The 72,089-nt window shown below is 38.3% G+C and overlaps 2 protein-coding genes and 2 long non-coding RNA genes across 6 annotated transcripts; 2 read left to right on the top strand and 2 right to left on the bottom strand.

Annotated features, from left to right (window-relative positions):
• Positions 1-12,921: 12,921 nt before the first annotated feature.
• On the bottom strand, positions 12,922-15,376 carry LOC141350310 (uncharacterized). Of its 2 annotated transcripts, XR_012358394.1 has the most exons (5): positions 14,795-15,376; positions 14,163-14,256; positions 13,934-14,065; positions 13,751-13,851; positions 12,922-13,627 (listed from the first exon to the last, which is right to left on the bottom strand). It is a non-coding gene; the product is annotated as an uncharacterized lncRNA (long non-coding RNA). The 2 variants fall into 2 exon arrangements; XR_012358393.1 differs by lacking the exon at positions 14,795-15,376 and having other exon boundaries at positions 14,163-14,675.
• Positions 15,377-36,341: 20,965 nt separating this feature from the next.
• gjd2b (gap junction protein delta 2b) lies at positions 36,342-38,189 on the top strand. Its single transcript, XM_073855492.1, is given in 3 exon segments — positions 36,342-36,594; positions 36,898-37,219; positions 37,221-38,189. Coding segments are annotated over 3 exon segments (915 nt in total). The 5' UTR covers positions 36,342-36,523; the 3' UTR covers positions 37,743-38,189.
• Positions 38,190-44,895: 6,706 nt separating this feature from the next.
• Positions 44,896-48,404, bottom strand: LOC141350402 (uncharacterized). 2 transcript variants are annotated; one of them, XR_012358501.1, is made up of 4 exons: positions 47,308-48,400; positions 47,044-47,151; positions 45,719-45,926; positions 44,896-45,614 (listed from the first exon to the last, which is right to left on the bottom strand). It is a non-coding gene; the product is annotated as an uncharacterized lncRNA (long non-coding RNA). The 2 variants fall into 2 exon arrangements; XR_012358500.1 differs by having other exon boundaries at positions 47,044-48,404.
• Positions 48,405-49,403: 999 nt separating this feature from the next.
• Positions 49,404-51,982, top strand: LOC141350309 (uncharacterized; the record flags this gene model as incomplete). Its single annotated transcript, XM_073855409.1, has 3 exons — positions 49,404-49,575; positions 49,818-49,976; positions 51,329-51,982. Coding segments are annotated over 3 exons (654 nt in total), but the record flags the coding sequence as incomplete, so codon positions are not given.
• Between the last annotated feature and the right edge of the window lie 20,107 nt (positions 51,983-72,089).

Here is a 72,089-nt window from a genome sequence, read left to right as displayed (position 1 = left end):
CCCAGCTTCAGTATAATTTTCGGGACAATTAGAGCAGGATTCGGGATTCGGGACAGCAGCTTAGATTTCGGGACTGTCCCGAATTTTCGGGACTTCTGGTCACCCTAGCGGGGAGGGGACCAGAGCATATTACAGTACATTGTCTACATCTTGATACTCCACCTCTTACTCACTCTTATCTTCTGTTGCATCATCAATGGTGGAGTCACTGTCCTCTTGTACATTGGTGGCTCCCGCCTCTTTCTCCTCACAATATAATCTAAAGGCCTTCAGGAAGTTTGAGCCACTGTCTGTTGTCGTCCTGGTAACTTTTTCCCTGATTTGGTACTCAGAATGTATTTCCTCTAAAGCAGCTGCAAGGACATCAAACGTGTGCGAGCTTTTGACAGGTCTACAAGCCAATGCAGCGGAGTGCCTCTCCAGTGAGGTGTTGTCTATACAGTGACAGGTGACACCTAAGTAGCTATGTTGTATATATATATATATATATATATATATTAGGGCTGTCAAAAGATTAATCGCGATTAATCGCATCCAAAATAAAAGTTTGTGTTAACATAACAAATGTGTGTGTACGGTGTATAATTATTATTTATATATAAAAACACACCCAATTATGTATATATTTAAGAAAAATGTATTATATTTATATATAAAATATTTATATTCATATATAATATAAATTATATAAATGTATATACAGTATTTAAATGCAAATATTTCTTAAATATATACCTGAATGTGTCGGTATTTATATATACATAATATTTAGACAAAGTACACACACATATGTTATGTAAACACAAACTTTTATTTTGGATGCGATTAATCGCGATTAATCTTTTGACAGCCCTAATATATATATATGAAGAGTTTGGTTTCAAAACGCAATAAATCCATTTTTACAAATTTCGGTAAAAACGTGTTTTCTATACCAAGAAAGTGACAAGTTGAAAACCACTATTTTCTGTTACAAACTTTCACATAGCATCTTTAGGTTATAAAAACATAAAAGATTTAAATGCATAACTTGATTTTCAAAGATTTATTATAAAAACTAATTCTTTTTTCATGCATTTCATTCAACTAATTCATGACAGTTTTTTATTTCAAAATGCTATAAGTCTATTAAATCAATGTATAAATGTGCATTCATCTTTACCATTTTATATTTATTTAGTTGACTAGTGGTATACAATGACTAAAATTTTTTTACATTAATCGCATTAACCAAAACACTTACTTTGTTATATTAAGAACACATTGCTGCGGTTATACTTGACGTCGTCTCTTTACATTTTTACAGCGATCAGCTGTAAAATGTTTTGGTCCCGCTTGGTTTTCGTTGACTTTGAGTAAAATAATGTAAAGTTTTCATAAGATCCTCTGGGGTCAATGTTTTAGCATGAGAAGCTTGATGCTGTCTGGAGAACAAGCAACCGAGTGCCTCTCGCGGAAATTATTAGATGTTGATGGCTTACGTTTCTTTCCCGTCACAGAAAACCATCACAGGTTTAGCAATGCAATTAAAGTAATATTTTGTTTTCTTTGTTGATCACGAAGTACAAAGTAGATGAGAAAAACTAAGACTCTGTGTACTTTGGTTGTTTACATTGCGTGACTGGTGGGCTGTAATATCAGGAATGGATTTATTGCGTTCTGTAAAAAAGGAGGAGTGACGTTTGTCGCATTTTGGGAAAAAAGGGAGAAAAGATGACAGAATATCACGGCGGGTATATATATACATATATACACACATATATAAAAAATTATAAAGTGTAATTAACAGGAATTCACTAGGAAATGATGAATATAATTTACAGGTAGCCCAAGGTTAACTGGTAATTGAGAGTGGTATTTAACACTCTGGAGTCGACTGCGGCCCGCAAGCTCTTTATTTTTCATTCACTCCGCAAAGAGACTTAGATAACTCTGCTGATTTTGGACATACAGATATGATTTATACATCATTTAAAACATTAAAGTGTCTAGTTTTTTTCTGACCATTCCCAATAAAACAGAATGTTGTGCTTTTCGCAAAATTAAGAAAATAAACATGATGCGTGTTTTGTTCTCTCTCCCTCAGTGAAGTCCTTTCTCAAATGCGTCAGAAAAATAAACTGTAACTTAACGAATACTTGTCATAGAAACAAAAGATAAATGTCTACATAATGCTTGGAATGTCAGCTTTTAAATGATGTAATTGAGATCGAAAACATATATTGTCATTCGGTGTAAACTGTATGAGAAGGAGGAGAAGTACCGTCTCTCTCATGTTACCTGATTATCTGTAAAGAGATGAGATCGCCACACCCCCGCGCCATTGAAGAGAACGAGCAGAAACATCCATATGCATAACTCCCCAGCCAACATTGACATGTGGGCCCCACGTGGGTCCCATCTGGGCAGCATGGGTTACATGTGGGCATGGGCTTCACATGGGCAATATATGTGGGTCCCATGTGGGTTTCCTATGTGGGCCCCATATGGGTTTGCCCATGTGGGATAATAATGTGGGCCCCTCATGGCACCTATGTGGGCAAAACAATTTTATGCTTGAAATACATCTTTATACATTTACAATCTTAAAATAATAACTTTTGGTTGATTGTCACTTTTAAACAAATAGAAAATAATATAACAGATATGATTTGATCAGTATAAAACATTTTAAATAAAAATTCATTATTTTTTACATTTAATTAACATTGATATGTGGGCCCCACTTGGGTCCCATATGGGCAACATGGGTTTCATGTGGCCATGGGCTTAACATGGACAATATATGTGGGTCCCTTGTGGGTTGACTGTGTGGGTCCCATGTGGGTTTCCCTACGTGGGCCCCATATAGGTTTGCCCATGTGGGATAATAATGTGGGGCCCTCATGGCACCTATGTGGGCAAAACATTTTATGCTTAAAATACATTTTATATACATTTAAACTCTTAAAATTATTACTTTTGGTTTATAGTCACTTTTATACAAAGAGCAAATAATATCACATATATGATCAGTATAAAACAGTTTTAAATAAAAATGCATTATTGTTTACATTTTATTGTGATATTTGTAATGTTTACCTGCCAATTATTAATTTTAATTTGCACAGCTGAGCATGAGTGAAAATAAGAAATGTCAGAAAGTTCATCAGTTTGATAAGTGTGTTAAAGAAATGTTTCAAACATTCTGAAAGGAGTCTGATTAGTGGAGTCAGGTGTTTCATATAAGGAGACCTCATTACGATCTGCTCACTGCAACGACACATTACGCTTGACAAAGTAGTCCTGCTTCAAATGTTTTTAATTGTGATTTTTATCACATAATATAATATCATATTTTAAATAATCTTTGCTAAAATAGGCAGACTTTTAAAATTACAACTATAAAGATGATAAACATTTAAACTACAAGAATTTCTGCTCAGGCGCAAGGATACGGTTTCTATCGGAGCAGCAGGAGTCTCTCACAACTGTTACACTTGTAATTTATTCTGAGTTGTGTTTTTAAAAAATGTAATACTACGGTACAAGTTCACGGACTGCACAGGGATGAATCAAAGCAAACGTGCAAGGACATTTAATGAGTTTGGCTGTGGATGCTTTGGAAGTTCTTCATAAAACGTTTGAGCAAAGATTAATTGATGATCAGAAGACCATCTCCAGAAGAGTGAGCAATGTTTGTGTTGTTTTTGAGTTGGAAGTATTTTAAGAGTTTGACTTCTTTCAATGCTTATTTTAAGTGTTATGTTAAATTGTTAGTCATTACCTGCCTTAGCAGTTTTTAAATGTTCATGATTATTTTAGCATTGTATTGTTATAAATTGACAATAAAGTATTTTGATATATTGAACCTTTACAGTTTTTTAATTTGATTTCTCATATTGCACCTCCTTCATGTTTTGTGATGTTACAGATGAATGAACTGTTGAATATTTATGCTGAAATCTGATATTTACCGAACTGAAATTATTTGCTTTTATCGGTGTTCAATTTAAAACAAATATATTATTTAAGTAAATTACAATTAAGCATTAAAAGTATAATTATTTCATAATAAGGGACCAGTCCAGTACCCATTAAAAATCCATTCTGGGCCCTGATATGTAACGTGGGCTTCATTACGTGGGTGCAATATGGGCCCTATGTGTGTTGCCCACGTGTGCCCCACATAGGCCCGACTCAGTTTCTATATCAAATTCATGTGGGCAACCCAGGTGGGGCCATAGTGGAACCCATGGACAAACCCATGTACAGCCCACATTGGAAGCCCATATGGGGCCCATATAGGGCCCACATGGGCCCCATGTGTGTTCCCCAGCTGGGTCCCACATAAGCCCCACTCAGTTTCTATATCAAATTCATGTTGGCTAACCCAGGTGGGGCCATAGTGGAACCCATTGAAAACCCCATATAAAACCCACATAAGAAGCCCATATGAGGCCCACATGGGCCCCACCTTGTAATGTTGGCTGGGTCGTGCCTCCTGCAGTCAATGGATACGCAATTCACAATCCAGTCTCTCCATTCCTTGTTGTTTCATCTGAATGCACCAAACACGACATCTAAATCCTTATTTACTTGCGTATGTGTGTCAGTATCTCCAGACGCGAGTGTTTTCTTTGTTCTTCTGTCAAACATTTCACACGGGGGTTTTGCACACAAACACACGAGTCAGGAAACTCAACGCGCTTTTTGGTATTCTTATAAAATACGCGATTGCAAACAATACAATCCTAATTTAGTCGCGTCTAAGCGCATATCTCCGCACAGCAAGTTTATTAAACACGTGGATCACTCACGGGTCCACACATACTGCTTTCATGATCAACACGTGAGGTAATGGCGGCGGCTGTAAACAAACATTGATAAGTTTATCACGCTTGTCCCTTGTTGTGTTTCTACTATAATGATTACAAAAACACAAATAAGAGTCCATACAACGATAGACAGTTTTTATTTTGAGCTGTTTACTGCACAAAAGTAAAAGTACTACCCTGTGTACTACAGTACCTTTACTATGATTACTATGGTTTTTAAAGGTATACTTGTAAAATTAATAGGAAATATTTCTATATATACACACATTATATATATATATAATTTTTTGTTATAAATTCCCAAGTAAACCTTATCATGGTTTTACTACAGAGAAAGTTACATTCCTGGGGGCGTATTACAGAAAAGTCCTAACTTTAAAATCTTATCTTAACTGTTTGGTAACCATGGTAATTTCAGTTAGGACCTCATTTAAGACAAAAGCTATTACAGAATGATGTTCCTAAATGCATTATCTTATCTTAACTGCAGATAGGAAAGTGGTATTACAGAAGCATCCTAACTTGACAAAACATCCTAAAAACGGTCTTAACTTTAGGGTAACCTCACAGGTGTCCTAACTTAAAACTTTAATGAGAGCCAGCTGAAACAATCACATTATGATAGAGCTGCGGGCAAATGACATTACATTTTTAACAAAGTGGAGGATGAAAAACATCAATGTTTGTTTTTGGATTACTCTTTGAATGTTTTTTACCTTCACACATTCACATAATCACAATGTTTCTCACTAGTGGAGCGATCTTTTAATTTCTGTCAACCCTCATTATTAAAAAACAGTTATCTTATCCGTGAACACTTGATGGGATTAGTGAATACAGTACACACTTGACTCAGCATCTATTTCTTGTCATGTCTTTATCAAATGTTGAAATGTACAATAGTATCCTAGCACTTAGGAAGAATAATTTTTTAATTTTTGTAAGTCACATTTGCTAAATGTTTAAATTGAATGGTAACTGATATATGATGTGCTAAAACATTAATACAAAAAACACAGACTATGATTACAATGAATTTATTAAAATTTATTTTTCTGGCCCATTGAAATTTAAAGGACAATTCTTTTGTTTACTGCAGCAGCAGCTCACGCATTGCTGGTTGCTTGGTAACAGACATGACAGTTGATAGCTGAACATGATTAAGCGATTTGGGATTTCCTAACTAGAGATGAGATAAGATTTGGTGAGATAAGATGAGAATCCTAAATCAATTTTTTAAGATTTGCTTCTGTAATATGAATTTGTAAAAAATCTTAACTTAACACATCATATCTTAAGTTAAGACCTAAGATAGAAAGTTTCTGTAATACGCCCCCTGTTGAACATCCCCACAAGGCTCATTATGTGGCTCATTATTCAACTCTTTTCGGTCAATCACTGATTATTCAGGAGCTTTCCCGCCTCTACCCATATGGCCTTTCCCAAGCAAATGTGTCTTAGAAATTGTAAATCAATATATTGGTTTATGTGAATGAGCAGGCCGGATGATTTTCACATCATTTTGAAGAAAAAACTCTAGACTACTAGATCATATTTTGAAAAGTCTTGGAAATTTTTTTTTAGAATGAGTTTTGTGGACTTGTATCCGTGACTTAAAAATTTAGCTTTTTCAAAAACCACGCATAAACATTTTTCTCTCAAAAATACAAACATGTACATGCATGTTGATCATATAATATTGTAGCCCAGTTTGTGCTGAACGCAGTGTTATGAGAATTTTGCCATTCATATGTTTTTAAGCAACTAAAAAAAGCATAAATGTCAGTCCATGTCAAAACTTCCCCAGGGCCCTAAAAACCCCTTAGACCCCAGAGGGTTAGGAGAGAAAATCCACTGCCATGTAATGGTGACAGAATAGCACCACATGGTAAAGAAATGTCTCAAGACGTGAGAAATAAAATAATTTCTTTGCGCTAAAAGGTCAAGGTTTCAAGATAATTAGGCATGGCTAACAAGTTTGAATACTGTCACGAAAGGGATCCGAAAATTAAAAAAGGATGGACTTCTGGGAAGCTCCCTGTGATGTCCAAAACATCTACTGAAGTTCAAACCTCGTCAAGAGCGTTTTGTGATGAGAGATGTTGAAAATAATCATCATGCAAGTTCAGCACAGTTGGCTAAATCATTAGAAAGTCAATCTGGGTTGTTTCCTGTGACACCACACGATGGACATACAGTGCAAAGGAGAGGCATGCATGGCTGTCATCCACAGAGGAAGCCACTGGTAAAGCCAATGCACAAAAAGCCTTTTGCTAGAGCTCATATTGAGAAAGGTAAAGACTATTGGGTCTCTAACTCTCTATACTTTGGAGTAATGAGACAGAGATTAATCTTTGTGGCTCTGAGGTGTTCCAAACTGTATGGTGTGGCAAAGGTGAGGAGTACAATGAAAAATGCATGGTACCAAAAGTAAAGCATGGTGGTGGCAGTGTTCTTCTGTGGGCTTGCATGATGAGTGCTGCAGGTGTCAGAGAGTTGAATTTTATAGACGGCATCATGAATACACAGATGTACTGTGAAATACTTAAAGAGAAGATGCTTCCATCACTCTGTGCCGTTGGTCACCGGGCAATTTTTTAACATGATTGTGACCCAAAACACACATCTAAGGTCATTAATTCATTTTAGAAGAAGCACAATGTAAAAGTGATTCAGACCTCAACCCCAGGTGAAAAGACAAGCAGAATGTAATTTTGCATCCAGGATCTGAAAGAGGTCATTGTTCAAGAATGGAGAATAAAAGATGTAACTGTATGTTGAATTACAGGGTCCCCGCGGGTCCTTAAAAAGTCTTAAAACGTCTTAAATAAAATTTTTGATTTTTAAGGTCTTAAAATGTCTTAAAATATGGAATTTCCACCAAGAAGGTCTTAAATTTCATGTCAGACTCATCATCCAGTGTTTCCCATACATTGTTATATTTCATACATTTTCTATATGTATTTGTAGTATTATAATTGTAATATTTTAGTATTAAACCTGCATTATTCATTGTTTCGAGCGCTCAGCGGCGCCGCTCTCGTGTGCACGTGCTTTCTCTCTCTCATCCTGCGTCGTGTAGCACCTCACACATGGCACGTGGGGGAAGGACTTAAAAGTTGGCAGTGTTTATTCTCTCATATTTTATATATACGCGATCTACAATAATACTTTTACTTTTAAAAGCGCTTATAACACAACAAGACGAGAAGAGCAACGGTAAAGCTCTGCACTGCATGAGACACACAGGTAATGTAGCCAAAATCACCTCGCAATGTTATACCAGCTCTTAAATGTAAATATATGGTGAAATTGTCAGAAGCGTTTAGCTATAAATCAGGATTTAAGCAGTAAGTAACGTGCTTGGATTAAACACGTGGGTCGTGTTATTGGGTCTTGTTTAGTCACTATTTTTTAGTCAGTAACCCTATTTATATACACAGGCTCTCAAGTCTCACGCATTGACCGTGAGACCCTAGCATTTCAGTCAGTTCAAACGCCACACCTTGTATTTCTCACGCTGAGAAGTAAGAAATAAATTGTCCTGCTATATTCAATAAATGGACGAGGCGCATGGCAGTTCTGTCGAGTTCAGCTGCTTCCTTCGAGTTTTTTAAGTGTGCTTTCAACTCCATGCGGCGCCACAAAACCGACACGCAGATGACATCAGGGCACCGCGAGAAATCTTGCGAACGAGGCTGATTTCAAATCGCTCTCGCGTTACTCTGATGTCATCCACTTGTCGTTTTTTTGCAGCGCCTAATGAAGTCGTTCACACAATGCATCCTACCAGGCAATCAAAAATAAACGAGAAGTTGTTTCTGGTGATGTTATCCCGCTGCTAGCACGTTCAGTACTAACATGGATTTAACAGAGTGGAAGTTGGATGAGCAAGATCCGATAAATGCTGTAGATTTAAGCATTTTGATTTTACGATTCCTGGACGAAATTACTGCCTTTGATCAAAGACAATGAAAGCTAATATTGGGGAATGAATTCTTGCTAAATTATTATTGATTCAGTCAAAAACTCCAACAGCTTTGCAACCAGAAGCTTTAGTTACCTGAAATTAAGAAAAGTAGGCTACTAGAGGCTTCCTGAAATATATAAAATGTAACATTATTTTTGCCCTTTCATCATTAAATGTTCTGCAATACTGTATGTGTACAGTAAGCTCAAGTTAAAAGAGTACAATTCCATAATCCACGTAAAGTGCTCTATTTTCATGTACTAATGTTGTCCTTAAAGGTGCAGTGTGTAATTTTTAGAAGGATCTTTTGACAGAAATGCAAAATAATATACAAAACTATATTATCAGGGGTGTATAAAGACCTTTCATAAAGAACCGTTATGTTTTTATTACCTTAGAATGAGACGTTTTATCTACATACACAGAGGGTCCCCTTACATGGAAGACGCCATTTTGTGCCGCCATGTTTCCTCAGAAGCTCTTAACGGACAAACTTTTTTATTAAGTTGTCTCCAACAATGACATGTTTGTCCGGTGTTGGCTACTGTAGCTTCTCAAAAGCAAGGGCTGAGGTGTGAACTGAGCTGTTGGTTGCAATTTAAAACCTCACCACTAGATGCCACTAAAATTTACACACTGCACCTTTAATATAGCCTCCATTTTTTTTGTTCTTTAGTACATTAATATGAAATATGCTAAAATGTAATTTAAAAATGTATTTAGGTACCACTTGAAATAAATTTGAACCCATCTTTGTATGAAAGATGAGTACACGTTAACTTCAAGTGGTATACATTTTTGTAATACGAGATATGTTAAATGCATTTCAGTTCATATTAATGTAATCTCAAAATAACACTGATAATGACACTAAGATGTTTTTAAGATTATCTTAAGTACTAAAGTAGAAACTTTGTATTATGTACAAAACTATTTTGTGAAAATTGGGCACTTTAAAGGGATAGTTCAACCAAAAATAACAATACTGTCATAATTTTCTCACTCTCAGGTTTTTACAAACCTGTATACATTTTTTTGTTCTAAAAAACACAAAGGGCCCTATTTTAACGATCTGAAACGCAAGTCCAAAGCGCAAAGCGCAAGTGACTTTGTGGGCGGATCTTGGGCGCTGTTGCTATTTTCCCGGCGGGAGAACTAAGTCTTGCGCCGGGCGCAAATCAATAAGGGGTTGGTCTGAAGTAGGTTCATTATTCATAGGTGTGGTTTGGGCGTAACGTCAAATAAACCAATCAGAACATCATCCAACATTCCCTTTAAACGCAAGGGCGCAAGTTCAATGGCGGGTTGCTATTATTATGACGGATTTGACAGGCGCACGCCAGGAGCGGTTCACAGCCGAGGAGACCCACGTTCTTGTAAGAGCAGTCAAAGACAGAGAAGTTGTTTTGTATGGGGATAGGAGAAACCCGCCCAAATCAGCGTCGGTTAAACAGGCGTGAGAGGAAATAGCCGCAATTGTCTCATCACTACTCAGCACTACAATGATGTCAGGAGACGGGCGGATCCCAAGCTTGCCAGCATAAATCGGGCACGCCGGGCACACAGGATGACATCGCTGCGTCCACCCTCACCGCTGAAAGGGTTTGGGGGCTTTGAAATCGGACACAAGAAACGCAAGCAAGGTTCAACCCCAAAGTTCACATACATGAAGGTTTCTTATGAAAACATTTTAATTATTATTTAGATAAAATAAACGTAATACAGCCACACAACAAACTTATGAAAATATTTTAATCGTTATTTGCATGATAATTGTTTAACGCTGCCACACAAAATAAATAAAAACTATGAACACAATGCTCACCACAATGATTTCCCTTATCTCATGTATTAATATTTTTGATTGTAACAATTTTTGATTTAATGATTTCCCTTATCTTATATTTTTTATTGTAACAATTTATGATTTGCAAAAATAACTGTTGCATCTGTGTAGATTAGGTAAGCAATGCGCGTTATGCACGCTATACATTATGGTCAAGCATGCGCCCTTAAAATAGCATAATGAACCACGCGCAACGCGCCACTGACTTTAGACTAGTTTTTTTTGGTTAGTAGCGCAATTGTTTTTTGAAACTGCAAAATAGCATAAGAGATGGTTTGCGCCAGAGCACGCCTCCTTTTTTGCGCTGAACCGCCCAGGGAGCGCAAGTTCATTCCCTAGTTTGCCGACGCGCGTCTGTGGAGGGAAAAACCCGCTGTGCGCCGGTGCAAAATAAGAAATGATACATGCGTCACTGACAAAGTCAATTGCGCTGGGTGCAAGATAGGGCCCAAAGGAAGATATTTTGAGGAATGTTTGTAATCAAACCTTTAATGAGCCCTATTCACTTCCATAGTAGGATAAAGTATAATATGAAATTCAATGGGGCCCATTAACGGTTTGTTTACTAAACATTAGGTAAAATTAAACAGTTAGCAAAAACTTGAGAATTGGGTGGGGCGAGGGGTCACTGTTGCAAATACCCCTCTCCTGACATCTCACTCCAAACTTTTGGTAAAACTTGAGAGCCCTGATATACATGTCCGACAACAAAACAGATAATATGTAAAAATATAATTAAGTTGTGTTAAAATACAATATAACTCAATTAACCTACTTAAGTCTGTGTCATTAATGTTAATCAAACAACCCAAAAGAGAAAGAGAAAAAAGAGAAAATCCCTTCTGTAGCTCTAAAAAAGAATCATATTTAATTTATACAAAGACTTTACCTAATGTGCAACTTTGTTCTTTTATTATAAATGTTTGTAATTTCTTAATTTGTTACTAAATTTTTCTCATTCCTTTTTTGCTGATCTGAAAAATGAAAAGATCTATGCCTCATGTGATCTGAACCATGAGTTTTGTGATCCGTCACACCCCTATTTTGTAATGTTCTGGGCTGTCCTCCATGTCTTTTTCAAAATGCTAAGAAGGGCCAGAATTTAGAAATTAACTGAAGTACCTTAAAGGCAGATTTTTACATACACAGTCAACCATGTCAGAATTGTTAGGCGAATTAGCACTTAGTATAAAAGTTGTTGTTTCCCTGTGATGTGTCCTCAGGCGTGCTGTGCCGTGCTATGCTTCAACAAACAATTCTGTGTCGTGTTGTGCTGAACATTTTCCTGTTTTTTATGATAAAGTCTTAATTTTTTATTTTAGAGGACTTAAAAAGGTCTTAAAAGTCATTAAATTTGCTGTTAAAAATGTGCAGATACCCTGAATTAGTGCTGTTTTTTAAAGAGCACCAATTATGCTAATAAATTGGCACGTTAGCACATTATTGCAATATCCCATAGTACATACATGTTATTAAAACTTGAACTAATGCATTGTGAGTCTTATAAATTGCTTACATACCTCACCGATTTCCCACTGTTTGGAAAACGCTCGGTTTAGTTCCTGTCTCCGCCTCCCAAAATGTCTAGTGTAATCGGATTGGTCAGATGACTACTCAACTGTTATTGGTCAGCTGGGTTCGGCGTGTGTTTGAAAGGTTACGCCCCTGACTACGCGTGGGTTTTCCGGTTCTGACTGAGAGTCACAGGCAACGTTAACAAGCGTTATATTTCTCTATAAACGATGGTGTCTGTACTGCCTTACCACTTCGAGCTCGATCCAGAGAGTTCAGAAGGCCGTTACGATATAAACGATCTCCGTCAATGAATGCGATTGGATTTAACTTTTTTAGGTGTCCTTAGCTCTGCCAGAATGCTAAACGAAGACGAAAATGTGTTGCAAAGACATCCAAAAGGTAATTATAACGTACTACATAACTATATGGAAACACCAAATGTAACACATAGAAAGTATTTGTTGAAATGATTATAAAACTATTTCACTTCTTAACATTATTTTACTATAGTAAAATTTATTATAAAAGACTGCTTACATACTATATTACTGTGCAAACTATATGGAAACACCAAATGTTTATTTATTACAAATATACAGTATATTTAAATGTTAAACAATATACAAATAAACATACTTTAGTAACCATATTGTGCTCTTCTTTCAAAAATTGTTCAATTCAACCCGGTCTCACCCCATGGCGTCGGTGTTTGGCGACACTTGACCGTGCGTCGGTGTGTTGCGCGGGGGGTGTACCTTTCGCGTCATTTTTTGACGAACTGGGGACTTCGGTACTGTTGCGTTCGTTGCGTTTTCTTTTCTATTTTCTTGCCATTTTCGCGTCGGTTTGGGGTTAGATTTACATAATGACATCCCTACCCAAACCTAACTCTAACCCCAACGCCAGGTGACAACTGTTTAATTTCGCGTACCTAACTCTAACCCCAATGCCAGGTGAGAACTGTTTAATTTTGCGTACACTGTTTAATTTTGTGTAATCTAACCCTAAACCGACGCGAAAATGGTAAGAAAATAGGAAAAGAGAATGCAACGGACGTAATAGTATTGAAGTCCCCAGTTCGTCAAAAAATGACGCGAAAGGTATACCCTCCGCGTCAACATATTGACGCATGGTCAAGTGTCGTCAAATATTGACGCCATGGGGTGAGACTGTGTTATTCAATTCACTTCTTACAGCTATCTATTCAGATAAATGGCATATCAAAGCTTTGTCAGCTGGTGCTATCTAAGACGACACTTTAGGGTTATCATCCTGTCGTGTGTTGTTCTCCAGATATGCTTGGAGCTTCCTGATCGGAATGTTGGCTTCCGTCGACCCCTGCACTGAAGATGGCATGCAATCACGTCCTCCTTTGAATGTCTCTCAAACTGTGATGCCAGGTCCATTGGAATCGGGGTTTCCTTCAGCTTATCTTCAAATACCTCATCAAACACAAGCCTGATCACATCATCCACATAACTGTACAAATATTGCAGTCAATAAATATTTTGTTTTGATCATTTATTTCCCTGCTTCATACATTAAAACAGTAAGTTTTTAATTATGAATGTATTTGAAATAAAACATTACTGCTGCTTACACGGTATGTCACTTGTGTGTTTTGGGAACATAGCCTTGTACTTTCCCTCTCCTGCTTTTGTTACGGCTTGGTGACATTGTAATGGATGGCTGCAAGGTACAACCTGTAAAATATAAACAAGCAATACATTTATTGTAAAAGTAAATACCACTTTATTTAACACAGTTACTAAAATACTTAAATACCTGCACAGCATTCCAATAAATGGGAAAGTCAAATTTTTTGCTCCAAATCTGAAATCTCAGGGTACGGACGGCAAAGGCATCCACTGATGATGATGATTGAAACATTGTGAAACGATGCTACTGCCTGGGTTCCTATGATTATGCAGAGAAAAAAACTTTGTCATCATCAGTTATACATTTAAGACTGGTAGTGGTTTCACTAGCTAAATACATCATATGTGTTACACACCTTTGCTTCTCATATGTCAGTCTGACTCCTTGTACTGTGTGTAATGATGTTGCATGTTTGCATACAGTGTAGAAGGATGTGTCCAGCTGCGAATCTAGGATATAGACAAATAAAACAAACATGTATTCAGTCAAAAAGACATATTATAACAATAGAGTACAACGATTATAAATCGTTAGACTATTCATTAAAACGTTAATGTATTACATGGCCCAACATTAGCAACACACATTACGTGTTTACTTTGTTTCAAAATCTAAGAAAGCTTCAAGTAAAAACAACAGTAAAATACATATAACGTTAAACGAATCATCTGTACTTAGAGTTTCTTGAGTTTGATCATGAGAACAAACTTTACCGGTAACAGTTTAGCTGGAACAGCTTAGCAAGTTTGTAAACACGTCTAAATAAACATCGATAAAAACGATAGTCTGCATAATTCAACATACACGTGTGCAAATATGGTACGTTGTTTATGAAATACATTATTACAACACAAAACAATTAGCTTGCAAGCTTAGCTCTACACATAAGTTAGATATATATCTGAGCTCTACAAGGACATAATGTTAAGCTCCGGTTACCGGTAACGTAACTTACAGTAAAGGCAAATAATAAACATGAATACTTACAGCCTGTGATCCAGAAGTGCACGGTAATCCAACTTTCAGGAGGAAACGTCGCGCAAATCCAGCTTCGGTTCATAAGAAGCAGTTATTGTGAAAACTCTGTGAACAACTTCTGACTGGATTTTTCCGGAACCGTATTAAACATGATGTCCTCTGTGTAAGTCCATAAAGTGCTATTTTGCCCTTGCATCTAAAGAGACAGCGTCTACTCGAGAGATTTAATCGCTTAAACGATGAAACAAGAGTTTGCAAACAGGGTCAAAGCAGGGACTCCCAACCTCCGCCATTTTAGCTCTCTTCTGACTCAGCGCTCTCCACCCCCGTCTTTGAGGGCATACCCAAGCAAAGCAGAGAGGGCTGAACTATGATAATGTTGGTCTTCTCTACGTCACTAATCCCAGGAAGTAAACTGTTGCCTACAATCCGAGTGTTTTTTGTAGTCCTCGAACGTTAGAGACGATAACTCGCGTCATCGTTTTCTTTGAGGTATATACTTTTTGAATATCGTTAGCATGTACTAATACACACTTACACACAAAAGGATGTTTAAAAACGTGTATCTCATAATAGGTGCTCTTTAAAAAAAAAAAAGAATGGAGGCCATACAAAATATTAGATTTTTTTTTAAGAATTTGTGTAGGGTGTAATCATTTTTATATGTCCAAACAGTCCAGTTTCAAACATATGAGGATACACTATAAATGATGGGAAACGTCTTGTAGTCGTTGTCTCGCACAGAACGCGTCAACTCCATACAGTTTGTCTGTTCTGAATGTGCTGCTGCTTAGCTCACTCAAATACATTTATTTCACGAGTTCGCCCTTACATCTAATCTGATTGCGAAAGTATGCATATTTTGGCGTGCTGTCCTGGGGGAGGGCTCAGGATCCGGAGTGAAGCTCGAACTCCGATCTGATGTATAGGACAGCAGCCGGAGAGTAAAAATATTTCTGCATTCCCCCCCAAAATATGCGTGTTGAGAAATATGCCGGCCGACCGGGAGAGCTTAGTGGTTCTTAATAGGAACTGAGGCTTGCAGCGTCGGCCTGACGAGCCCTGTGAGGGCTAGAAAGAGAGCACGAATATGATGCGCTTAAATGCTGTGGGCGAATTAGCGTGTCGGACGGAGGGCTCCTGCTGCGCCCGGAGGACATGGTATAGCTCAGGCGACAGACGGGGGGTTCCCCCTGTGACTGAAGGGAGCCGTGGGTCTGCTGCACCGGAAGGGGAGCCCTGTCTGATGCTGATAAGGCATAAGATTAAAGCGCGGTTGACGCGTCGGACGGAGGGCTCCTGCTGCGCCCGAAGGGAGCCAGCGGCTCTGCTGCACCGGGCAGGGGGATCCCTATCCATCGCAGAACATGGTATAGCTCAGGCGACAAATGGGGGGTTCCCCCTGCGACCGAAGGGAGCCGTGGGTCTGCTGCACCGGAAGGGGAGCCCTGTCCGATGCTGAATAGGCATGAAATTAAAGCGGGGTTGACGCGTCGGAAGGAGGGCTCCTGCTGCGCCTGAAGGGAGCCAGTGACTCTGCTGCACCGGGCAGGGGGATCCCCATCCATCGCAGAACATGGTGAAGTTCAGGCGACAGACGGGGGGTTCCCCCTGTGACCGAAGGGAGCCGTGGGTCTGCTGCACCGGAAGGGGAGCCCTGTCTGATGCTGATAAGGCATAAGATTAAAGCGCGGTTGACGCGTCGGACGGAGGGCTCCTGCTGCGCCCGAAGGGAGCCAGCGGCTCTGCTGCACCGGGCAGGGGGATCCCTATCCATCGCAGAACATGGTATAGCTCAGGCGACAGACGGAGGGTTCGCCCTGCGACCGAAGGGAGCCGTGGGTCTGCTGCACCGGGAGGGGAGCCCTGTCCGACGCTGAATAGGCATGTAATTAAAGCGGGCTTGACGCGTCAGACGGAGGACTCCTGCTGCGCCCGAAGGGAGCCAGCGACTCTGCTGCACCGGGCAGGGGGATCCCCATCCATCGCAGAACATGGTAAAGTTCAGGCGACAGACGGGGGGTTCGCCCTGCGACCGAAGGGAGCCGTGGGTCTGCTGCACCGGGAGGGGAGCCCTGTCCGATGCTGAATAGGCATGAAATTAAAGCGGGGTTGACGCGTCGGAAGGAGGGCTCCTGCTGCGCCTGAAGGGAGCCAGTGACTCTGCTGCACCGGGCAGGGGGATCCCCATCCATCGCAGAACATGGTGAAGTTCAGGCGACAGACGGGGGGTTCGCCCTGCGACCGAAGGGAGCCATGGGTCTGCTGCACCAGGAGGGGAGCCCTGTCCGATGCTGAAAGATTTACAAAAATAATGGAATGATAATGAGATGAGTTGTGACTTATGTATATGAATTTATGGGCTGTTGATCGGAAAAAATGTTTAACCGATCATGGCTGCATGTGCTTCTTTAATGTGAAGATGATTATACCCGATGTAGCTTTTGAAAGCGTCAGATGACCATCGACCGAGGGCTTGTATCTGATTTTGTGATAGACCTTTTTGAGCTGCAGTAGTTGCTGCTCCGATGCGAAATGAGTGACTGGAAAAATGCTCCACGGGTAAACCTGACAGAGCTATGATTTGTTTTAAGTGTTTTTGGAACCAAAAACGTGTAACGGGATGGTTGGAGTCGTCGACGAATAGAGGGTCCATTGCGGATTTAGACTGGGCATTCCTGAGTTTAAAATAAAACAAAAGAGCCTGACACGGTTGAATTGGGGATGGGAGATTAAAAATGTATATATAATGGCCTTTCTTCTCTTGGTCCGTTTTACTTTGTTTGATGAAGTAAGCGATTGTTTCACTATCGAGAATGGACAAGTCGGAGATAGTCGGGTGGATTTTTGGGTTGAATTTTGAGCTTATTGCAATTTCGGAGCATCTCAGGAAACCGAAAAAAGACAATAAAAACATGGCATCGAGGGTATGAGCTGTATGGATCGAATGATAACCTGTGCGGAGAATTTGGATACATTTTGTGAGGATGTCCAGGGTTATAGGTTGTCTTGAATCCATTTTTGAAGGACGAGAGCGCTGGATTCCTTTAATTAGAAGAGAAGTTTGAGAATTATTTATTTCGGGGGAAGGGAAACCGTAGATTAATTTATGAAAAAATTGTATGCCGCTTAAATATCCTTTAATAGACCCTACTTGGAGGTTCTTAACGGAATTGAGGTAGGAAATAAAGGAAGTAATTGTGAGGAGAGAAAAATCTGGAAATTGCAGGTTAAAAGAAAGGTAAAATGTTTTGAAACATCTCCATGCTGTAAGATATGAATTAATGGTTCTAGGCGAAACTGCTTGGAGAATAGAATCGAGTGACGCGTCGAGGAGCGCTTTTAAAGGATGCGTTATGGGAATATGAGTTGTGAATAATGAGGTACTGGGGTTGGAGATGGGTCTGCCTCCGGAGCCAGCATTCTGAATTTCTGGAACATAAAACGAGAAAGAGAATCAGCTATTTGATTTTTGGATCCGGGAATATGTTTAGCTGTTATGATAAATTTATCACAAGCTGAAATCCAGAATAGACGTCTTATTAGTGGCATCAGAGCGATGGAATGAGAGCGGCCTTTATTTATGCAATGTACGGTTGCTTCGTTATCGCAGTATACCAGGATATTGCTCGTCGACCAATTTTTTCCCCACAGAAAAGCAGCAACGACTATTGGATAGAGTTCAAAGAGTGCGGAGGACTGGGGAGAGTTGATCATTTGAGGGGGCCATGTAGACGCGAACCAGTGCCCCTGAAAAAATCCACCGAAACCGACGGATGGGGCTGCGTCGGTAAATAATTGAATGTCTTCGGGAAGAGAAAGCAGATCGTTGTAGAAAAAGGATAAACCATTCCATTGTTTCAGGAAAGTAATCCATAATTCGAGTTCGTTCCGAATTGCTTGATTAATGTCAATTTGATCATCTAATGCATGCACGGAAGATGCCAGTGCGCGGAGGTGAGAGATGAAAGAGCGGCCTTGCAGAATTATGCGCATTGCGAAATTAAGATGACCGAGCACAGATAGGAGATCGCGTTTGGAGCAGTTTTGGCTTTCTGCAAGAGAGGTGGCTATTAGGATTATCCTATCAACTTTTTCCTTTGGCAGAGAAGCTTGGAATTTGACTGAATCTAAATTGATGCCCAAAAATTCGATATATTGGGTTGGTCCTAAGGACTTCTCTTGCGCGATGGGAATTCCCAATTCAGAAAAAACCCTGTGAACTTTTGTAATGTTTTCGGCTGGAATGGCATCGGGAGCAGATATGACAAGAAAGTCATCGAGCAGGTGTATAATGTGGGGAATTGCGTAGTTGTTGGACAGGATCCAACAGATTGCTTCTGACAACATGTCGAAAATTTTTGGACTGCTTTTACATCCGAAGGTAAGGCGTACTGAAAAGTAAAATTTTCCGTGCCAACGTATCCCGAATAAGTGCCATGAGTCTGGGTAAATAGGCATCACTTTGAATGCAGAAGTGATGTCTACTTTAGCCAGCCATGCGCCGCGACCTACATTTTTAATCATAGAGATCGCTTGGTCTATGTCATGGTAGAGCAAAGAATATTCTTCGCTGGGTATGAGGCTATTTATGCTGGATACCAGGCAATTATGTGGAGCTGATAAATCGATTTTCAAGCGCTTTTTTCCCGAAAATTTCCTGGTAGCCACTCCTATTGGACTGATGCGAAAAATTTTAAAGGGGGGGGTCTCGAAAGGGCCGATCATGAAACCCGAATCGTTTTCTTTTTTGATTAATTCATCTACTGTATCTGGTTCTGCGAGCGCGGATTGTAGATTGTCGCAAATAAAACTATGAGACAGCGGACAATTAGTACCGGGATTGAACCCCTGTTGGAGACCGGATAAAAGAAAATTAGTAAAGTTGGTATCTGGGTGAAGTGCAAGTTCAGAGGAAAGACGCAAATAATTGACTGGAGTCGATAAGTAATTTCTAGATTTTTTATTTGAAGCTTTCATGACAGGGCATATTGTACGGGCATGAGCCCCACCACAATAATTGCATACGTGGAGATATTTGCAGTGTTGTCTCATGCACTTCCCTCTGTTAAAATTTCCACAAACTTGCTGGTTGTTGGAGAATGGATTCTCTGATGATGAGTTAGAGGTTGCGGGGCGAGGGACGTAGCTGGTGGATTTAACTTGAGTTGGTTCTGGGCAGGGTATGATGGCTGGGTTAATTTGTGGGCATGAATGAATGAATGAATGAATGAATTTTTTTTATTCTTTTCTTTTTTTTTCTTCTTCAGAACATGATCATTAGTAACCAAACATATTATAACAGAAAATGAACAAATAAAAAGTCTCAACATGTTCAAAAGAAATGAAAAGAAAAAAACAAGAAAGGAGAAGGAAGAAGCATAGCTTATATTTACCTTCCCCTTTTACACAACTAGCTTTGAAACAGCTACTATTTACTCTTGCAAAATATCATGATTTATCCTATTGTGAAAAAGCTTAATCATTTGAAGTACATTTATCTGAAAATAACTCACACAATATAATATAAAAAATAATAATTTAAATATATACATAATGGCAAGAAACAAACTATATGATGTTCAGATCAACCACTTAAAGAGGAAATGAAATATTTGTCCCATATTCACCTTAATACTTTTCTAATATAGACATTTTAAACCTTCTTTTGAATTGCACAATATGTTTGCTTTCCTTAATTGTTGCAGGTAAATTATTCCAAAGCCTCACCCCGTTGACAGATATGCACATGCTTTTGAGTGTAGTACGTGCCATTGATTGAGAGAGATTTCCTCTCCTTCTTAAATTATATCTACTATCTCTTTCCTTAAACCATTTTTGAATATTATTAGGAAGTACTTTATTTTTAGCTTTATACATAATTTGTGTAGTCTTAAGATCCACTATGTCTTTAAATTTTAATGTTTGTAATTTTAAAAATAAATCATTTGTATGTGCATAATAGCCAACATTGCAAACTATTCTCATTACCTTTTTCTGCATGGTGCATATTGTCTTTAGAGTGGTTTTATAGGTATTGCCCCACACCTCTGTACAATAATACAAATAAGGAAGAAAAAGCGCGCAATATAAAGTATACATTGTTTCCTGGTTCAATATATGTCTCACTTTACACAGTATACCGGTAATCTTTGCCAGTTTAGAACTGATGTGATTAACTTGTGGTTTCCAGCTGAGCTTATGGTCGATTATTACTCCCAGAAAGGAATTTTCATAAAATCTTTCTAATCTGGTATTATCACACAGTACTTCAATAATTAAATCTTCAGGAATTCTTCGTTTCCCAAAAATCATAAATTTAGTTTTCTTTATATTAAGAGATAATTTATTTAAATCAAACTATTGAGGTAGTGGAGTGAGAAACTGACCTGCATACTGCACAGGAAATATTGCGGCAACTGAAAAATACCTTGTTATGCAGATCGGGGTCCAGTGCGCCCCAATAGGGGCACTGGTTCCACTGGGCGACGCGAACTGCACATTTAGCCGAAAATAGTTTGTGGTACGTGAAAAAATGGGTTCCGCCATAAGACAACGCGAGATCCGCGATTAACGTCAGATAATCATTGAGTTCGCGTCGTCTATGGGGAAAAGCGGTGCAGATTACTTCTGTGTAGCGGCCAAATGAAAGGGGACGGGATGAATTATGAGATGCATTTTTTAACGTTACAGAAAAATCTCCGCAATCTACTTGCCGGTGAGATTCGACGGGAGGTAATAGAGAGAGGAGAAATGATAAATCTATGTCTGCACCTGTCAGAATCTGTGTTTTGATGGAGTTAGGCACGGGAGGTGGTTCCAGAGCGGCAGCATTCACTGGGGTAGGTAGGGGGGTTGCTGTGAAAAGAGTGAAGCGAGGTTTGTCTTGTAAAGATGAGTTGGAAGGAAGATAAAGAGGTGCTGAAACCGTTTGTGGAGGCAGCCTCATGCACGGATTAGCGCCTGGGTCTTGGGGAAGCCCGTAGAAAGAAGTAGGAGGAAATTGAGAAAATAGGGAGGGCGTAGCCGTTTGCGGAGGCAGCCTCACGCACGGATTGGCCCCTGGAGCTTGGAGAAGCCCGTAGGATGGAAAAGAGGGAGAAGGGCGGTGCGCTGAAGCAGGCTGATGGTGAACTGCTTGTGCACCCCCAGCAGGGGCTGCTGGCCATTGGTAGGGAAAAGTAGCAGAAGGAAAAGGTAGAAGAGGCTGAGTTTGAGGGGCTGGCGGAGGCATCCTCACGCCAGCGTCTGCAGCCGGGGAAAAAATAAAGGGTTGAGAAACCTAGCCTGCTGTAGCCGATTGGCTCGCTGCAGCATTTGGTTGGAAGGAGGAGGGAGGCAGAGCAGTGTGAGAGACGGCTGAGTCTGGGGCGTGGCCCAGACTCGCTGACGGTCTGTTGCGTCTAGGAGCTTGAGGTGAACCGGAACTTGATCTGGAAGAAGATGACGTTAGAAGGAAATGTTGACTTTTGGTTTTACGAGATTTTGTTACCTTTTTTGGGGTGGTTGAATCATTTCCCAAAGAAATATAAAGCTCGTAAAGTTGGGTTTTGCTCAACTTGCGAGAGAACTTAACTTCTGAGTTTGTCAGAGCTTGTCTCAAACCCGCGACGGTCCATTTCGAGATGGGAGGGATGGATGGAGAAGCTGAGGCATATGAAGATGTTGGAGATTGTAAAGGCTGTCTAGAAGGTGGAGGTGAACGGAGATTGCGCTGTGTAGGAGTGCGGGTGGTGGGCCTTTTGGACTTCCGGACGCGTGTCGAGACGTGTGGTTCGGCAGAAGATCCGGGTTGGCTCGGGAGTTCTTTAGAGCCGGTTGGAGGAATTGCCTTGGACCCAGCTGCTTGTTTAGAGCCGGTGGCTTGCGGTGGAGCGTAGAACTCGTCGTCAGAAGGGTAAAGCTCGACTTCAGACATGTTGGCAGTTCGAAGCGGTATATCCGAAAACAATCTCAATAGACTGAGGTAGGTAGGATGTCTGTATATGTAGTGTTTGGCTGATTACCAAATTAGATGCACCTGTGCTTGATTAGTTAATTATCTGATCGTGCTCCTCAAACCTTGTTAATAAAACATCATTTTTGTACAGTAATGAATTTTTTCAAAGACCATTTTACATTTACATTCCACCATAAATGTAACACATTGCGGGATCGGCCAGATCCGGCTTCCTGAATGCACGATTATGCCGTCTGGACGCGGAGAGATGAACAACATCTCCTCTCCTGACTGCAGCTGGGAGAGACTCTGCTTTGTTGCGAGAGGACTAGGCCGCCTGTGAGTGTTTTGGGACGGGGGTGGAGCCCAGCTTTTATGTCAAAGTCTCCAAAAGTCTCCAACAACGCAAGAAAAAGGCTGAATCCCTAGAAAAGAGAAACTAGAATTAGCTGTGGCGGTTCTAGACAAATTTCACTAGGGGGGCCAAGGAGGGGCCAGTGTTTTACCAGGGGGGCACATAAAATATGGCAAGAAATTATATTTAAAGATTATAGGGGTGGTTACAGGAATTAGTTTAAGATAGGACTAGGCCTTAGTTTAATTAGAAAATATAACTAGTTTTAACAAACACGCCTTACTAAATACATTACTTGTGTGCATTTTGAATAGGGTTTAATATTTTTTCCGAAAATTAGATCAAATCCCGGGCACGTAAGCGCTGGAGCGCGCTGCGATGCTTCGATAGCATGTAGCTTAGCCCCATTCATTCAATGGTACCATTTAGAGATAAAGTTAGAAGTGAACACATCAACGTTTTTCCTATTTAAGACGAGTAGTTATACGAGCAAGTTTGGTGGTACAAAATAAAACGTAGCGCTTTTCTAAGCGGATTTAAAAGAGGAGCTACATTTTATGGCGTAATAGCACTTTTAGGAGTACTTCGACTCGACGCAGTAACACCCTCCCTCTCCCATTATGAGAGTGAGAAGGGGAGCGGACTTTTCAGGCGAGTCAAAGTACTCCCAAAAGTGCTATTACGCCATACAATATAGTTCCTCTTTTAAATCCGCTTAGAAAAGCGCTACGTTTTATTTTGTACCACCAAACTTGCTCGTATAACTACTCGTCTTAAATAGGAAAAACGTTGATGTTTGCATAGCTAAACACATCTGTTCAGCTATGCATTTACTGAATGAGCACTATGCTGCGTCCGAACTGATTGCACTATATTTTATATGCACTATTTTAATTATTTTTATTTCTCTTGTTTTTATTCTTATTTCTATTTTTAAAAGTTTTATACTTGTATTCCTGTTTTATTCTTTTTCATACATTTAAACAGTTTTTATTAAAATCACATTTATTTTCTTTTAATTTATATTTAAAATTAATGTATATTTGATTTTTTGTTTTCTCATTTCTATGTAAAGCAATTTTAATGACCTCTGTGTATGAAATGTGCTATAAAAATAAACTTGCCTTGCCTTGCCTTGATGTGTTTGGTCACTTCTAACTTTATCTCTAAATGGTACCATTGAATGAATGGGGCTAAGCTACATGCTATCGAAGCGTCGCAGCGCGCTCCAGCGCTTACGTGCACGCACACAGATGATAGAGGGATGTATCAACAATTCTTAATTAAGGTAATAACATATTTTAATATTGAAAATGAATAGACTATTCCTTTAAGGGAATATAGAGGAATCCCCAGATTTAACTCAAAGGGAGTAATCAGTATAATTAACCTGTGATTAACTATACAAATGAATAAGGTTTTAACTGATTTAGCAGAATAATAATAACATTTTCTGAATGCATTCCTCCAGTGAATATACTCATAATTGTACATTTAGAAGTTAATTCCGTGGCCTTTGGAAAATAACTTTTCTACTGCTAAAATTTTCAGGCTAACAATTATTATTATTTTTTTTTTTGCTTTAACCCTTGGACTATGGAAGTCAATGGTGCTTAATAATATATGATCACTTCTGATCAGTTTGGTTACAGCAGTGTCGAACCGTGAGTACTTCAGCTGGGCCTTCAAAATATGCAATGAAGTGCAAATGCCTCTCCATGCGCAATTACGCATGGCGCAATAAATGAAAGTCACAAATTTAATGGATAGGTTCTACTTACTACACCGCCTTAATTCTTAAAAACAGGAAAATGGAGACAAGTGAGCATGGGGGAAAAAACATCAAAATAAATTGAGAGTAGTTTGTTTTTCATAAATTTTAAAATTCAGAATATAATACTAGGCTATTCGTATTTCGTTAAATCATACAGTGAACGAGTAAAAATTCTGAGCACGCAAAGTTAAATTACAGAATAGGCATCGTTTGCCTTTAAATGCAGTTTTAAAGTTTAAAATTACTTTAATCTAACTGATAAACACAAATACAGACTCTGCTGCTCTGTAAATTTGCATTTAATTTTTGTTTTTTTGTAAATATATATTTAGCTGTAGGATAGCTTGTTAGTCTTTTTTCATAAGGGGAAATATAGCACCCTGCGTTCTCAGTGCACCTCCTTGTGGCTTATAACTGTTATATTTTGCGGGCTCGCAAAATCCCTAGCCCGAGCCCCGGTGAATGTTTTTGCATTCTCTGAGATTTAGTTAGGTAATTATATTGTATGTAATTCGGCGTCGCCTGCAGTCATTACTATCCTCAAGTAAAACTGTCAGGAAGTGAAAGTATAATTAAACCCATTATTTTTCTCGTGTTCACGTCTGATATGCGCAGCGCAGCTGCACGCGCATCTCTTGGCTGTGCTCTTCACGAGTACCCGCTTAAGTAATTTCGTTTTTACCTCAGCCCTATCAAACTAGCCACAACGTCAATCACGTTTTCTGCCATTTACCTCAACCACTCTCACCGCAGAGATTCGGGCCATTAGACGGTCTATGATTAAGACTTCTTCTTCTTTGGTGTTTTACGGCAGCTCGCATCCAGCTTGTTGCATGATTAGGACTTCATGAAGGCTTACAATGCTTTGTTTTTTACCCGCCCACTTGAAATCAAAGCGTGATTGGTCGATTTGCCCGTCACTCTCCACACCAAAACACATAGCTTGGCCTTCCTTGGGATTCTTGAAGTCCTAACCAATGAATGAGCCAGTTTACCGGGCCTTAATAGAGACAGACGATTCTGATTGGATATGAACCTGACAGTAAGCTTAACGTTAGAACATAGATGAGAGAAAATATATTACATGTATTAAACTAAATTAAATATAAATTTAAACATGTAAAAACATATTTTTATTGAATACTTTATTATTTATTAGTATTATTATAAAAAATATTTTAATTAATTTTTTTAGGCCTTCTCTGAAGGCGTAGAAGGCCCTGAAGGTTCCCCACTGGGTTACAGACATTCCTCAAAAAATCTTTGTATGAAAACATCTCAGAAACTATCAAGAAAAATTGGAGGCAACTGAGCTAAATTGCAAATGTTGTTGCAAAGGGTCTGAATATGTATAATGTGATATTTCAGTTTTCTTTTTTCATACATTTGCATGTTTCTAGTCAGACCATTAAAGAACACACATCTTTCCCTAATGTGCAATAACAATTTTTTATACATTGGCTAAAATGCAGCATTTTTTGAAAATGAAATAACTTGTGTTTTTTCCCTCTTTAGATTCTGTCATCATATTGAGTACAGCATGAGCCAGAATAGGTTAGTGGTGGTGGCCATAAGACGACTGTCAACTAAACCAACAACAAAATTCATATTTGCAGTTTTCCTTAAATAAAAAAGGTTTTCTATTCAGATGAATAAAATTACATTTAAACATGATTTAGTTTTCATATTTTATGATTTTATTCTATATTTGGAATATTCCCTGACGGTCCCTGATGTTGAATAAACGTTGAAATTCCAGATGGGGTAGGCACTGTTTCAACGAAGTGGCGTTTTTCAAATTTTTTCATAGTTGCCTTTTCATCATTGGGGAATGGAGTAAGGGCATTTAACGTGTCCATGCAGTCAGAAATAAGATAAGATAGTATTTATTTCTTAATATTAACATTTTCCAAGAACAACAGTTCATATTCCATATCTTTAAACAGGCATAACATATCGGCAAACTTAACTCCCAGCACACTACCTGGGGTGTGTTCCACTCCAGTTTTAGACACGCACTCGCAAACTTCCCTAAACACTTCTGCTCGGGGGAATCCCTGTCGCCAGTTTGAAGTGCATTCCACTTCGTCAAGTAAACGAGGGAAGTTTGTATGGACAGACCCTCGCTCCCTCGATTTTGACCGAGTCTACTTTATAGCCGATACTTCCTTGGCAGGACTAGTCCTTACAAGTCACTTCCTTCAGATGCTAGGCGAGGCTTCTTTTAAGCATTCGAGAACACGTTAAATGGAACAGGCTAGCAAGTGCACGTCATTACGTCATTGCGTGATTGAAAGGTGTGCTTTTGGTGTTGCGCGCATAGGATTGTGGGTGATTTCAGCGCATGAAGAGCGCGAAGGATACAAATATGCATCCTTTCCTGTATATGGGATATTTCTCGAACGAAGGACTCATATGTACACTTCATGCAGCTCCATATCCCACAATGCAACACAATTGTGACGTCACTTCAGCAACTCGCGCTTTGCACAGTTGAAATGATGGAGGGGCGGTCTCCACTTTCCATGTGATCAAGGGCTTAGGGCGATCCATTTGAACCTACTTCAAGTGTTTCAGTAGTAGTGGGCACTCGTACAACATAAGCAATGACGTACACCCGAGTGAATGAGACTAAGGGAAGTTAGCGACGGAAGGTCATAAAAAAACGAACTGGAATGCAGGGCAGACCTCACGGTGAAAAAAGTATGCTTCGTTCCCAACTTCACACCTGTCTGTCATTAGACTGTGCTTAATTATATAGGTCGCCATATGCCACCTAGTGGACATGAACAAAATGGCTCCTACAATCAAATTATTAAATAAATTATTTTTACTGTACGAATCGCTAAAGTACTTATAAAAACCAATATTATGTGTTTTATATAATGTTATTTATTAAATACTTCTACATTTTCCGGTTTTCTATTATTTCTTCTGTTTGTTCTTAAACTATTATAAATCTATGTTTACAATACATACTAATTAATATGCATAGGCCTGTTTTATATATTAAAAACACTTTACATCATGTGTGTGTGCTATATTTATATATTTATTAAGAAGCCTATGTAAACACATTAATTTTAGAATGAAGAAGACATAGGCTAAGATATAAGGTATAAGATAAAAGAAATAATAGAAAACGGAAACATTATGAAATATTTAATAAATGGTGATATTATTACTTTTTCAGTATAACCCAATCAAATCTTTAAAGGGATAGTTTGGCCAAAAACGATATTAAACCCATGATTTACTCACCCCCAAGCTGTCCGAGTTGCATATGTCCATCGTTTTTCAGACAAACACATTTTCGGATATTTTAGAAAATATTTTAGATATTTCTGTTCATTAAATGTAATGTTGCGGGGTCCAGCAATAGTCCACGACCTTCAAGTCCAAAAAAGTGCGTCCATCCTTCACAAATTAAATCCAAACGGCTCCAGGATGATAAACAAAGGTCTTCTGTGGGTAATCCGTGCGGTGTTGTTGTAGAAATATCCATATTTAAAATGTTATTAACTTTATAAACTAGCTTCCGGTAGCGCCGCCATTTTGGAGTGATGCGCATTCAGGATGAGAGCTTACGCAGCGTACAGAGGTTTCTCTGCTGCTGCTCTGTGCCCCCGCCCTCCGAATTTGTCATACGTCACTAAGAAAAGTGCGTACACTACGCTAATCCTCTCTCCTGAGTCTAAGATGGCGGCGCTACCGGAAGCTAGTTTATAAAGTTAATAACACAACAGTATTATTATGACGGATTTACCAAGCGCACGCCAGAAGCAGTCCACAGTAGAGGAGACCGACGTTCTTGTTAGTGCAGTCAAAGACAGAGAAGTTGTTTTGTATGGGGATGGGAGAAACCCGCTCAAATCAGCGTCGGTTAAACAGGCGTGAGAGGAAATAGCCACAATTGTCTCATCAGCTGGCATCCCCAGGACGTTGCGCCGCAAGCGCTACAGTGATGTCAGGAGACGGGGGAATCAGCTTGTCAGCATAAATCGGGCACGCCGTGTAACGGGAGGTGGATCTGCCTCTACACAGGACCTGACGCCAGCAGAGGACATCCCTGCGTCCACCCTCACCGCTGAAAGCCAAGAAATGCAAGCAGTCCAACCCCAAAGTACACTTACAAATCAAGTTCACATACATTAAGGTTTCTTATGAAAACATTTTAATAATTGTTTACATAAAATAAACGTAATACACCCACACAACAAACTTATGAAAACATCGTTATTTGCATGATATTTTTTGAACACAGCCATACAATAAATAAAAACTATCACCACAATGCTCACCACTATGATTTCCCTTATCTCATGTGTTAATATTTTTTATTGTAACAATTTATGATTTGCAAAAATAACTGTTGCATCTGTGTAGATTAGATAAGCAAAATGTGTGCGCGTTGTGCACGCTATACATTATGGTCAAGCATGTGCCCTTAAAACAGCATAATGAACAACGCGCAACACGTCACTGACTTTAGACTAGTTTTTTTCTGGTCTGCGGCGCAATTGTTTTTTGAAACAGCAAAATAGCATCAGGGAACACGCCTCCTTTTCTGCTCTTAACCGCCCAGGGAGTGCAAGTTCATTCCCTAGTTTGATAACGTGCGTCTGTGGAGGGAAAAACCCGCTGTGAGCCGGTGCAAAATACAAATGATACATGCGTCACTGACAAAGTCAATTGCGCTGGGTGCAAGATAGGGCCCAATGTGTTTGACTTTTTAAAAAATAAATAAATCTCAAAATAAATGTTTCCTTTCATATCTGTATATAGTGGCAAGAAAAAGTATGAGAACCCCTAGGAATAACCTGGTTTTCTACAGTGATATGCCATAAAATGTGATCTGATCCGAATGTAGGTCCCAAACAGACAAACACAATGTGTATAAGCTTACAACACACAAATAATTCTAGTTTATTGTGTCTTTTTTGAAAACACCCATTAAACATTAACAGTGCTACAGGACAATGTAAGTGAACTTAAGTTCACTGAAAATGTAAGTGGATTTTATAGCTTGTTGAACCTACTTTGGCAGCCATTACTTCAAACGAGCGCCTTCAGTAGTTCTGAATCAGACCTGCACATCGTTCAGAAGGAAGTTTTACCTATTCGCCTTTGCAAAACCACTTCAACTCAGACACATTTGTAGGATTTCTAGTGTGAACCGCTCTCTTGAAGTCATTCCACAGTTTTAGGTCTGGGGTTTGACTAGGCCACTCCAAATGGCACATTTTGTTTTTCTTAAAGGACAAGTTCGGCATTTTACACTTAAAGCCATGTTTTCAGATTGTTTGTAATGAAATAGAACGGTTTCGACATATGCGGCTGCCCCAAGAATTTTCGGGTGATCGTTGTTTCACCTCCCACCTCTACAATGGGTTTATAGGTGCACTGGAACAATCCTTCCTAAAATGCATTAAACTTTCGTTTACAAAGACGTGAAACTCACCGAGTGGTCAGGGGTGTTCACTGATACACTGTAAAAAAATTCTGTAGAAATTACAATGTTATTGCAGCTGGGTTGCTGGTAATTTACCGTAGATTTACATTTATGTTATTTACTGGCAAGAGTTTGTTCAAAGTTAAATAAATTTTAAATATTTAAATATTAACAAGTTTAAAATAAAACTATACAAAATAAAACTATACAATAACAGCCTCATGCAAAGCTTTCTGGGAACCAGAAATCATCATCAACCTTTTTCTGTTTTTTGCTTCAGATTTTGTTTCCCAGAATGTTTTGCTTGATGCTGTTTTTTTAGTTTTACTCTGTAAAGATAAAGACTTATAAATGTTTAATGCTCATTTAACTTTGAACAAAATGTTCATAAATGTAAATCTACGGTAAATTACCGGCAACCCAGCTGCAATTTCTACTGAATTTTTTTACAGTGTATGCTCACACAAAAAAGCTGCAAAAGATGGTTTCCAACAGGTGTTTTAGCATTCGTTGTAAACTGGTGGACCTATTTTTCAAAACACCTCACACCCGTACAGAGAGCTTGAATAATAGACACTCCAGCCCAGTTGGTGGCGATAATCCGCTTTTGCCAATTGCAAGAATACAAAAAAAGTCCCGGCGCGGAGTAATACCGTACCTCACAGCACATCTAATACAAGTCAAAGGAGTTGGACAAAACTACAAAAAAAACTGTTGGAGGGCGTCTTTTGCAGCGATTTTTGTGTGGGCGTGTCAGTGAACACCCCTGACCACTCTGTGAGTTTCGCGTCTTTGTAAACGGAAGTTTGATGCATTTTGGGAAGGATTGTTCCTGTGCACCTATAAACTCATTCTAGAGGTGGGAGGTGATACAAGAAACACCCAAAAATTCTCCAGCATCATATGTCCAAATTTCAATCAAAACCGTTCTATTTCATCATAAACAATCTGAAAACAGGGCTTTAAGTGTAAAATACCGAACTTGTCCTTTAAGCAAGTCTGTGGTAGATTTACTTTGATGCTTAAAGGAGCTGCCCACAGTGTTTCTACTTAAACTAATGCCTTTTCAATTGCCTTTGTGTGAAGGGGTTGTAATCTCACATTAAAATGATCCACTTTGCGGGTTTTGATATTACCTCTGAAAAAAAATATTTTATGTGAAAGTACCGGGCCGGATTTGGCGCGAAATCCAGTGACGTCACCTGCATGCGCGCTCCCGAGCCTCTCACCTCGTCTACTGACTTTGCGCTCAACAGCGACGACACTGTCTGATAACAGACTGAAACGACCTGCTCCCAGCACAACACAGACTCCAACACAAACTCCACATATTGTGAAGAAAAAAGTTATCTGCTGAAGCTTGTAAGGCCAAACATGAATTGGATTAACTTTGGACAAAAACACGGATTAACATTGGCAGGGCATTTGAATTATGGAGAAACCTCCGCTCTGTTTTGGGTATAAAAACGGATCCGGAGTTGGCTTTCATCCTTTTGGACAGGTAAGCTAATATTACTACAAAGCATGCAAAATATATTTCGATTATGTGCTTTAGTTTTTTAGATGTTGTTTCGGTTTGCTAGCCTTCGCTTTAGCGTGTTTGCCCAGCGGTTGTCGATCGATGACGTAAAACTGCGGACGCGTTTGTTTGCGTGCGTCCGCTTTTTAAAAGGAATTGATGGAAACTGAGATTATGTGTGACATGGACTTAACTACGATATTGATCGCACAGTGTGGCAAGCAACAACCCTAAAGGACTATTTAAAATAGCACAGTATATACCGGGCTTTACTGTTATTGTTCAGTGTAGTTCACTAACCGTTTTCGTTATCTTACCGTAAATGTACCTACGTAACACTACATTGCATAGGCTAAATGCAGTCAATTAAACGTTGCAGTGGGAGTTTACAGCATGTTGTGTGATGCTTTCTCCGGTGTGTTACATCTCAGTCTGGCCGTCACTCATGAGTTCGAGCACGCGCTTGTAAACTTATTGGTTGCAATCTGAAGCATCACCACTAGAGGCCGCTGTAAACTACATACAGCGCCTTTAATGTAGCAGAGCGGTGATAGAAAGAACACAAGCCCAAGGTTTTAAGAATCTCCGACTACGCCACCCTGGGAATTGCACCCGGGAAAATCTCAAACTACTGATGGGTAAAGGACACATGTTCTGTCCCTTATAATGAAGTAAGCAGGAGACATGGCTATAGTACAAAATGGTACATGCTTTATTTATACAAAATATTTAAAACACTATATGGTGTAAAAGTACATCAAATAATCATACTCCACCTAAATAAGAAAAGAAAAATAAGGAACCACACTGTAAAAGAATTCCGTAGAAATTTGCAGCTGGGCTGCCGGTAACGTACCGTAGATTTACATTTATGTTATTACTGGCAACATTTTGTTCAAAGTTAAATGAACTTTAAACATTTACAAGTCTTTGTCTTTACAGAATACAACTAGAAAAACAGCATCAAGCAAAACATTCTGGGAAACAAAATCTGAAGCAAAAAACAGAAAAAGTTTGATAATGATTTCTGGTTCCTAGAATGCTTTGCATGAGGCTGTTATTGTATAGTTTTATTCTGCAAAGATAAAGACTTGTTAATATTTAAAATGTATTTAACTTTGACAAACTCTTGCCAGTAAATAACATAAATTTAAATCTACGGTAATTTACCGGCAACCCAGCTGCAATAACATTGTAATTTCTACAGATTTTTTTACAGTACAATATTACCAATAACAACAATGTATAATCAAAATAAATAAAGAAAATGGGTACCAACAGGGCTGAGGCTCCCAACGGCAGAGTTTACGGACAGAGTTTAGTTCGAGCAGAGCACACTTCCGCACACACAAGATGTCACACAGCACACGATGAAGAAGCACCATCACCACTGCAGAAATCCTGGTCACCGTGGGACCCCAGCTACTGTTATAAACCAAAAATAAGTTAAAAATGACACTTAAAGAACATAAATTATAGGCACATTTAATGGATGCCTTAAACTACTTTTCACATGCACATTTTCACAACTCCTCCAAAGTAGTGACCATTAGTACTATACACAACACAATTGCAGAGAATAAAACATCAGAATGTTTTTTTACACATACCGCTCCCCACTCTTATAATGTACTACTCGGACCAATGGGCCAAATACGAGGGCACATTGCAATATCAAAAGTGTCACGTGCAGCTGACAAGTTATAAAACAATAACAAAGTCACAAAAGAAAAGAAACACTTGATACATGAGACAGATGAAACACAGAGCTCATACAGAGCGTCAATTAATCTTTAAAACATAAAATGTTCACGTCCTCAAAACACATAAATATATGGAGCAGAGCACTACGGTAATGTGGTGGAAGACCGACCAGACACCAGCAGCACCCTTTTTATGATGACGACAACACATTCCCACAGCAAGCTAAATAGCAGTGCTAGAACAGCGCAAAGAGGTAAACGGCAGCACTGGAAAAGGTGCTCTTTTGCAAACTTCAGGCTCACAGCAATGTTTTTCAGGAGAGCAGTGTCTTCCTCCTTGATGTTCTACTATAGACACTGTGCCTGTTCAAAGACTTACATATGGTAGACTCATGAGATGTGTGCCAGTTCCAATGATGTTTTTAATGGCGCTTTTCCATTGCATAGTACCCCACGGTTTGGTTTAGTTTGGGTCGGGTCAGTTTACTTTTGGGAGCTTTTCCATTGGGTGCAGTACGTGTAGTACTCAATACTTTTTTGTACCACCTCAGTTCGGGTTCCAAGCTACCAGAGCTGATACCAAACATTATGCAAAAACACTGTAGATCACTGATTGGTCTGAAAGAATCGTCACTACCAGCATCATCGCTATAATGTAAAAGATTTGCTTTAACTTAGTGCTAGCTTGCGCTGTCTCGAGCAAACGTGTTGTCATCTGTGCTCTGCTACAAGTTCCCAAACTTCCTTTTAGCGATGAAAAACATCCACAGGTTGAGAATCAGGGACAACATAACAGTTTTTTCCAGACTTGCAGTTTGTGGTGGAACATTCGCGACGAGCATGTTAGCATTACATGCTTAAATGCAACTTCAATGAGGCTCAGCGGAGCCCATCGACTGACGCCACGGTCGTTTGAACAGAAACTGTCATGTGAGACAGAGGTAGATCAGATAAACATGATGTGCAAACATCTATTTGTGGTGGCCAATTAAATTTTTGTGGCAGACTGAAAAATAAATAAATGTATAGGAATGTACAATGATGCTCTCACTTGTATGATGTCACAGCAGTAGGCAGCGCAAATATAACTATACGCCTATAATCCCTCCCACTGCGAAGTGATAGTGAACTCGATGGAAAAGCTAACCACTGAGGTGAGCTGACCTAACCTAACCCAAACCAAAGTGTGGGGTACTATGCAATGGTAAAAGCGCCATAAGCTTTTAGCTGATACTCGTGGGTTCTTCTTTACTTCACTGAGTATTGTGTGTTGTGCCTTAGGAGTCATCTTTGCTGTGCGCCCACTTCTAGGAAGGGTAGCTACAGTATTAAACTGTCTCCATTTATAGACAACACTTTTTCTGGCATTTAGCAGATGGGCCTTTTGGCTCCATTGGTCTTAACCATTCCCAGCCCGTGAGGGCAACCCAGTATCACAAAATTATGTACCTATAGTCACATAAATTTGTGATTCTTTTCCGTGACACTTTTCCGGGTTTTTACGTGACCGTATCACGTATTTCTGCTTATGTGTCATTGTCACGTATTGGTTACTCAACTGTTTTGTCCTATTTTCTTACCATTGTCACTTCGGTTTAGGGTTACATTAACATAAAATGACATCCTTACCCAAACCCAACTCTAACCCTAACACCAGGTGACAATGGTTTAAAAATCAGAAAATATAAAAAATTAATCTGAAAAATAGTATAAACCAATACTTAAAGTGACATCCTAACGCAAACACAAAATCTAACCCTAAACCAAAGCGACAAATGGTTTTAAAATAGGACAAAACAGTTATGTAACCAATACGTGACAATGACACATAAACAGAAATACGTGATACGGTTATGTAAAAATGCAAAAAAAAACAATCATAAATTTAAGTGACTATATGGAACATAATTTTGTGATACATGGTTGGTGAAGGATACATCATGATCTCTTAAAATATAAAGCTTCAAGTTTCTACGTACAAACTTAGTATTTAGTATTTAAATAGTGTTTATGTACATGAATTTGTAGTCAGTTAAAATGTGTTTGTTTTTAGACTCATTGTAATAAAACGGTTGATCATAAATGCTGATAAATAGATAATAACTAATACCACTACACATAAAAACAGATTATTAACACACACACACACACACACACACACACACACACACACACACACACACACATATGTGTATATATCAAACACATTTAAATCAGTAAACGGAGCACACTGTCATGCCCTCTTCAGGAATGTGATTATTTTTTAGTTTAATAGGGTTAAACATTTTAAAGCATATCATTAAACAGCTTACGCTATTCTGGGAGGGATATCAATGTTGTCATTATTTTGATGCTTGGGTAGTCCTAAAGCGATTACTCACCATGCCCCCACTGTAAGTTCACCACAAGCATTACCATAATTAAGCCTCTTCGTCACTCGAAGGAGAGTGCAGGTGAGGCTTAACTTCACGAGGACTATAGTGTTTAATGTTAAGTGCTTATGTTTAATTAAACTCACTCTGTTAACACAGAAACATATTCATTTGAAAACATTTCAGCAAAATAAACTATTGTTAAAACCGAAGGTCATTTATCATTTCCCTTTAAAACCCATGCGCGAGCGATTTGTGTTTATTACGATTGATCTTCGATTACTTGATGCAGCTATGGCATATTCAGAGAATATTGAAAGAGAGAAATCCTGCTGTTCAGATTTCTACCCAACAACCTGTGCGCGTGACGCTTGGAAGGGAGGGGATAGTCTACTTAAAGTGGGATTAACACGAGCCAAACATTACACTATCCCCAGTTTAGGCTCACCTATCGTCCTGCTTGCGTGAAAAGCACCAGCTACAGAGCGAAACAACAATTTTAACAACGGCAACTAGCCAATGCATTCGCCTGATACTGCCTTAAAGCGATAAACAGTACAAACAGAAAACAGTAAGCTATTTGAGTTTGATCGGTCCACAGTTATAGTCTCCGAATGCACAATCATGGGGGAATGGACGATTCTGGAGCGTCTCCTGGAGGCGGCTGTCCAACAGCACTCTACTATGATCGGGAGGTGAGGAAAAAGTGAAAAAATAAATTATGTTTTTTATTGCTTGGTAAATAAAAATCTTGCCGTGTGCCTTAAAGTTATCAGAGTAGCAATCGGAGCTAAATCTTTTCATTACAAAGAATACGGGTAAATTGTGATTCTATGTAAAATATTTACTTTCAAAGAAAAGTTAGAAGCGCGTATACAGCGTGGGGAGAGTTTCAGCACTGGACAGCTCCTCGCGTTTATCTACACTTTTTAGACGTCGCTAAGCACTGTGTCAACATAGGAAAACACTAAAATCTTTATTTGTTTATTTATGTTTAGGATCCTACTGACAGTGGTGGTCATCTTCCGGATTCTAATCGTGGCGATAGTTGGGGAGACCGTGTACGACGACGAGCAGTCCATGTTCGTGTGCAATACCTTACAACCGGGCTGTAATCAAGCGTGTTATGACAAAGCCTTCCCTATATCTCATATTAGATACTGGGTGTTCCAGATCATCATGGTCTGTACCCCAAGTCTTTGCTTTATCACATACTCGGTGCATCAGTCCGCCAAACAGAAAGAGCGGAGATATTCTACAATCTACCTCTCCCTAGATAAAGATCCAGCTTCAGTGAAACGAGAAGGTAGCAAAAAGTTAAAAAAACACTATCGTGAACGGAATACTTCAAAACACGGAAAACTCTACCAAAGAATCCGAGCCAGACTGTTTGGAAGTAAAAGAGATCCCAAATTCAGCCACGAGAACTGCGAAATCTAAAATGAGAAGACAGGAGGGTATTTCCAGATTTTACATAATCCAGGTCGTTTTCAGGAACGCGCTGGAGATCGGCTTCTTGGTGGGTCAATATTTCTTATACGGATTTAACGTGCCTGCGGTGTACGAGTGCGATCGGTACCCTTGTATCAAAGACGTCGAGTGCTACGTTTCGAGACCGACGGAGAAGACCGTGTTTCTCATCTTTATGTTTGCTGTCAGTGGAATTTGCGTGGTGCTTAACCTAGCGGAACTGAACCACTTGGGTTGGAGGAAAATTAAAACAGCGGTGAGGGGAGTGCAGGCCCGGAGAAAGTCCATATATGAAATCAGAAACAAGGATTTATCGCGGATGAGTATGCCGAACTTTGGTCGGACGCAGTCAAGTGATTCCGCCTATGTCTGAAACTCCCGTTATTTTATTTGATTATATAGAAAACGTACAATATTTTGTGCATCACCGCTGTTTAATGGTGGGACATGCTGTATGTATTGTATTGTTGATTTATCTGTATGGACAACCAGAACAAACGGACTTACAAAAAAAGAAATGTGTTGTTTCGTCCTATTTTACTATGATTCTTAGTATTCTCTGATAACTCTTTAATTTACCCACCGCGGATAGTTAGAGCGCAGTTCGTATATATTTATCCGTATTAAACAAATCATGTGTCTCTTTTGGCAAAGATGAGATAATGACTTTGTTACCTTGTTTTTTTAACGTAAGTTGTTCCTTTGTTGTTAAGCTGCTTAAAGACGAATTTGGTGGTACAATTTGCATTAAAGATTGTGTTACTTAAATTAAAAAACACCTTTCTTTCTTTTTCTTTCTCGCTCTCTCTTTTTCCTTCTTTCTCGCTCTCTCTTTCTTTCTTTCTTTCTTTTTTCTTTCTTTCTTTTTCCACCAAAGCACACATATAAATATATATTACAGAAATTTGTAAAACTTATTTTAAGATACAAATTATATGAACTGCGTAGATGTGTAGACAGTATAGAGAGAGAAAGAGAACAGTGGGCAGCTATCACTGCAGCGCCCAGGGAGCAACTGGGGGACAGGTGCTTTTTTCAAGGACACTCTTCGTCACTTCCTGCCAGCTGTGAGAAAAGTGGCCTTTGGCTTACACGCCCTACTCTCTAACCATTAGGCCACATCTGCCCCTAATTTGTATAGAGCAAAAAGAGCCATTCAAATAATTGCACGGTGTCTGCTATCTTTTGCTATAAATCAATATCCAGTCAGTTGGTTTAAATGTTATGTTTGTTTGTTTGTGTGAATTTAACCTATCACTCATGCTTGAACATTGACAGCAGCTGCCAGTTCTCTGTCTGCAGCATCACTGTGTGGCTCCTCTTGTTATGCAGACATCTAGTCCCCGCCGGTGGTTAAATTGGCTTTTGTAGGGAGAGGGAGCCTTTATTTACAGTAAATGGTCATCATTCAAAATCGCACTGTAAAATTACTTAATTTTTTTTTACACCAAAGGGGTTCTTTTCCAGTATTAAAGTGTAAGGAAAGGTTGAGTAGTTATTCAAACAAAGATAAATACTTTACAATTCACTTACTTTATTATTATTTTTTACCTTTAATGTAAAGGCAACGGATTTCACATCGGAAAACATGAAATTGAACATGTTTGAAAATATTTGTTTGCAAATATGTAAGAATCTTTTTAAACAAGAAGATTATGTTGATTTAAGAGAATTAGTGCCAATTTAAATTGGGATTTGTTATTTGGGGAGACTCTATGGGGATGTAAGGTACCACTCACCAGCCCAACGACGGATACAAGTGGGGTGGGTGAAGGGGTCTCTTGTTCGTTCCTTCCTCAGCGCTTCTAATTCCATTTATTAGGTTTCAATTTATTTATTTTACCTCGGTAGTTAAATTATAATCTGACTCCAATTTATAAATTATCAATATTATTCTGATGCTGATCATAATTTATATTTATCATCATTATTATGTTTTCATTCTCTTAATTATTTAAATATACATAGAGAATAAGTTATAATCCTGAAGGTGCTAAGGCAGTTCCATACAGCTGGGCGTAGAGGCATTCTCCTTCTAACTTAATTTAAAATCAGAGGTTTCTCCAAAACACATTAAAAATAAGAGGATCCATCGCACGGGTCGGCAAGTAACTTTGGCCGCGGGCCAATATTTTTTTTAGCCAGTAGATGGCGGGCCAACTGTTGTTGGCACACTTACGTCTTATTTTGAATTAGCCTAGTATAGGCTATCTGATCTTTTGTCAAGAAACATTGTCTTTATTTCCTATTTAAAAGACGAAAGACGGCATTAAAAATTGCTAAAAACATGGTAATGGGTCTGTGTATCATTCGTTCGATCGTTTTTTTTTTTTCAAATTAAAAACAAAAATGAAAAAATTAACCACCACGGGTTTTCTGATTGTGTGCTCAAATAAAAAAAATAATTACTGGATTAGACATTTTTTTTATTTAACTCCTTTATAGGCATAATATATCAATGAAATCATTTTAAACAGATTACTATAGTGGTAATATTACAGGCATTTATGCTCTCATGAAATACTCTTACAGTCCGACTTTTGAACTATTCCTTTTTCATTAATATTTATCCGGGACACACACATACACACCTAAGGTTTAAGGAGGTCTTCGCTGGACTGTTTTTTGTCCAGCTTCGACAAGGTTCTATTCATACATTCATACACTTTGTGTTCACCCGCTTTATTTCCCGACCTGACGGGTCCACAAAACTTAACGTCACGTTTCGTTTCCAGAATCTCACATTCAAATGTCTCTAACGAAAAGAGACAGATAATTTTAAATGTTATACAAAAATTGTGTTCGTGCCAATAAAAATATTATTTTAACATTGTATTCATTGTATTTATAATGAAATATAAATAATAAATTAAATAGGACAAAGCCTCTCACTCAAATTTCTCACCATCATAAACCGAGTTGGTTGCGGAGTTGTTGTTCAAATTGCTGAACATCCTCCTTTGCCAAATTTATAACGTTTTAAACGGAGGTAAAGATCAAAGAACTATGCGTTAGGAAAATTAATAATGGCTTTATTTTAATAGACATGTAAAACCATATTTTGGCGGATTACTTTCATTTTTTTAACGAATTTACCTGCCCATTTAGTCTTAATAATTAACGGTAAACGAACTTGACTTGCTGTTTTCGAAGGCAGGTCGAACCTAAGGTCGGGCTCGAGCCCCAAGTTCAAGTAGCAGAAAACAACAGTATTCCTTTCAAAACTACTTTAAAAGTGTATTAGTTAAAATATTATTGCAGTAAAAGAGTTTATTTTTATCATATTTTGTAGTGGTTTCTAAAAGCCAGCAATTACTTTTCAGTAATTTGCAATGTCACGGAGTTTAACGTCTTCACGCGTGATGAATTGACATGATTTACGAGGTAAATTTGCAAATGATTCATGAAGTCATACCTCTGCAATTATTTGATCGATTGTGTTTTAGAAGTATGCTCAAACTCTAATGACAGTTATGATCGCGGATGTGTGGTAGAGAAAGAGAAAGAGAAAAAGCGGCCCGTTAAGATAGCTATTATACGCATTTTTTTCAGGACATTCTTGCTATTTGTCAGTGTGTTATACGCGAATAAATAATAATGAAAAAAGTTCAAAAGTCGGACTGTAAGCGAATGAGACTTACAGGAAAGCATGCTATTCAAACCCTTATTAAAACCCTTATTAAAATGTAATCTGTTAGTACCTGATCTGTTTAAATTTATTTCATTGGTATATGTCTGCTAAGGTGTTCAATTAAAATTTGTCCGAACCCGTTTTCATTCATTTTTTTTATTTTTGATCTGAGCGCACATTCAGAAAACGAGTCGTTTGATTTTAGTTCAGGAAATAAATAATAGAAAAAGTAGTTTTTCTTTATTTTCTTTTTGGTTTTGATTTGAAAAAAAACGAATGAAGGAATGATACACGGGGCCATTTTTGTAAACTGTTATTGTAAAATAAAAAAGTCTGATTAAAAAAAAAAATAAAAAAACGGACTTCAAATTAATCCAGCGGGCCAGAAAATATTGCTGGCGGGCCACTTTTGGCCCGCGGGCCGCCTGTTGCCGACCCCTCTATAGTTTAGGTTGAGGCATTTCTCCATCCAACCTATAAAGTGAGGCAATTTTCAATAGAGGTAATTTTCCTAATCTAGGCCCCCTTCGGTATATTCTCTTAAATACTTAACATACAAGAAAAGACTCGACAAGTTTTAAAATGAATAAAAGTTAACAATTTATTATGCCAGGCAGGTTACACTTAAATCAATCATTTAGTTGTTCAAATTAATCAAGTCAAACATTCATTAAAAAGATCAGCATATAAAGAAACGTCACAAAGTAAAATTCATACCTGGCAATGAAAGACACACAGTAGTGTGGGAAGTTCTGAAATACAGATGCTTCCATGATGTTTGAATACACACACCCAAAGTGTGGGGAAGATTCTTGCTAAAGAATGCTATGCCGAGTCTCTTGCCAAGCCAAGAATACACAGAATGAGACAAAGAATAATAACATCTCACATCAGGATTTGGTTGGTCGGTTCTTGTGACCTGAAGGAGCACCAAATGGGATCTGTAATCTAGATCTCCTCATGAGGTGACACCCATCACAGGAGTATAGATTATGTCTTAAGTTTTAAACTTTGATATACTTTCTCTTAGCATTATAGAATTTAGACATTTTTAACCATCGCACTTTAATCACCTTTAAGACAACACCAAACAGGAAGATGAAACCTTTGTAGCATCACAACATATGATATACCCAATGTTACATGTGTTTAGCATATTTCCAGTAACCAAAACCTTAAGGAGGGAAGAGAGAGGGGGTGAAATACAGATCAGTTCCTGCGTATCCGTGACCCCGTGGAGAGAGACAACAGGTCTCTCAAAAATAGACACAAAATGTGGTTTTATTGTTTTATGGTCCAGCTCCAAAAACAAAACTTGTCCACCTGTCCTACACGGACAGGAGGGTTTGAGGGGTAACATGTTTAATACTGATGACAGCAAAGCCACTGGTGTGTTTCAATTACATTTTGGCCCTCTGATAGGATTTCATAAGTTTCAGCTTTAAAGCCGTGCCAGAGGTTGACCCAAACTTTAAAACCTGAACTTTAAATGATGCAAGTTTATGAGTCTGACATCCTATATGCATTTGTTGCATGTCATTATGCACAATTGATTAAACTTTGAATGAAGTTATAAGAATCAACCTCCTTAAATAATTCTAGGCATAAGATACCCCAAAAGGTTCATTTAACAAGAACAACAACTTAATGAATCAGCATCAATATGCCTTATAAATTAGCCATAGAGATTCCCTAAGCTGGTCTGCAGCTAGTAAAACAATCACTATAGTTAGTTTGTAATTGATTTGTATAATCAAAATACATTATTGTATTAAACTATAGAATAAGTTCAGTGCAGTCCTTTAAGTGGGCCGTAACGCCCCTGTTCTCAGTATCGCCACTTCCAAAAATAGCTCTTGAGCGTACCACCACCTCTTCCTTCGCCCAGAACGTGCTTTTAGCGTACCGGAACAGTCATTTGCACATCTGTTTAAAAATCAGAGGTTTAATTTAATCCTTTGGCTGCGCTGCGGCTTTTCAGAGCGCCCTTAATGTACGCTTCCTAATTCGTCCCACCGAGAGCAGAGACTACATTACCCATATTACCCATGCGTCGGTCAGTCAGTGTCAACGTGCTCTGGAGAGGTGTGTGTTTGTGTGTGAAACGCAACTGAACAACTAGTTTTAGCATTGAAACATGCTGAAAATTTTACCCACATATCTCCCTTTTACACATTTCATTTATGTTAAAAAGCTCTTTCTACAGAAGCTCTTTCTAAGGGTATTTTTTCAAAATCCTTTTGTACATTTTATTTATGTTCAGTATCTATTTCTAGCTAAAGCAAATCTACAAACTTATAAAAGGATTTATGTCTGTTGACTGCTGAATATAAAACCACTTCAATATAGGAGTCGAGTCAGCAAAAAAAAATAGAGTACCGGCACCTCTTTTGGGCCACTTAAAGCACTGGTTCAGTGTTATCTTAACATATTTTAAAGAGATGAGTGACATGGCTATACATACTTTGGTAGCACTTTATTTTACAGTACGTGTACTTACAGTGTACATATATGGTAAATAAGTTGTACTTACCGACAAATGTGTGGTACTTACTTTTAGGTATCTACATGGTAATTAATTGGTATCATTACTGTACTTACCAGTAGTACATTCTTGGTAGTAATTATGTAACTCTAGATAAGTACTGGGTAATAACAGATACATACTTATAGTGTAGGTATACTGTAAATAACGAGAAACACTACTGTACTTACAAATGAATGTACAATATAAGTATTTACTATTTACATGCAAGTTAGGGCAAATGACAGGTATCTATAGTGTACATATATGGTAACTAATATCAAACACTACTGTACCTACAAATTGTATATACATGATAAGTGTGTGGTACCTGTAGGCCATAAATTAATGACCGTCACATATGGTGTAGGTATACTGTAACTAACAAGAAACAATACTGTACTTACAAATTGTATATACATGATAAGTGTGTGGTACCTGCAGGTAAGTGTAAGTTAATGAAAGGCACATACGGTGTATGTATACTGTAACTAACTAGAAACACTACTGTACTTACAAATTGTATATACACGATAAATGTACCTACAGGCAAATGTAAGTTATACTTATACCATACATATATGATAACTAAGATCAAACAGTACTGATGTGCTATATTTTGTCCTTTAAACCAAGCATTAAATAACCGTACTACTGGGTACATTCACTAGTACATCCATGGTAACTACATGGAAACAGGACTGTAAAATAAAGTGTTGCTTTTTACACAGTTATTATATAGGACCTACCACCTAAGATATAGCATCATATACATGTCACTGTTAGGCAAACCCAACCATTGACTATCATACGCATTAACTACTGGGTACATTCACTAGTACGTCTATGGTAACTACATGGAAACAGGACTGTAAAATAAAGTGTTGCTTTTTACACAGTTATTATATAGGACCTACCACCTAAGATATAGCATCATATACATGACACTGTTAGGCAAACCCAACCATTGACTATCATACGCATTAACTACTGGGTACATTCACTAGTACGTCCATGGTAACTACATGGAAACAGGACTGTAAAATAAAGTGTTGCTTTTTACACAGTTATTATATAGGACCTACCACCTAAGATATAGCATCATATACATGACACTGTTAGGCAAACCCAACCATTGACTATCATACGCATTAACTACTGGGTACATTCACTAGTACGTCCATGGTAACTACATGGAAACAGGACTGTAAAATAAAGTGTTGCTTTTTACTTTAGTTGTAACACGATAGCATAGTATACATATACATATGCAACTGTTAGTTATATTAACTAGTAAGACCATAAAATTAGAGTCATTGTACAATACTTTTGAAGTGCAGCAAAACATTTACTTATTTAGTTCTTAAAGATTTTGTCTTTTTTGTTGAATTTTGTTGAACAATGCATTTAGAAACAGCAATGACATTCTGTTATTTTTTTTAACATGTTGAACATTCCCATTTTTTTAACAGTCTTAACCTGAGAACAAAGATTTTGCAAAAATACTATTTTACCATCTTGAAAACTGCAGAAATTTTATTTTGGCAACAGCTCATACTATTGGGTCAAATAATTGTCTTACGTTTTAGTTCAGTGACTTTATTTATGACTTCTGGGTTTGTATCCACATATTCCTGTAGAGTTAGTAAAGTCATTGTGCTACACCCTGTATATAGCAGCAATGTCCTCAAGCAAACATCCAAGAATACCTCTGGGATGTAGTTTTCCCCTCCAATATTGCCATTCAATGAAGGCTAGTTGATCTTTCAGTGTTTGTAGAGTCATGTTCCCCCTGTAACGGAATACCTCATTTTTGTAGGTTCTCCATGCACGTTCTATATGTTGCGTATGAGCTCCTGTTTGTGGATGTACAAAAAAACGACTGTGATTGACCTGATAATGAATAAAGCCATGATGAGCAAGTTTTCTATAAGCTGGCCAGTCATCACTGATCAGAGTGCTACCTTGACGCACGTGCTTCCTAATAATGGGAATTAATTTTCTTGCTGTTCTTCGTTTCTTTTGACTTCAATCATACCGAAAACCCATGCTTTTCTTCGCCACGTGTTGCCAAAACGCCCACGTGCATACTAAATATAAGAGAAGGATAAAACTAGTCTTTATGTATCTTACTGTTACCAATTGCATTCATTTTTTAAAAGTATTCAAACTTTTTTACAATACACACAAATACCTTCCGTTTGTGGCAAAACTTGCTTTCATCCAGGACCACAAATGCTCTTGCTCCACCTATTCTGATCCTCCGCTCTCTTTCCATTTTTTTGATTGATTTAACACATACTGCCTTGAGTTTTTTGGTCATTTTTGTAAATGTTGCACTACTGTCACACAGACCCTCCTCAAGCATATCCACCTGACGGAGACGTAATCCTTGAGCAAATCTGAAGCAGAGTGTTAACAATTAGATTACATGCATGCAGTATACACAACAAGAAGAATATTTGTCATACTTTCAACAAGGGATGCAGCAATCCAGATTTTTTAGGTTCGGCCGAATCCCGAATCCACCGTTTAAGATTCGGCCGAATCCGAAACCGAATACCGAATCCTACTCGCATCCTTATTCCATTAACACAGTAAAACACATTAATGAAGTAAACAACGTCCACAGTAATGTATTTTTTCATTTTATTTTATTTTAACTGTACATTATGCCAGGATGAAGTTGGAAAAACTATTTTGACAATTACCATAAGCCTATGCATAATGAAAGCGATGCTTGCGACACACTCGTTTTTCCAATAAGCAAGCAGCTCCGCGCTGAAAACTATATTTAACTTTGAGTGAGAAGCTCCGCTCGTCAATGTCAGTTTTCACACGGCCGTCCAATTACAGTGGAGGAGGGGCGGGACATTAGCACAGCAACCAACCGGCTCACAGCTGAAGCGTCACAGCTACCAAGCGCTCGGCTGAAAAACAGCTGGCATTTGGCGTCCTCAAGGCGTTTTCAGCCGTGTTTAAAAGTTTTGGTGTGTCCAGCCCCTAAGGCTCACCGAAAGAAAAAGCTCATCTCCACGTCAGCACCCGATGTGTGTAATCAACGGCCGCGTGACGTCGACCAGCATAGCGCAAGCCTAGGGTTCGGTTCAGTGGAAAAAAAATCTAGGATTCGGCCGAACCCGAACCCCGTCAAAGAGCCCAGTATTCGGCCGAATCCGAATCCTGGATTCGGTGCATCCCTACTTTCAACTAGCAAACTACTTAATAAAAAAAAAAAACAAGATTAATGCATATACACAAACAGCACACAATACCTAGAATGTATTTTATTGATACACATTAACTATTGTTAACAAATGTTTAACAATATACATAACACATTAACACATGTGACAGATTTTAAAATGGCACAGCCTCAGGGCTTTTACTAATATATATAATTATTAAACATGTAATGTAATTTGTAATAATGTAATATGTTAACACATAAAGACTTTAAACACCCTGAATTCATTAATTTAAATCTTAGAGTATAGAACTTGGACTATCTAACGTTACCTGTGAATGAACTTCATATAGGAAGCAAGAGAAACATGACTTTTGCTAAAAACAGAGCCATGACGTATGGAGAGAGACACGTCCTTGTGGCGATTTCGTCTACATATCCTGTAATGTTGATGTAAAAAATAAAATTAGTACTTTATATTTTGAACTTTAAGACTAGGCTTTCTCAAGCCAACATAAATTTTGTTCACAAACTTTTACCTCATCTAGTTAACATTAAAATCTAATTTTGCCTGTCCTACAAAAGACAGTGCTTACCATCGATATCCATCTTTTGTTGTGGTACTTTTTTGAAGACTCATCGTCTTTCTGCATAACCTACATTTCTTTTTTCTGAGCAGGAGCCTGTGTTTCTGAAGCCATTTAATGAGTGATTTACGTCTTCCGTATATCCTCCGTAATAAAGATCTGACAAGACTCATTTTGAATTAATCTCTGAAAACAGAGAGATCATCGACCTCTAAAACACCGCAAAGCAGCCAAAATAGTAATATGATCACTGATTGGATGTTTTGAGCGCGAGACATGAACTTCCTGTTCCCGCACTTCCAGAATCATCGGTGTCATGAGCAATCCAGTCCCCCCGAGCAATTCGGTCTCCCCTAGGACCCCGATTGGTATCTACACTAATGCCTGCTCAAAAATGTGTCATTGCAATATCTCGTCTGCATACGCGGCTAGTGAGCTAATTATGTTGTACAAAATAGAAACATTACATTTTTAAAAAATAAAAGTTAACTAAAAAACCATATAATAAACTAATATTCATGTTGCAGAAACGTCAGTACTTTTGTGTCATCATCTGCTTTGCAAAAACAATACTTTTATTTTTTGTAAATTATTAAAATACCTTACGGAATATATATTTTTAATAGTAAAAGTGTAGTAATCATGGCTTATAATTATGATTTAAATGTGTGATTCAACTATGTAGTAATCATGTTTTGTATAAGTAATTAATGAGTAAGTAATTGTATGTAGACAGTCAAAAGTGGAAATGGTACAGTATAATAATCTAAATAATAAAATGACACAAGCAATGTGTAGATCAGATCTCCCACCTATAGCCTCATTTATATACTACTATATGAAACATATCATTTAAAAGACATCAATTGTAATTTTAACAACGTTCTAACTACATAAATCATAACGCGATTTTGAAGGAATTGTAATAAGGCGCTAAGAAAACTACCCACGAGGAGTTTTTTCAGCCAATGGAGTCGCGCGGGGTCCTAGGGGAGACCGAATTGCTCGGGGGGACTGAATTGCTTACGACATCGGAAGTTCGGAACAATCAGTCGTCACTGTACAGGTCATCACCCGTGTTCGTCGTAACTATCAGTCATCGCCCTGGTCTTCATCCGTGTTAAAGGCGGAGTCCATGATGTTTGAAAGCCAATGTTGATATTTAAAATCACCCAAACAAACACGCCCGTACCCCAATAGAATCTGGACCTTCTGTTGATAGACCCGCCCCACACATACGCAACCCGGCTTTTGATTTGATTTGATTGGCTATAAGTGTGTTTTGGTAGTCGGCCCGTTTCCTTCTCGAAACCGTTTTTCAAACATCGTGGACTCCGCCTTTAAGGTAAGTTATATATGAACACAACAACAATAACTTATATACGCGGAGATGGACGCTGTTAAATTGTTAAGCCTTTAACTACCAAGTAACTTTACAGATCTCGCGAAATAATGGCTCCCTCAACCCGCAAATGATATACAATATCATATCAGTCCATCGATTTATTTTTTTAGAGAGACCTAAAGGGATGCATATCTCGGCATCTAACTTTAGTTTACACAAACGAATGAATGTACTGGCTGAATAGCTTGATGCACTTTGCATAAGACGTTATGTTTAATGAGACACCTTATTATCAGTTAATGAGCTACCATAAACATACAACAAATTAATACATTTAATGATGCTCAAAGTATAATTTAATATAAAGATGCCCTTAAGTGTCATATTACCATCCATGTGGAAACTGTTTTGACCTGATGTTATTATATGTTACGTGCAATGGTTACAGTTGCAGTTGTGAATTGATACTTAAAATGTTAATGTTTTTAATATGCAAAATATGCAGAACACAAAGCGAGGGAGAAAGCAAGTTGTTGATGAAGGTGAGGAAGGTTTTATCCAGACAATTTAAATATATAAAAACAAGCCTCTTTTTATAATTTGCTATAGCCCAACCTAAAATTAGGGGTATATATTAATATAAACTCAAAGCTAAAAGCACTAATGCAGATTATATGCAGATATATAATAGAAATACACATCTTTTAAACTTAATTGAAATCTCCAGAATTAACTGATAAATATTTTTTATTACTGTAAATTTACAGCAGGTACATCTCTCTCTGTGCCTCCCCCTGTCTCTGTGCCCCCACAAGTTGCGCCAACTGCAGTTTCAACAATTGAAAACCTAAAAGAGGAAAATAAACTTTTGAAAGAGGAGCGAGACTTCCTTCGGGAGCAATTAAAATGTGATCTTAAAAACAGACAACCAAGTAAGTGTTTATTCACGGAAATCTTATTTCCTTGACATATCTGACTATTTTTTTTTTAATCTGATAAGAAGCACATGGAATCTAGTTGTTAGTTATACGAACTCAATAAAAACAAAAATGGAGATTTGATGTAATAAAACAATAAAGCATATCATTCATAACATCTACAATTTTAGGAAACTCAAGAAAATGATATTTTACTGTAGCAAATGTTAGATGTCTTTTTGTACAAATGTTCTTAGGACAGAAAGAGAAGATGCAAAATGATGCTTCTTCTGAGTCAGAATCTGGAGAGAGTTCAACATTCTCAGACACATCGGATTCATCTGACAAGCCTCCAAAAAGAAAACAAAAGAGAAAGCACAAAGTCAGGGAGGAAAAACATGCCGCCATTCGAAGAGGTAAGTACAAAGACCAAACCTATCGTACAGTTTAAATACTTTCTTATTTCCCAGTTTATTGTACTGAGCTAGCTATATCCATTCATTAAAGATTCTAGATTGTTACTGTGATTTGTACCTTGGTACAATAAAATTCTTATTTTGTTTTTACCTAAAGTCACAAAAAATAAAAATATAAAAAGTAAAGAAATTAAAATAAAATATTAAAAGGGGTTATAAAAAAGATGTGAAATTACACATCTTGAAGGGTTAGTTCAACCAAAAATTAAAATTATGTCATTAATGACTCACCCTCATGTTGTTTCAAACCCGTAAGACCATTGTATTCTCTTCCGGTCTGTTTTGAATCCGCATGCATGACACAGCAGTGACGCTGCTGATGTGTTATCTGGTGCGCCCGAGCTTCGTTTAGAGTTTGATGGAGACGCACGCTGTATTCAAGCTGTACAAAATTGTTTGTGTTTTGGTATTGCTATATTTTTTAAATGGTGCGTAAATGTGCATGTCACGGATGTCCTAATCCATCAGACTGTAAACGAAGCTTGGGTGCACCAGATAACACGTCAGCAGCGTCGTACGTCAACAGCATCACTGCAGTGTGGTGAACGCGTATTAACAACAGACCCGAAAGAGAAGACAATGCTGAATAAAGTCGTAATTTTTGTATCAATTTTTGGATCAAAATGTATTTTCGATGCTTCAACACATTCCAACTGACCCACTGATGTCACATGGACTACTTTGATGATGTTTTTATTACCTTTCTGGACATGGACAGTATAATGTACATACATATTCAATGGACGGTCAGAAAGCTCTTGATCTTAAACTGTGTTTCCAAAGGCATTAATGACATAATTTTAATTTTTGGGTGAACTATCGCTTTAAGTCTTTCACACATGCATTAATGTTTATAAAACAGTTAGTTCCAATCCTTGATTCTGATATTCACAATAAAACAGGGCTAGGACCGCTTCGCCCAACGGTTCTATTAATCACTGCACCCTTAGCAACACCCTTAGCAACCACACGTATCAGTTTCAGAACGGTTTGTTTGATTGTATTGATCTAACTTCATGAAAGTTGCACTAATACATTTTTTTGTTACTTTTATATAGTGTGGTAACCGTTTTATAAAAGCAATAAGGTACTCAAGGCAAGTGTTGTATCCTGAATAAGTAACGCCTGCTCCGCTTCGCTTCGTGCCTAATACACCCTTCAGCCATTACTTATTGCTTACATAAATTAATTATACCTTTTCACCCCTTAGTGGTCAAAGGTGGAACTACATCTTAATGCATTAGATAAGTATTAGTCCTACAATGACATAATGTTACATACTTTTTTTTCAGTTCAAACACCTGATGATGTTTTGCAACGTTACAAGGCCATTCTGAAAAGCTTCATGAAGACCAGAAGTGTCTCCCACAGCTGCAAGCAACACAATGTTGATCGGAATACCATCGCACTTACAGCCATTATTGCAGAGTTGCAGATTATTGCTACTCCTGAACTCCACATTCCTGAATTTCAGGGTGGAACTCTACAGAAATATGCGAAGGAGTGCAAGGAATACATGGATACAAACCCAGAAGTCATTAATAAAATCAATGAAATGAAACGTAAACGTGAACTCCTGCCAATTAGGTACAAATTTAGAAAGGAAGACAATTAATTGACCCAGTAGTATAATAAGCTGTTCTCAAAATAACATTTCTGCATTTTTTATGATGGTTAAATAGTATTTTTCTTAATATCGTTGTTCTCAGGTTAAGGCTGTTAATTGTTAAAAAAATCTGAATGTTCAATATGTTGGAAAAAGTAAAAAAAAACAGTATGTCATTGCTGTTTCAAAATTCAGTGTTCAACAAAATTCAACAAAGAAGACAAGATCGTTAAGAAATAAATAAGTAAATGTTTTGCGGCACTTCAAAAGTAGTGTATTATGACTCTTATTTTATGGTCTTACTGTGTAATGACCGAGTAAAAAGCAACACTTTATTTTACAGTCCTGTTTCCATGTAGTTACCATGGACATACTAGTGAATGTACCCAGTAGTTAATGCGTATGATAGTCAATTGTTGGGTTTGCCTAACTGTGTCATGTATATGATGCTATATCTTAGGTGGTAGGTCCTATATAATAACTGTGTAAAAAGCAACACTTTATTTTACAGTCCTGTTTCCATGTAGTTACCATGGACGTACTAGTGAATGTACCCAGTAGTTAATGCGTATGATAGTCAATGGTTGGGTTAGCCTAACAGTGTCATGTATATGATGCTATATCTTAGGTGGTAGGTCTTATATAATAACTGTGTAAAAAGCAACACTTTATTTTACAGTCCTGTTTCCATGTAGTTACCATGGACGTACTAGTGAATGTACCCAGTAGTTAATGCGTAGGATAGTCAATGGTTGGGTTTGCTGGACAGTGTCATGTATATGATGCTATATCTTAGGTGGTAGGTCCTATATAATAACTGTGTAAAAAGCAACACTTTATTTTACAGTCCTGTTTCCATGTAGTTACCATGGATGTACTAGTGAATGTACCCAGTAGTTAATGCGTATGATAGTCAATGGTTGGGTTTGCCTAACAGTGTCATGTATATGATGCTATATCTTAGGTGGTAGGTCCTATATAATAACTGTGTAAAAAGCAACACTTTATTTTACAGTCCTGTTTCCATGTAGTTACCATGGATGTACTAGTGAATGTACCCAGTAGTACGGTTATTTAATGCTTGGTTTAAAGGACAAATATACTGAGTACCAAAATGGCACATCAGTAATGTTTGTTCTTAGTTATCATATATGTATGGTATAAGTATAACTTACACTTACCTGCAGGTACCACACACTTATCGTGTATGTACAATTTGTAAGTACAGTATTGTTTCTTGTTAGTTACAGTATACATACACCATATGTGCCGGTCATTAATTTATGACCTACAGGTACCACACACTTATCATGTATATACAATTTGTAAGTACAGTAGTGTTTGATATTAGTTATCATATATGTACACTATAAATACCTGCAATTTACCCTAACTTGCATGTAAATACTAAATACTTATATTGTACATTCATTTGTAAGTACAGTAGTGTTTCTCGTTAGTTACAGTATACCTACACTATAAGTATGTATCTGTTATTACCCAGTACTTATCTAGAGTTACATAATTACTACCAAGTATGTACTACTGGTTAGTACAGTAATGATACCAATTAATTACCATGTAGATACCTAAAAGTAAGTACCACACATTTGTCGGTAAGTACAACTTATTTACCATATATGTACACTGTAAGTACACATACTGTAAAATAAAGTGCTACCGACTGCATACCCATGTAGATTACAGCACATGGTGCACTGAGCACATCCGTTTTTGTCGAGGGTGCCCGCATGCACCAGTGTGAAGCCTATGAATGAAAACGTCATTATTCGCTTTGTGTTAGTTCACACGCATTAGCGCAGCGCGTACACTGGCGCGGAGAAGAGCGAGACCTATGTGCCAGGGCTTAGCCCCGGTGGTCCCCATCCCAATTGAATTCCTGGTGCTGAAGGAGATGGAGCTGTGCTCTGGCAGGGTGTGTTGTGGCCCGAGGAGGCGAAGCTGCGCTCCGGCCCAATATAACCTTTAATTTTTAAGAATTTTGCCCTGTTGACAGGAGAGACCTTGAGAGAAATTCACAAGAGTGCCAATATGACTTTTGAGTGAAGAGAAAACTTCAAAGCCCAATTGTCCTGACAGCTCATTTGGAATGCAGCAGGGACCTGAGATTCCTCTAAAACAGTGGTTCTCAAACTTTTTCTGCGTGCGGCCCCCCTTGTGTACGGAGCATTCCTTCGCGGCCCCCCTAAAGAAAATGTATGACAAAATCTGTTCTAAATTTTAACATTTTAATTAAACAAAACATATTAAGTTATACAAAGTAGTGCTGTTGGTTAGTAGCCTTATTTTTTTAGGTTTAATTACACAGAATTCATGATAAATGAATGCATTTTATAAAATGTCATAAAACTGGGGCCCCCTGGCACCATCTCGCGGCCCCCCTGGGGGCCCCGGACCCCAGTTTGAGAACCACTGCTCTATAATATGACATATAAACAGTGGAGTTCTGCTATGACAGTACATCAGTGGTGGACTGTTTCTGTGTGTGTGAGCCTTGTGCAATTTCAGACTCTTTCCAGAGTTAGACAGCAGTAAAGTATTATTTACTTTCTATTTAAGTGCATTTTTAAATATTTGTATTTATCAATGTTTTTCTTTGAAAAACATTAATTCCAAAGCATAATATCATAAGTTTTTGTTTTAAATGTAATATTTACGCAAACTAAACGTCTAGTACTTTCTTACTTATTCTTAAAGTGTCATGAAACACTAACCAACATTTTTTTTAGATGTTAACATAGTTAGTTGTGTTGCACATGTTGTAAACCTTTTTAGCAAAGACCAGGAGACTTGGATTTCCTCGAGCAGTAGGCTTTATTGCAGAAAGCGATCTTCAAATCAGAGCATAGAGCTCGGGGCGCTGCAGTCACCAAGTCTGACTTACAGTAGCCCTACATTGCATTTATACACATTTTAGGGGGCAGTCCCCTAAATGGAATACAAAACACTCAACTTTAAAACAAAGCATGTAAATTCAGTCAAGGAATCAGCCCGATACCGGGAATTGCTTCAGCCCTGATCTCATCAGCATAACAGTGTCATTCAAATGCATAGGTGCTAATCCAATCATCGTAAAAGTATCGCCCAAATCTTCAAATGCATAGAGACAAAGGCACAGTTGTGCCTTGAGCTTAGCAATCACCTTTAACTTGGTACCCTACCCAATGGTCAGGAAGAGCATAAAGACAAAAGATTAATGTCTTAACCACCTGGGCTGCCTGACTTGATTGTAGAATGTCATAATCTTTACTTCAAGATGTAAAACACAATGTACATCACTTTTTCAGTTTAGGCAAGGCAAGGCAAGTTTATTTGTATAGCACATTTCATACACAGAGGTCATTCAAAGTGCTTTAAAAAGAAATGAGAAAACAATATATAAAAGAGAAAAAAGAAAATGTAAACATAATAGATACACAATAAAAACAAAGATACATGAGAATTTAGAATAACAATTAAAGAAAATAAATGTGATTTTAATAAAAACAGTTTAAAATGTTAATGGGGTGACAGGGCTAAGTATATCTGGGTGTCATCTGAATAGCTGTGGTAAGCAATTTGGTTCTTTTTCATTATTTGACCAAGTGGGAGCATATACAAATTAAACAGAAGCGGTGCAAGAATTGAACCCTGTGGGACTCCACAAGTCATGGATGTCCACTCAGATTTATGATTACTTATGTTCACATAGTAACCTCTTCCTTGTAGGTATGATTTAAACCATTTGAGGACCATCCCAGAGAGCCCTACCCAGTTTTCCAGTCTATGTAAGAGTATGCTGTGACTGTGTCAAAGGCAGCACTAAGATCTAGTAGCACCAGCACTGATATTTTACCTGAATCAAGTTTAAGCGAATATCATTTATTATCTTTATGAGCACTGTCTCTGTGCTGTGATGCTGATGGAAACCAGATTGAAAATTGTCCAGATAGCCATTTGAGTTTAAGAATTTGTTCAGCTGATTGAAAACAACCTTTTCAATGATCTTGCCTATAAACGGAAGATTTGAGATTGGTCTGTAGTTGCTAAGTATGGTTTTGTCTAGGTTACTCTCTTTTAGGAGAGGCTTAACAACTGCTGTTTTTAATGACTCTGGAAAAGTGCCTATGATCAGAGAAGTATTTACTGTTTTTAAGAGGTCAGTTTCTAAGCAGTTAAGTACCTTTTTGAGAAAAGATATGGGGAGCGTGTCAAGGCTGCAAGTTGATGCTTTAAGATGTTGTACTGTTTCTTCCAAGGTTTTTATATAAATTATGTCAAATTATGAGAGAATTACTAATTTCTGAGGTTGTTGCAATGATATCTGACTGACCACAGTACAATATAAGGCCGTATTGATCGCCATTCTGATATTACTGATCTTCTCAGAGAAAAATGTTGCAAACTCATTGCATTTGTTGTCAGAGAGCATTTCACTAGGAACTTGATTTGGGGGGGTTGTCAGTCTCTCTACAGTAGCAAAAAGAGTGCGAGTGTTGTTTATGTTGTTATTTATAATGTTTGAAAAGGTCTGTCTAGCTGTGCCTAGTTCTACATTGAAAGCACGAAGACTGTCCTTAAAGATGCTATAATGTACTTCAAGTTTTGTTTTCCGCCACATACGTTCAGCTTTTCTGCATGTTTTTTTAATGTGCTGTACTGCTGTTGTGTTTCTCCAGGGTGCTTTACGTCTGCCAGTGATCACCCTGACCTTTACTGGAGCTATACAATCAATGGCATCTTTAACTTTTATGTTAAAGTTTTCAAGGAGAACATCAACAGAGTCTGCTGATATGTTTGGCAACATAGCATTCATAAATACCTCACTGGTGTTCTCATTTATGAACCTTTTTTTGACATAGACAGATCTAGCATCCGTGGCAGGACAGATTAATAAATCAAAGTAAACACAGAAATGGTCAGATAGGGCTTCATCCTTGATTACAGTGGATGAAATGTTTAGACCCTTGCTAATGAGCAGATCAAGAGTGTGTCCCCTATTGTGTGTAGGACCTTGCACGTGCTGGGTCAGATCAAAAGTGTTTAAAACATTTAACAGTTCAATTGCAGTATTGTTTTCTGCAATGTCTATATGAATATTAAAATCGCCAGCAATAACAAAATAATCAAATTCAGAGGAAATTGTTGATAAAAGTTCAGTGAATTCATCAACAAATGCTGAGGTGTATTTGGGAGGTCTATAAATAAGTGTAAACAGAATGCGTGGTGTACCTTTTAGAGCAGGGGTCTTCAACGTTTTTTGGGTCAGGGACCCCTTAGATGAGAGAGGCATGGAGCAGGGACCCCCTGATACTAAATGTGTAAAACTGATATATTTAAGTAATCAGTAAGCTACGAGAGGCTGTCTTTTCGTATTAGGCACAACGCAAAGTGGAGTAAAGTACAACTATTGACCAATCAGAATCAAGGACTGGAACTGTTTTATAAATAGAAACAAACCATATTGTCACACAGCCATACTATATTAAGACAGTACATTGGCACTATTATGCTCTTGTTGTACATGCATAATTTTTTTGTTAAAGTAGATTTAGTTTTTATATGAATATAATATGAATATGAATATAATAAAAATAATATAATATTATTTTAAGGTATTTGCAGTGTAATAGATTTTCATTTTACTGTGAATTTACCTGAACCTGTGCTTTCAGTTTATAAAGAAGACTGATCATGGTGAATGGCACAAAGAGACTCTATTCTGGTGGGGATAAAGGTTGTGCTACTTTATAATTCAGAGGTTTGTTGCCTTTCTCGTGTATCGTCATTGTCACGAGTTTGAGTAACGCAGGTTTATGTTCTGCATAGCTTCATATCAGACTCAGGAGAAAACATGCATCGAGTCGCGCGCATCTCTTTGGGGCAACTTTTTGAAAGGCGGATTTCAACCTGACTATAAATCTTGCACAAAGCACCATCACTGTGCGCGTTTCATACATTTTTAAATCAAAGTTTATAATGCAGACGCGGTCTGGCGTCATTTGCCTTTTGAGTTAGCGCTTTAAATCTGAACCGCGTGAAACAGACGTCCACGTTCAGAAATATAACTTAGATGAGACAATGTCGCGCACTGATCCTAAAATAACTTTCTGAAAGAAAGACACACATGCCTATAAGGTTTACCTGTTTTATGATGCGTTTTCTGTCACTACTGCAGTAGTACATTTATAGTAGTACATGAGTGTACATTTATAATCTTCAGATATTTTATTTTGGTCCGCTTGTAAAATGAATGCGCGCCTTCGCGGCCACGCACGTGCACAACTTAAAGGGGACATGTAACGTTTTTTGTACATATATTTTACGTTTTTAGCAAAAAATAGCTTGCGGTTAAACATCATTTGGCGGACCCCCTGCAGTTCCGTCGCGGACCCCCTGGGGGCCGCGGACCCCCGGTTGAAGACCCATGCATTAGAGCAATACACAAATATTCAAAAGACTGGTAATCACCAAGTAACACTTGCTTGCATTGAAAGTTAAATAGTTAAATGTTGTCGTGAAGCTCTCTCCATCCAAATAATGCAACAACAAATCGATCCTCTCTCGTTTTGTTCCAAACTCTTCTTGGGTCGTTTGGTTGGCCCGTACGCTAACAGGAGCTGACACAACCAGCGGCAGACGGTAAAGAGTTATCCATAAGTCCATAAGCAAGCGCATAGTTCCGCATTGTCCACGACACTAGCTGCGTCCGAAAACTCAAGGCAGTGAGGACTGTGAGGACTTGTTGCCTCGCTGTCTCATGAGGAAATGACTTCGGTCTCGGAGGCCTGAAGGCCGCTCAGAGAAAGGCTTTCCGACGCACTTCAAAGGCAGCGTGTTTGAAATATGAACAGAGAGCGCCTTTGTGATAACTAATCACATATTTGAAAACGACAATACTAATTTCTCGCTAGAAATGCAATTAAAATGTGTAAAATGTGAAAATATACGTTTATTTACACTAAATTTGTGCTCCAGTCGCTTCCTTGGCCGCCATTTTATTTTTTCGAGCTCGACCAGTGTGGTCATGTGGTTTACGTCAGTAAAGGCGGTGACAAAGGGTCACATGGATATTAACGTCATTGAAGGAGACTGCACTGCCCCGTGTCAATGTTTTGAATGGAAATTTTCTCACGATTTACAAGTAGTTGAAAACATTACAGATATTGATAGTAATCAGCTGGACAAATATATAACACTGGCCTAGTGGTTTTTGGACATTTTACTGCAAATATCTTACAAATTGCACCTTTAAGTACCTTACCATTAGTATAAAAGTGCAGACCTGCCAACCTTGGAAATTTTTTTTGAGTACAGTAGCATCGGCCGAAATGACAGAACACGGGTTTTTAACATATAATTTAACACATGCACGCGCAGACGCACGCACACACACACACACCTCTTGGTAACTTTCAAGGTAACATGCTGCACATTGCACTCACTTTTTTTCCATCCAGGCATAATCTGCTTTAAAAATAATTATAAATGTGAATAAAATCATGTTTAACCAAATTTCCCATACATGGTGATTAATAACATTATTAATGTTAAATACTTTATTCTCAAAAGTTTAGCATGTCTGCACAAACACTGTTAAAGTGATATTCCTGTTAAATAGTGGGTGATAGTTCACCCACAAATGACATCATTTACTCATATTGTTCCAAACCATCATGATTTCGTTCTTGAGTGAAACACAAAAAATTTTTGTTTTTTCCTGACTAGCAAAAAATACAATGGAGAGCAGTGGGAACCAGACACTGTTTGGTTACCAACACTTTTCAAAATAACTTGTGCTCCACACAATAAAGAAACTCAAAGGTTTGGACGGTTTGTACTAGGGCTGTCAATCTTCCTCTATTATCCCATTCGAATTTCATTCATTATTTTATTTTAATATTCGATTTATAATCGATTATTTAATGCTCAAATTTGACTTATTAATATTTACTATACCTATCTACACACGTTGTAAAAACGGGCTTATGCATTGCCAGTGCCACTATGAGCTCGTATAGTTGACTTGTTTTAAATTATGTCCACTAGAAGACATTGCAGTATTACTAATAAACATGTAATTATTTAATAACAGGTGATAGCTTTCTTGCTAATTAATGATTAAGCTTAGACACAAAATTAACAAAGTTGTCAACTTTAATGAAACATTTCATTATCAATGCAGTTCTTTTTGTTCACGTATGAGGGCTGCGTAGATCGCATCATTAGTTATACAATACTTACACACAGCACACACATCCCCTGGCCTCCAATTTCACTATTCTTTTTTCATTTAAACACACCTTAGAGGAAGTGTGATCTTGAACAGGTATTTTGTCACTGGTCGAAAAGACAAACGTATCCAAACAAATTAGCATTAAAGACATTCCCAAAACGGTCCTCCATAGGACTGAGAGCGGTTTTCTCCTGACACTGTCCTCTTCACCTTGGCTGCTCCGTTCTCGTCTTCCTCATAACCTTCCTCCACAATCGCTATCAGCTCCGCTTTCTCTTTCTCACGTACCTCCTGCTGCCGGTCTTGTTTCAAATGAATTAGCCGATGGGAATGCGGGTCGAGGTAGCTAGCGGTATTTAACAGCATAAATGCGTTAGATAGTGAACACATAAAAAATATTTTAAAATCTATTTTTTTTAATCCCATTCGAATAGTAGTTTTAACATTCCGATTAGTATTATTTTTTTTAATATTCGAATTATATTCGATTACTGAAATTCGTTTCAACAGCCCTAGTTTGTACTGTTATGTAAACTATGACTGAATTACATTTTTTAAGTTAACTATCCCTTTAAGACAGTATTTTAACACTGCTTTAAATTCAACCATAACTGTGACACTGTTGTTTACTGTATGTCTGTCTTTAATTTGTAGCTTTGTTTACAGTACAGAACGGCATAGGCACCTATCACGTGGGTGCTCGAGACACGAGATATTCTCCATGTATAAAACTTTATTTGATGTGGTTTGTATATGACGTTTTATTTTATTGATAATTATCAAGAGCGCGTTATTGTAGAGCGCATTTAATCCGCTTCACTCGGGTGTCAGGTGGATTCCCTTCACTGATAGTGAATTTTCCGTTTTTATTTGACTAAAACTACATGCTCTCCACCATGGTAAAATCATGGTACTTTTTCGTAAGCGCTCAATTATAAAATATGCTAATTTACAAATCAGAAGTAATGTTAGCGCATCTTGCAGTCAAGTGCACGTTATGAAACCGAGCCCGCGAGACCGTCGACTTCATAGGATTAAGCTAAATCATTATTTCAACTTTGCACATCCACCCTGACCAGTTTACCTTAGGGGGTCAGATGTCTTGACTCTCCGTTGAAAAAGATTGTCAGAAACAGCGGGTGGAGGACCGAGATCACACAGGATTTTAAGGTTCCGTCGATAGCAGTCTCTTGTTACTGATTGGCCATACGACTTGTCAATCATCCCCACTTTCTATGTGGTGGATGAGCCCAGTGCTATGATTGGACATATTTTTATTTTTTCTGTTGCTTGTTTCGAGTACTTTGCGCAGCAGAGGCGTCATCAGGTTTTTGCGTAGTTTAGAGTGACAAATCGTACCACCGAAAAATTGAGGTCAAAATGAGTACCTGCTACGCAAAATGCGTACGGGTTGGCAGGTCTGAAAGTGTATTATATCTCGTTTAAGTCGTTAAACCCATGTCAAGAAGCGGCACAAGTGGCACAACGGGATAAGGAGGGTAGATGATTAGCGAGGTTCATCTACCCGTATTACTGACAATTTGATAATTAACCCTCTGGGGTCCGACCATTTTGGGACACTGTCAGAGGTTTTGACATGCTCTTACATTTGGTCTTTTTTCAGTTGCTTTAAAACATAATAATGGCAAGTGTCTCATACCACTGTGTTCAGCACAAACTGGGCTAAAATATTATATGAACTACATGTATGTACATGTTTGTATTTTTGAGAGAAAAAGGTTTATGCGTGGTTTTTAAAAAAGCTAAAATTTTAAGTCACTGATATAAGTTCACAAAACTTATAAAAAAGTGTTTTCAGATGACTGTTTTAAGATGCCCATCCCCTTATCGTCTAGCTTCTGTTTTAAACGCGTTTCTGTAAGCGAGTATGAACTTTAAAAACACATCGCATATGGCGTCCATGTGGGCGAGCTCGGTCTCCGTGTAAACAACGCGGAGCTCATAATAAAATGGTGTTGCGTGTAAAGCGCAATGTATGGAATGCGTTGCATGTAAACAATATCATATTACAACAGATCCCCCAGTGCAGCATTACTCAAAGCTGCCATGAAGGATACGAAAGTGAATAACTGTGTCTAACACTGTACAGCATGTAACAATGAAATCCGCCATTACGTTATCACGCTTACTCGTTTGTAAATAAGCATGTAAACAAGGAATCATATTACAGCACACACTTAAAAGATACAGCAGTGCAGCATTACTCAAAGTTGCCATGAAGGATACGAAAGTGAATAACTGTGTCTAACACTGTCTGTACAGTATGTATCAATGAAATCCGCCATTACGTGAAATCACGCGCCCTCGTTTGTAAACAATGCGAAAGTTTTTAAATCCGGTCTGCTGAGGTTGCTTATGTAGGCTGAACTGCACAAGCCATAACATATTACATGATAGCAAATATAAATGAAGACAAATGACTTACAGTTTCTTCAGGAATATATCCTTCTCCATTGCGTCTTCCATTGTTCTTCTTCTTAGGTAACAAACTTAGGAAAGTTCTTTGGAAACGCTTCTCTTCCGCAATGTCCAGACATAAATGAAGATATTCCTCACGTGTGTGTATAAAGTTTATAATCCAAACATGTGGTAAAGTCTTTAAATCTGATAAAACTTTATGCTTTGTTTATTATTGTTGGAACTGCTCGTCTCTTCATTACCATGTCAACAGCCTGAGGGCATGACCGCATTAGAGATAATGAGCTCAGCCAGGAAAAACGGTACTCTCTTTACTTCAATGCAGATTATATAAACAGGAAATATTTGTTTTTGATTATAATTAGCTTGTTTAAAAGTAGACATTTCAGGCTTTCTTTGGATATGTGTATCATGTTTGTGTGACGAGTATTCGCGGAGTTTCAACTGATTTTTGTAACGTGATTTGAGAGACAGCTGGCGGAGACAGAAATGTCTAAATGCGCACCCTGTTTATTTTCTTCATTTGACAAAAACACAAAGATCTCTTGTTATTGTGAATGTACACTAATTAAAGAGGACCTTCAGAGTTTCAAATGATGTCAAACACGTAAGTTTTTTATAGAGCGTGTTGTCTTTCTTAACGCCGTAATGCACTTTCGCTTGAAGTGGAAAATCGATCCCTGAGCGATCGATCGCAAATAATTCAGCACCTTCACTTGGGACAGCGCCACTGTTACGTTGAACTTAGAGGCAGCGTGTTAAGAAGCTTCCTAAGAGACGCTTCGGGGAACACACTAAGGAACATAAACAACTTTGGTAAGATATATCTTTTTGAGTCTTCTTAGCGCGCTAAGAGTGAACGTTATCGGGGAACCGGCCCCAGGTTGTTAGTGGTGATAAGATCATTAACTAAAAAGGATTTGTTCTTTAGTGAACGGATGTTCAGAAGTGCTAACTTAACAGTTACTGGTTTTGGCACTGTATCAATCTCAGAATGACGTATAATAGGCAGAAGATTAGATAGAATTGCTGTGCGGCTGGAGAAGGCCTTCGTCCTTCTATCACACATAAGGACAGAGATAGGGAAAGCTAAAGGGACATCGGGTGCCCACTTGGTCTTAAAATATTTATGATTGTTACTGCTGACGTAGCGGGAACCCAACACATATCAGTTACCAGTGCTGTTTGCAGATGAGGGCTGGTGTGATCCCTGACGTTGAGGCAGAGATCAGAGTGCTCTCTCAGATGGATGGGGAGGGCGGGCTGGGCCCGAAGGCTTTGGTGGTTGAGGAGCCCGCCGTTTCTTGATTGATATTTGGGTACTCGCAGCAATAGAGTGGGAGAGCTTTGTTCCAGCAAATACCAGTTCCTCCATTTTCTCTGAAAAACACAGAAGTGGTGATGTTGGAGAGAGGGAGAGAGAGTGTGACGACATCAGCTGTGATTCTGGTGTTCCTGAAGGCTGGGGGGGAGTGTTATCCACAGAAAGGTCCGTAGCGAGGTCTGTGGGCAGAGCTCAGCCTGAGCTGTGTCTGTGAACAGTAGTTGTTGTGACTGCAGAGTTTTATCCTTGTCATCTGAATGTCCATCCAGGTGCTGGTGTAAAATCCTGTGGTCATTTCCACTGTTCAGTAGTGGACTGGCACACTCAGCTGATGGATGATGCATGGAGAAAAATATATTGTCTTTAAGCAACCTAGCACCTAGTTTGTTTGGGTGGATACCATCTGTGTTAAAAAGTTGCCTTTGACTCCAGAAGATATTGAAATTGTCAATGTAATTCAGTCCTCTCATGGTGCATGTTTTTTGCAGCCATGAATTTAAACTTAGTAGCTGAGAGAACATATTTGTTCCTCGGGCTGGGAGAGGTCCACTGATGAAAGATTGAACTTTCAGTCTTGCAAGTGTTTCAAAAAGTTAATTGAAACCCCCTTAAGGAGCTCAGACTGCTCTTTCTGAATATCATTATTTCCCACATGTACGACAATCCGACTGACAGACTTATGTTTCATCAGAATGTTGCAAAGTTCCTTGTTAACATTAGAAACCGTTGCCCGAGGAAAACAATATGTACGGGTAGCCTTGCTTTCAAAGTTTCTGATAATATTGTCACCCACTATCAGCGTGCTTGGCTCGGCTGCTGTCTGAGCAGAGCGCCGCTGCCTGTATGATATTGAGCGTCTGTTAGGTCTGTTAGCTACTGGCTGATGTGATCTGTGTCCATTAACATTTGGGGATTCTTCACCCAAACTCATTAGTGCTTCAAATCTATTTTCAAGCCGTACAGGGGGTGGTAGAATACCAATGTTGGCTACTCGAGTTGTACCCATATCTGGGGTAGATGATGCTAATGCAGCAATTTGTGACACTCGTGACAGTCTAATGTCTTGAGCACTTTTGGGTCTCGCACCCTGTTTATGCCATCGGTTTGTGTCCTCAATTACTTTAGGTTTCTCTGAGCTCACTATGACCTGTTTAAAAGCATTAAGTTCACAGGACTCACCAGCTTTATGTTGAGAGGGACCACGGTGATGCTCTGCTGTATGTTCTGGCAGGGTCGGCAGCACCACAAGTAACTTTGTTTCGAGAACTGCAATCTTTTGTAAAAGTCTGTGGCAGTTTGAGCAGCAGGTGGATTGAGATCCAAAAGAAGGCATTTTTTCTTCTTTTCTTCTGTTTGATTGTGGGCAGCTGTGTTGTCCTGTTTTTGGATTGTCAGCTGCCAGCAATAGCAGACTGGTAGACCGCTATGACAAATTCCCCAAGTTGTTGAATATTCCAAATATAAATATAGTTCCAGGAATTTGTAGTTTTAGTGTAAGTGCCCAATTGTTTAGTTTGAGCACTGTGCTGAACTGCTGGTAGTTAAATCAAAAGATAAAAGCGAAAAAGCAAAAGCGCAAACACAGAGCGCAAGTAAAAAGCGTCCGAACAGTAGCGAAGCAGGAAGTCATCTATGTTTATATACTATTACATTGGAACCTAGATATAACATTTCATAAATTTGTAATCCTACAGTTCCCCCTTTGAGATTTCTAATAACTCTCACAAAATACAATTTAAGACACTTAAAAGTTCATTCTTGTAACCTGTGATTGCTACAGGCACTTGTTCTGTGTTGATTGTCTGTAGTGACAAACTGCATGCTGACACAGAAACAAACATGCAGCTAGAGTCCGTGAATTTCTTACGGGTAATAGTCTTTTTTGGTTGGAACTGTCATCTCCCTGTGATGGGCATGGGTTGTTTTGTTCAAATAAACATTTACCAAAAGGTTTCCAAACCATAAAGAATTGTCTTCAGTCATCTGGTGTAATTTTGCTTGATCATGCTGAGAGATGACTTAGTTCCCGTATTTGGTTCTCTGCGTTGTGTATTGTTTTTTCTTCGTGACTGTTGGCTTGGCAGTGGGTGTCGTTGTCTTTAGAGGTTGTTCCTTCATATGCATTTAAGAAGGTTGGGGTGTATGAGTCTTGGGACAGCCATCAAAGGGGTATCTGCACAAAGAAAGAAAGAAAAAAAAAGACGAAAGAGCAGTATTTGTTGTAAAAAAAAAACTGTTCAGTCCGAGTCTGGTATTATTGTTCCTTCTTTCCCTATTTCTTAATTCCAGTGACACCTAAAGAACAGTGAGGTAAGGATGGACTAGTGGAATGGGTAAGGCCTATGAGAGAGTCTTCACCACAGGGTTGGCCCCCGAAGCCTATTGCATTCGGATCTTCCCTGGGCTCCTCACTGGTCTGTGTGTCCTAGTTTGTCCCTGTCAACATGGAAGCTATCAACATCTTAGATTGTAAATGAGCTCATCCCCCTTTTTAACTGTAAAAAAATCCCTAAAAACCTCTAAGAAAAATCAGACATAGTAGACGTCATAAGACAGTATAAATTACTGACCTGTAGCTAAAGACCATTTAGGGCTGTGAGAGTAAACTATTCTTCTTAAGAGGTGGTGGTAAGTGATTTTCAGTTTAAATCACGATTGCAGTCCCAGCCACACTTATACATAAAAGGAAAAATAGCAACCTTTTTGTTGCATGAATCTTTACATAGGAGTCTTTCATCCTTGTAAATTTCAATACAGCAATAAGCTCTCACAGCCTTAATGTTTAGACTCTTAGCAAGTTGCCCCACAGATTGGGTGTAGAGGAGAGGGGCTGCATCAGTATTGTAAGGACTGTAAGAGCTGAGAAACACTGTTAATTTCTCCAAGTATCTTTTTACCTCTCCTACACTCTTTTAAATAATGCCCTTGCTTCCCGCAGTAGTGACATTTGATGTCCCTCCTAAGACATTTCTTTTCTTGATTTCTTGTGTTAAATGTAGCTGTTGCTACTCTTACTTTTGCCTTAACATCAGCATCTCTTTCCCATGTAGCTAAACTGTCTAGGTTACTTCTGAGAGTTTTGTTTGACCAAGTTAGATCTAGGAATGGTAAGGCTTTTCTGTACTCGGCTACAAGGCCGTCTGACCACATGCGGACTAGAGGTCCCTTGTCCTCTAGCACATTTTCAGGATCATCAATTATTCCACTGTAAGTTACAGCTGCCTGACAAAACCTTTCAGTGTATTCACTCACAGTTTCTTCTTTTCTTTGTACACAGTTAGTGATTCTGGATAGGACCAGTCAATTTTGGGTCCTATGATATTTTTTTGAATTTTCAAAACACCTTCTCTCAAATCGCCTTTACTGGCATGTTGTAGTTCAGAAGTAACAGCAGACTCATAACTGTTGAATTCAGATTCAGTTAGAATTTGTGACATAAGATGTGTGACTCCTGCTAACGACATGTCATAAAGATGCATTTTGCTGATCAATGCTCTTCTAAATTCACAAAAATTGTGCACGCTGAGGGTAAGTTCTAAGATAATCTCTCTATATTTTTAGGTCCTAGTGCATCTGTAACAGTTTTTACTTGGACAACAGAAGAGTTGGGAGGAACACTTTTAACTCCTAGAATTCCCTGAGATCTTCTTCTAGAGCCACATACCTTCACTGAATTTATAGGCACGTTGTCTACTGATTGGATGGCTACATCTGTTTCAAAGAAAGTTTGTAAGTCAGGATAATTCATATCAGGCTGACTACTTCCATATCAGTTTCTACTGTAGCTTTGTTGCGGTTCAATTTCTTAGTCAAAGAGGATACTCTAGCACGGAGTTCTTTGTTTTGTTCCTCTAGTTCTGAGTTACGCTGAAGCTGTTGTGTAGCTAGCATTAAACTAAATTCTCTGTGGCAGCAGATAATGCCTTTCACATTGTTCTTGCGAATACATGCTCCTAGTACCCTTTTACACTCATCTACAGACCAAGTCTTGTCTGGATGGATTTCATACTTTTGAGTCAGCTCTTGTCTTACTTTCTTAGTGACTATAAGATCCATTTGCACTCCTAATGCCTGGCTCACACCACAGGATAATCGGGCCGAATTTACCCCGATTTTCCCCTCCCGAGAATCCGAGGGAAAATCGGGCAATGGACCTTGATCGGCTCCGAAGTTCGGCCCAGATTATCCTGTAATGTGAGACGTTTAAAAGTCTAAACTTACACCTTCCGATATGCTCTCAAGCAAATCGGGGCCGCCCCGATCTTATCAAACATGTTTGATATCTAGGATTTTAAATCCGCATAATTACGTCATTACTTTCACAATATTCATTGAGAGACGGAGATGATTGACAGCTTTCGGGACCGCGAAACAAGCTGCAGTACGGGTAGACAGCGCAGCCGGAGAAATAGTGTGTGGAAGTTAATGTTTCATTCTACTTTCATTCCGCCACAACTGCAGCTCGTTGGGGCAGACAAGCGATTTAAAATATCGAAATGAATTCCTTGCTTGATTCACGTTGTTCACTCTTTTATAAACATCTAAAATATCTTAAAAACAACAGAACATGATGATGGTCAGTCACATCACGCACCTGCAGCTATTCTGTGTATAGAGGAAATTTAATAAAATTAATAGGCATACACGAAATATGTTGCACTTAAATAATTAGCATATTAACAAAACGAATTTAAATTGATATGAGGATTTTCAGTTCTTTTTTGTGACGTGCTCCACAAACGCACAGAAACTGATTGATGAAACACCGCACACTTGTGAATGATAAAACGTCACGAAACGATTCACCATATAAGTGAATGGGAAGGACTGGCGTATCATATGCACGCAAAATCGGAATTTGGCGTATCTATTGAACAATAATGACACTGCGTGTCATTTGTACGCTTTTTGGTGAGAATGGGTTGTGAATCTGATGCGCCTCATATCCAGACTTACAACGTTTTACATTAAATTACATATTTGTCCAAAACCATTGGTAATTTAAATACTGAATTTAACACTAGACACTACATTGCAAGATAGAATAGATTAGAATAAAATAGAAACTTTACTGTCATAAAACTATAATGAAATTTGTTTAGAAGCTCTTAAAGACCCGCAGCCTCAGAAGAATAAACAAGAAAAATAGAATTTACATAGTATATAGCTAAAAATAATATCACTGCAGCATATTATTTATACAGTGGAATTAAATAATGCAAACAACAGTGCAAAATAAAGTTTAACCAAGCATCAGTCATTTAGCAGCAATGCTTATAAACCTACAATAATATTCCTGTTAGGAAGAAACAGGAAAACAGAGCATTGATAGAAATAGCCTACATCACTTAATAGTAACTCCTAAATGTGCAAAAAAAAGTGATATATAGGCTAGCCAATTATATTTAAAATATGTTTTTAAATAGATGTATTTAAATTTAAATAAATCTTGCATAAGGATTAGACTTGAGTTGGTGCTAGATTGTGCACACATCTACAGTATGCATTCAAACACTGCCTGCATAACACATCCTTAAAACATATCATGATCGTTGCCTCATAAACAAGAGCTGAGGAGGAGATATCGCATAGGTTTCAAAAAGAAAGCTGCTACTTTGTAAATATTTAAAAAGAAATCATAATAAATGTATCATAATCTTCATTCCTTTATATACTCTTCTCCTGAGGTGACGTGAAGTGCTTGCTCTGGCAAGATAATCCTAATAATATCCTGTAGTGTGTGATGCACTAGGATTTTAAATTCCTGTAGTGTGAGCATGTTTAAGATTTGAGCAAAGAATATCTGACAAGATTCTCCTTATGTGTGTGCTGCAACCAGATTTCATAATCTGCCAGGATTTTAAATATCCTGTAGTGTGAGCCAGGCATAACAGTGATTTGAATTAGCTATCTGACCACAAAGGAGTCGCAAGACCACCTTCTTCAGTTGTGGGAGTCAGTCTAGGATGCCTTTTAACCATTTTCCTCTATGTTGATTCAGATAATCACTGTTGTTAAACACACAACATCATTGATCATTAATCCAAACAATACAAACGACGATTGAAACTAATGATTTTACACTCATTTAAGCATTTATCTAAACTAACCGGGTCATAGCAGAACCGTAAATAAGCATGCGTTAGCTGTTTGCTAACGTGACTCTCTGACAGTAAATTAACAGTTTAAACACACAACATCATTCATCATTAATCCAAACAATACAAACGACGATTGAAACTAACAATTTTACACTCATTTAAGCATTTATGTAAACTAACCGGGTCATTGCTATCGTGACTCTGACAGTATATAAGTTAGAGTTTAAACAACGATATCATTCATCATTAATCCAAGCAATAAAAACGACTAAAGACATTTTACACTCATTTACGCAAGTATGTAGCTATAATCATACTTACAGGTTGTGGTTAGGAGACGCAAGTTGTTCCAAATAAAGTGGGTACAGAACCATCTTTCATTGCCAAACGTCTAAATCCCTCCGTTAAAAATTTATTTTAAGCACTGATTCTTCACAGCCAGACACGTTTAGAATATCCCTCCTTGAAAAAGTCTCCTTTGGTAGTGAAAATAACACAAGCTGAAAACACAGCGTGAGCTGATGTTTACACTCACACACTTACTAGCTGTGGGCGGGTCATAGTTTTCGTTTCTCCCGCAGGCAAGGCTGTAGGCGGAGATTAGTATCTCGTGTGACGTGGATAAGTTCGTGTGACGTGGATAAAGACAGGCAGGAGATTCAATCCATATAACGACTCGTTTCAGCGATTCAGAGTCGACTCCCTGCTTTAGAAGCCAATAACTTTATTAATCGTGCACTTTTTGGTTCAACTACTTTACACATTGTTTACATTGATGGACAGATACACGACACACTGCAATAAAGGTTAGTTTCGATTTTGGATCTGTGTGGCTCTTTAAGGAACTATACAAAATGATACCTGTTTGGAAGACAGGGATGCGCACCTAACAGAGCGAGGGCAGAGACAAACATGCTCATAAACAGGAAGTAATAAATGGAATTATGTGTGCATCTTTGAATACTGTAAAAATATTTCCTTTAAATATATTGTTTGTCATATAAAGTGTTGAGAGATAATAATGTTTTGTCCACTGTTATTGCTTAATTAGTGTGTTTAAAAGCGTGTTTGGCGCATTTACCTCAGTTTATTTCAGTAATATTGCTGGTAATAATAATACAATTTACATTAATCCTGCTTCCTTCTCTGTTTATTAATTTCATGATGCTGTTATGTTAAGTCAATATTCAAGTCATATGCGGAATAATGTGTGCATCTTTGAATAACTGTAAGAATAATTGATTATTCTTATTAATTATTTGAAAATAATTTTGTCAACGTTTTAGAAATAATAATGTTGTGAAAATATTTATTGCCATATGAGACGTTTACTGCCGTTGAATACTCTCGTCTATAATGGAATCACATAATGGTATACTGCAAAGTTACACTGCTAATTTTTATTTATGATATGTGGCGATAAATAAACCTTGCAAATCTGCTGATTTGATACATTCATTTCCTGACCACCCGGCTATTTTAAACATCATTAATCTTACTAGTCCATCAAATAATATCTAAAGTATATTGTTTTGTGAAAAAAATGATGATTTGTTATATTGTTTTTGCGCTTTTCTGCAGGAAGTGTCAATCACAAGATATTTTTATAGTCAAAAGCAGCGGTCAGCAGCTGCAGCGCACTGCAAACGGAGTGTGAAAGCACAAAGCAGCAGCTTGACAAATCTAACCGCACACATACTGCAATAAACACATCAAAGGCCAACAGGCTATGCCATTTGTTGAGGGGTCGCTTACTGATCCCCGTATTTTTTTGTAAATCCTAGACATGTTGGACCTGTTTGAGCAGAAAGGCTGCACAGTTTGACCAGCGGGAATCGGCCGCACATCAGGCTGCCAGATGTTTCTAACTCGCAATGTATCAGACCGGCATTCGCAGCCTCAAAACACTGCCGGCCCACCGCGAAAAGTCCCGACTCTCCCGATTGCCACTACACTACTTGAATGCGAAGGCACGAAAGGCAGCCACAGGACAGTGCAAGGGAAACTACCAAACAGATGTCAGCGTCTGATAATGCAAACAATTCGATGAGAGGATCAAACATCGCTGTAGTTCTGTAGTCACCTACAGACACGTAATAATCTCCATAAACACTAATATTTTTCTGTTTATGCTTCACTTAATCGGTCAGCCCTGCTGCCGCCATGTTTTCCACCCGTAAATGTAAATGCATTTAGGGAAAATTACATTTAAACGATCATTTTGCTACAGTTTTTGCTTGACTATGTAAAGCACATCTAATCAATCCAGCTAATACATTTCCAATTTAATTTTGCTACATCCATTGCACGCTGTGTAAATGAAAATGCAATCCCAAGTTTCCCACCC

Source organism: Misgurnus anguillicaudatus, chromosome 18, assembly GCF_027580225.2.
Source record: "Misgurnus anguillicaudatus chromosome 18, ASM2758022v2, whole genome shotgun sequence".
NCBI classification, from domain to species: Eukaryota; Metazoa; Chordata; class Actinopteri; order Cypriniformes; family Cobitidae; genus Misgurnus; species Misgurnus anguillicaudatus.
Note: the sequence above shows the minus strand (reverse complement) of the source record. Positions and strands in the feature narration are given on the sequence as shown.